Here is a 72,089-nt window from a genome sequence, read left to right on the forward strand (position 1 = left end):
TCTGACAATAAAAATAAATAACAGTTCTAAGAAAAGCTTATATGTATTAGTAATTTTCGTTAACACATATGACTAACAATAAATTTTCTCTCGTTCACAATAAATCTTCTCTCGTTCACATTGGACATTTTTAGTAACTACACAGGCTGGTAGGTGCACCTTAGTTTCGTCACTGAAGGAAGCTGGGAGCAAATGATTATTTACTCAATAGGATAATCAGGCAAAGTCTTTTTGCAAATGCTGATGTATTAAAATCATTGATAAACTCCAATAACAAAAGTTCCAGGAACTGAGGTCATCCCTTACTGTGAACGTATATTCTCTGGAATGTTTTCTTCTTGCAAAACCTTATCGCATCAGACTTTAAGTAGTTAGTCTCTATGTGTGGTTTTTCACTTACCCAGTATCTCAGCGGTGATGGTGGTATCTCTATTTATCCGCTTACCTGCTAAGATCCAACTGGGCTTTATTTTTGTTGTGGTGCCGGACTTGTTTTTGTATATCTTCTATTCTGGATCTTCTTCTCAGTGTGCACACTTAGAGTCTTCTATTCCAATGGGTATAACTACTCCTACTGTCTTCCTTGCTTGTCTTACACACAGATTCAATCACAAGCTGGCGTGGCGGTCCTGGGAGTTTGCAGTTGCAGTCGCTCTGCTGTCTGTCTTTTTTTCACAAAGCCAGATAATGGTCTACGCGTTTCAGCTCTCCAGGGAGCCTTTGTCAATCTTGGAACTTTTTTTTATTGGAGTTTATCAATGATTTTAATACATCAGCATTTGCAAAAAGACTTTGCCAGATTATCCTATTGAGTGAATAATCATTTGCTCCCAGCTTCCTTCGGTGACGAAACTAAGGTGCACCTACCAGCCTGTGTAGTTACTAAAAACGTTCAATGTGAATGAGAGAAGATTTATTGTGAACGAGAGAAGATTTATTGTTATTCATATGTGTTATACAAAAATTACTAATACACATACGCTTTTCTTAGAACTGGTATTTATTTTTATTATTAGATTTTGATTGGAAACTTCTAAGCACTATTCCAATTCTGGATTCATTTCCAGTTAGCCAGACACCGGTGTCATTTAGTTAGTAACGACCCTACAACTGGGATCGTCTATTATTATTAATTTTATTACCAGGGAATTGATCAAATAGTATATACGAATTAGTAGTTTTAATGTGTTAATAAAGTTTTAATTATTTTTACAATTATAGCAATTTGCATTTTGTTTCATTTTTAATTAAGATTTGTGTTTATTTTTAAATAAGATTTGTGTCTATATCTATATACACAGAATGCATTAACCAATTGCTTATTAATTGTCAGACGGCCGTAGGCGCCACCTCCAATCTTTGTGTTTTTTTGGAAAATACTATAGGTCTGGGAACTTGTCTCAAGGGATCTTCTTGTGTTTATTCATATTTGAGCTGCAAGCAGCTTTTGTCTGCTGACTCAGGTTTGTGTCGGAAGAGGCGCCAATACTATAATAGCTTCCCTTCAGTTCCTATTTACACCAAGTCGATTATGTTACTGTGCCCTCAATGTTTGCCTGTATATTATATTTATTAACCCCTAATCTCCCTCCCCCAATGTCGCAGAAACCTACCTACATTTATTAACCCCTAATCTGCTGCCCCCAACATCGTTGACACCTACATAATGTTATTAACCCCTAATCTGTAGCTCCGGACATCGCCGCCACCTACATTGTACTGATTAACCTCTAATCGGCTGCTCCAGACATCGCCGCCACCTACATTATATTTATTAACCCCTAAATCTAAGTCTAACCCTAACCCTAACACCCCCTAACTTAAATATAATTTAAATAAATCTAAAGAAAAATTCCTATCATTAACTAAATAATTCCTATTTAAAACTAAATACTTACCTATAAAATAAACCCTAAGCTAGCTACCATATAACTAATAGTTACATTGTACTAGCTAAGGGTTTATTTTAATTTTACAGGCAAGTTTGTATTTATTTTAACTAGGTAGAATAGTTACTAAATAGTTATTAACTATTTAATAACTACCTAGCTAAAATAAATACACATTTACCTGTAAAATAAAACCTAACCTAAATTACAATAACCCGTAACACTACACTACAATTAAATAAATTCCCTACATTAAATATAATTAAATAAATTAAATAAAATTATCTAAATTACCAAAAAACAAACAAACACTAAATTACAGAAAATAAAAAACAAATTGCAAAATCTTTAAACTAATTACACCTAATCTAATAGCCCTATTAAAATAAAAAAAGCCCACCCAAAATAAAAAACCCTAGCCTAAACTAAACTACCAATAGACCTTAAAAGGGCCTTTTGCAGGGCATTGCCCCAAAGAATTCAGCTCTTTTACCTGTAAAAAAAAATACAAACAAACCCCCAACAGTAAAACCCACCACCCACACAACCACAACCCCTGAAAAGAGCATTTAGATGGACATTGCCCTTAAAAACATAATTTACCTGATAAATTCCTTTCTTCTGTAGTGTGATCAGTCCACGGGTCATCATTACTTCTAGGATATTAACTGCTCCCCTACAGGAAGTGCAAGAGGATTCACCCAGCAGAGCTGCATATAGCTCCTCCCCTCTACGTCACTCCCAGTCATTCGACCAAGGACCAACGAGAAAGGAAAAGCCAAGGGTGAAGTGGTGACTGGAGTATAAATTAAAAAATATTTACCTGCCTTAAAAACAGGGCGGGCCGTGGACTGATCACACTACAGAAGAAAGGAATTTATCAGGTAAGCATAAATTATGTTTTCTTCTGTTAAGTGTGATCAGTCCACGGGTCATCATTACTTCTGGGATACCAATACCAAAGCAAAAGTACACGGATGACGGGAGGGATAGGCAGACTCTTTATACAGAAGGAACCACTGCCTGAAGAACCTTTCTCCCAAAAATAGCCTCCGATGAAGCAAAGGTGTCAAATTTGTAAAATTTGGAAAAAGTATGAAGCGAAGACCAAGTTGCAGCCTTGCAAATCTGTTCAACAGAGGCCTCATTCTTGAAGGCCCAAGTGGAAGCCACAGCTCTAGTAGAATGAGCTGTAATTCTTTCAGGGGGCTGCTGTCCAGCAGTCTCATAAGCTAAACAAATTATGCTACGAAGCCAAAAAGAAAGAGAGGTAGCGGAAGCTTTTTGACCTCTCCTCTGCCCAGAGTAAATGACAAACAGAGAAGACGTTTGTCGGAATTCCTTAGTTGCCTGCAAGTAAAATTTTAGAGCCCGGACTACATCCAGGTTGTGCAGTAGACGTTCCTTCTTTGAAGAAGGATTTGGGCATAAAGAAGGAACAACAATCTCTTGATTGATATTCCTGTTAGTAACTACCTTAGGTAAGAACCCAGGTTTAGTACGCAGGACTACCTTATCCGAATGAAAAATCAAATAAGGAGAATCACAATGTAAGGCTGATAATTCAGAGACTCTTCGAGCCGAGGAAATAGCCATTAAAAATAGAACTTTCCAAGATAACAACTTTATATCAATGGAATGAAGGGGTTCAAACGGAACGCCCTGTAAAACATTAAGAACAAGGTTTAAACTCCATGGTGGAGCAACAGTTTTAAACACAGGCTTAATCCTGGCCAAAGCCTGACAAAAAGCCTGGACGTCAGGAACTTCTGACAGACGTTTGTGTAACAGAATGGACAGAGCTGAGATCTGTCCCTTTAATGAACTAGCAGATAAACCCTTTTCTAAACCTTCTTGTAGAAAAGACAATATCCTAGGAATCCTAACCTTACTCCAAGAGTAACCTTTGGATTCACACCAATGTAGGTATTTACGCCATATTTTGATGTTTGAAGGGACCCTGTATCAGAAGGTCCTGTTTCAGAGGTAGAGACCAAGGCGGACAGGATGACATGTCCACCAGGTCTGCATACCAAGTCCTGCGTGGCCACGCAGGTGCTATTAGAATCACTGATGCTCTCTCTTGTTTGATTCTGGCTATCAATCGAGGAAGCAACGGGAAGGGTGGAAACACGTAAGCCATCCTGAAGTCCCAAGGTGCTGTCAGAGCATCTATCAGGACTGCTCCTGGATCCCTGGATCTGGACCCGTAACGAGGAAGCTTGGCGTTTCAGTAAGTCTCTTAGGTATAGGAAAAACCTCAGTACTCGTCGGTACAGCAAAATATTTATCCAACCTACACATTTTCTCTGGTATTGCAACTGTGTTACAATCATTCAGAGCCGCTAACACCTCCCCTAGTAATACACGGAGGTTTTCCAGTTTAAATTTAAAATTTGAAATATCTGAATCCAGTCTGTTTGGATCAGAACCGTCACCCACAGAATGAAGTTCTCCGTCCTCATGTTCTGCCACCTGTGACGCAGTGTCTGACATGGCCCTAATATTATCAGCGCACTCTGTTCTCACCCCAGAGTGATCACGCTTACCTTTTAGTTCTGGTAATTTAGCCAAAACTTCAGTCATAACAGTAGCCATATCCTGTAATGTGATTTGTAATGGCCGCCCAGCTGTACTCGGCGCTACAATATCACGCACCTCCCTCTGAGCGGGAGATGTAGGTACTGACACGTGAGGCGAGTTAGTCGGCATAACTCTCCCCTCGTTGTTTGGTGAAATTTGTTCAATTTGTACAGATTGATTTTTATTTAAAGTAGCATCAATACAGTTAGTACATAAATTTCTATTGGGCTCCACTTTGGCATTGCAACAAATGACACAGGTATCATCTTCTGAATCAGACATGTTTAACACACTAGCAAATAAACTTGCAACTTGGAAATACAATTCAAATAGAATAATATTAAAACGTACTGTGCCTTTAAGAAGCACAGAAGATCTATGACAGTTAAAAATTAATAAATTGAAACAGTTATAGCCTCAATCCTTGTAAACAACACAACTTTAGCAAAGGTTTAATCCCATTAGCAAAGATAACAATTTCTGAAAGCAGGAAACAAATTACAGAATAAAAGTTTTTATTTCAGTCAAACTATAATTCTCACAGCTCTGCTGAGAGAAATTACCTCCCTCAAAATAAGTTTTGAAGACCCCTGAGCTCTGTAGAGATGAACCAGATCATGCAGGGAATACAATGAGTTGCTGACTGAAATATTTGATGCATAGTAAAAGCGCCCCTCCCCCACACACACAGCAGTGAGGGAGAACAGAAACTGACAGAAAAAACAGATTTAAGCAACTGCCAAGTGGAAAAATGGTGCCCAAACATTTATTCACTCAGTACCTCAGCAAATGAAAACGATTTTACATTCCAGCAAAAACGTTAAACATAATCTCTAGTTATTAAACAGCTTTATGTCTTTCTTACAGTGTAATTCTAGTGAAGTACCATTCTCCCAGAATACTGAAGTGTAAAGTATACATACATGACATTATATCGGTATGGCAGGATTTTCTCATCAATTCCATTGTCTGCCCGCTGTCCCCTGATCTGAAGTTTACCTCACTCCTCAGATGGCCGAGAACAGCAATATGATCTTAACTACTCCGGCTAAAATCATAGCAAAACTCTGGTAGATTCTTCCTCAAACTCTGCCAGAGAGGTAATAACACACTCCGGTGCTATTTTAAAATAACAAACTTTTGATTGAAGATATAAAACTAAGTATAATCACCATAGTCCTCTCACACGACCTATCTAGTTGCTGGGTGCAAGAGAATGACTGGGAGTGACGTAGAGGGGAGGAGCTATATGCAGCTCTGCTGGGTGAATCCTCTTGCACTTCCTGTAGGGGAGCAGTTAATATCCCAGAAGTAATGATGACCCGTGGACTGATCACACTTAACAGAAGAAAGGGCATTTAGCTCTATTGCAGCCCAAAGCCCTAACCTAAAAAAAAAATCACCCAAAACACCCTTAAAAAATCCTAACACTAACCCCCTGAAGATTCACTTACCGGTAGAAGTCTTCATCCAAGCGGCAAGATGTCCTCAACAAAGCCGGCAGAAGTGGTCCTCCAGACGAGTAGAAGTGGCCCTCCAGACGGGCAAAAGTCTTCATCCAGACAGCATCTTCTATCTCATCCAGACGGCATCTTCTATCTTCATCCTTCTGACGCAAAGTGGCTCCATTTTAAAGACATCCGATGTGGAGCATCCTCTTCTTTCGATGGCTAACGACGATTGAAGGTTCCTTTAAATGACGTCATCCAAGATGGTGTCCCTTGAATTACAATTGGCTGATAGAATTCTAATTCTAAGACCACTTCTGCCGGCTTTGTTGAGGACATCTTGCTTCTAGGATGAAGACTTCTCCCGGTAAGTGAATCATCGGGGGGTTAGTGTTAGGATTTTTTAAGGGTGTATTGGGTGGGGGTTTCTTTTGGTTAGGGCTTTGGGCTGCAATACAGCTAAATGCCCTTTTAAGGGCAAAGCCCATTCAAATGCACTTTTCAGGGCAATGGGGAGCTTAGCTTTTTTTAGTTAGGGTTTTATTTGGGGGGTTGGTTGTGTGGGTGGTGGGTTTTACTGTTGGGGGGTGTTTGTATTATTTTTTTTCAGGTAAAAGAGCTGATTTCTTTGGGGCAATGCCCAGCAAAAGGCCCTTTTAAGGGCTATTGGTAGTTTAGTTTAGGCTGGGTTTTTTTTTTATTTTGGGGGGGCTTTTTTATTTTGATAGGGTTATTAGATTAGGTGTAATTAGTTTAAATATCTTCTAATTTGTTTTTTATTTTGTGTAATTTAGTGTTTGTTTGTTTTTGTAATTTAGGTAATTGTATTTAATTTAGTTAATTGTATTTAATTTAGGTAATTTATTTAATTGTAGTGTAAGGTTAGGTGTTAGTGTAACTTAGGTTAGGTTTTATTTTACAGGTAAATTTGTATTTATTTTAGCTAGGTAGTTATTAAATATTTAATAACTATTTAATAACTATTCTACCTTGTTAAAATAAATACAAACTTGCCTGTAAAATAAAAATAAACCCTAAGCTAGATACAATGTAACTATTAGTTATATTGTAGCTAGCTTAGGGTTTATTTTACAGGTAAGCATTTAGTTTTAAATATAAATTATTTAGTTATTAATAGTAGGTTTGATTTAGATTTAATTTAATTATATTTAAGTTAGGGGGTGTTAGGGTTAGACTTAGGTTTAGGGGTTAATAAATTTAGTATAGTTGCGGCGACGTGGGGGGGGGAAGATTAGGGGTTAATAACTGTAATGTAGGTTGCGGCGATGTTAGGGGCGGCAGATTAGGGGTTAATAATATTTAACTAGTGTTCGCGAGGCGGGAGTGCGACGGTTTAGGAGTTAATATTTTTATTATAGTGGTGGCGATGTTGGGATCGGCAGATTAGGGGTTAATATTTTTATTTTAATGTTTGCTATGCGGGAGGGCCTCAGTTTAGGGGTTAGTAGGTAGTTTATGGGTGTTAGTGTACTTTTTAGCACTTTAGTTATGAGTTTTATGCTACAGCTCTGTAGTGTAAAACTCATAACTACTGACTTTAGAATGCGTTACGAATCTTGCGGGATAGGCTGTACCACTCACATTTACACAAAAATCTTGTAATACCGGCGCTATGTAAGTCCCATTGAAAATAGACTATACGCAAATTGCGTAAATTGATTTGCGGTAAGGCCAAATAAGTGTGCGGGACAGCTGTACCTACAAGACTTGTAATAGCAGCGGTAGTAAAAAAGCAGCGTTATGAGGCTTAATGCTGCTTTTTTACTCATAATGCAAAACTCGTAATCTAGCCGATATACTGCTAACGCACTGGTTACACAATAATTAATCTGGTTCACATCCATTTAATTTCTTAAATACAACAGCCTTGCTTCTCAACTATTAGGGACCAAGAAACAATACAAAACAATACAAAAAGGTAAACATGCTCTTATAAATAAGCTTGTATATGCTTTTTTTATTATAAAGAAATAAAGTTTTGTATTGTTAGGAGTTTTCATTCCATATTCTCTTTTTTTACATTCCTTAAGGAGTAAGAGGTCTTTTATTTAAATTCTGGAACTTTGTATTGTCTACACACTTATGGGGACTTGGATACATTTTAGCTGAATTGTTACTAATGTAAGCTCACAAGGTGGTAATGGATTGATCAGCCCACTCCTCACTTGTGTACCCTAAATGGATCAAGGAAGAAGCTTCCAGTATATGAATAGGAAGCTATCAAGTGCTTCTTTAGGTTGACTTGAAGGAGTGAGTGATGCCGGTTGTTTTTAAAGCATCACCTGGGTCTCCGGAGTGATGCAGCCTCTGTGTCTGCAAATGGAGCTTGACCATAACAAGGGGGAGGGAGCAGCCACAGACTATGGAAGGTTGTTGAAGTTGTTGAAGTCCCTATATTTTGGACTATTAAATCAGATGGAAACTGAGTGCAGGCAGAGGATTGCATATTATTTGATTTGCTTATTGAGCTCATATTACAAGTGATGATTTAAGTATTGCACTCAAGTTCAATCCAAATACCATTTTCAAATGTTATGCTTTTTGAGACCTGGATTAAATGATTTTCACTTGCTAGCATAATAAAACAAATAAGAAAATACAATGGAAATAAAGGAATTATGTTATATTCATTCTTAATATTTTGGAAAACAAGTATTATTAAAGAAAACAAGTTTGTGAGGCAGAATTAAAGGGATATGGTATATGACAAGGGTTGGGAAAGGGAAGAGCTCAAACAGTGGCGTATTTAGGGTTTCTGCTGCCATAGGCACTCAGAATCCTGCTGCCCCCCCCGTATTTAGGCCGTTTTTTAGCAATATAATTTTTTGGGTCAGGGAGAGTAACATGACTTTTTTTTCACTTTCTATTTCAATTTGCAAAATATTTCATTTCTTCATTGGCCACAGTTAGAGTAGCCTAGTTATGTTTGCCATTTCTATATTTAGGCTGTTTTATAATTTCTGTGAAATGAAATAGCTTGGGAGAGGCTTGTGTCTGATGTTTTATTTTTACGCATGGTGAGGCGTCTAATACACAGTTGCATAAGTGTGGCCTAAATTGAGAATTTATTGTAGACTAGCACATTTATGTATTAAAGGGCAGATAAAAATACTTTACGCAACCGCTCAGTAACATTTTGTGAATGCAAAACTAGTTTATTATATGATCCCATTCCCTCCCTTTAATCAATTTGTAGAAGTAGACTGTAGAGCTCACTAATTGCATACTGTCACTGACTCACAGCTAGCCTAGTACAGAAACTAAAGTACACTGAGTCTTCTTAGTACCAGGCCAGCTGAGATAACATTCTAGTTCAAGGTACTGTCTTGTCTTCAATTCACTCTTAAGATGATTCTAAGTTCAAGAGAGACTTAGTTCTTAATCTAATGTCGGACTCCTACTCCATTTATAGCCTACAACCAGCTACACAGTATACACACACAGTCACATACACAAGTGTGTGTGTGTAACTGTAGGCATTGTTAGGCAATAAAATAATAGAGGAGGAGGGTGGCATTAGATTAAGCCCCACTGACCCAGCTAGCACAGAAAAAGACAAGTACATGAGTCACTGAGTCTTCTGACTCTGTCAGGCTGTCAGCGTGTGAAATTTTGGCTTCACTGTGGTGTGCCCTGCTCCCTACCTAAGTTAAGTCAGACTCAGCCGGGTCAGGCCCCTCTACTCCCCAGTGCTCTAAGTCTCTGCTCCGCCACTCCACCGATCACACTCATCGAAATGACTCCACTTCTCTTCTTCTAAGAGTTCTCACCGCCTGGTTTGGGAGATAATGTGCACACGTTTGTTACTGCCTCCATCCATGTATGGCTTGTCAACAGACAGGAAGGCAGGAGGCTGGTCGAAAATGTCACGTGACCTCAGTGAAAAGCCGGTCACATGACCGCCGCCCTGTCAAAATAAAAGAAAATTAAATCAACGAAGAAGTGCCGCCCCAAAAAAATTGCTGCGCTAGTCACCAGCCTTGTTGGCCTATGCATTAATACGCCCCTGGGATCAAAGGTGTATGTGGGTGTATGGGTGTATTTGTGTGTGTGTTTGTATATATGTGAAATCTTTTATGCTTAAGTTTCATTGAAATAGTATTGCACAGAACTAAATGAAGAACTTCACTATGTGAGCAGATTTTTTGCACTCCATCTACTTAACTGAATACTCCAACTACAGAGTTTTCTAAAGTTTTAAATAGATAAAATGTATAGGGAGGCCATTCTGTAGACAGATTCAATGTGTTGCATCTAGCCTACTGATGGAAACAATACAACCAACCTATGTTACAAAAAGCATTGCCATCTATCTGATGGTTCAGTCCATTTGGGTATAGGGTTCTTAATTTAAATATTCACTTTGATTCTGTCCCCTCCTCTCCTTAGAGGCGGTATGTGGTCGATCAGAATGAATCTGAGGTCGCACACTGTATGTTTGTGTTTCATAAAATGCCTAGACACTGGTCATTCTCTCTTCTGTTTTTCAATGGCTTCTCGAATTGAATGTCTGTAATTGGCCATCCAGGTGCGAATATTATCGCTAGTTTTTTCCCACGTAAATTGTCAACAGGTACAATTCAAAAGATATACAACATGTGTAGTGGTACATGTAAGGTAGAACTTGATATCAAATATCTGGTTCGTGTGGGGATCTCTGAACTGGGTCCCTTGGATCATGGAGTTGCATGTAGTGCAGCCTAGACATGTGTAACATCCCTTCTTCTTGTTATGCAACTAGTTTTTTTGGTAACAGTGATCCGGGTCTGTCACTATTAGCTGGCTCTAAGGGATCTAGACTTTCTGAATGCAATCATAGGTGGTCCATAATCTTTAAAGGGCAGTGTTGGATCTGTATTCACTACTGTCCAATGGCGTTTAAGGTCATCATTAAAGTTTCTTTTATCGTGGGCGGAGCCAGCAGCTAAGCAGGGAAGACGTGTTTCATAGAGCTCCTGCAGAAATTTATTTAATACAATAGAAAATTGGAACCAATCTTTTACAACTGACTATAAAACTAACCCTGGATGTGCAGATCTGCCTTTACAGTACCAGTGGACGTCTTTATTATATTTTCCTATCGGATTTTACCCCAGACAGCCGTTGCAGACTAGAATGTGCCCAGGTCCCTGCGGCCTACTCAAGCTCTGATATCCAGTATGGAGGAAGGGCCCTCTACTATTTTTGCAGCTCTGCGGGGACTCAGTTTACAGATGTCGGCTAGTTTTGATGATATATCAACCAGTTTAAAGAATATTATGGCGCAACGGGTAATCCCGACACAAGGCAGGTTGAGTAATGTAGACATTCTGACCTGCGGAAATCAGCCTCTTTTGTATGTGAAGCATGAAGACTGTGGAGCCTAAGGTGGACCTTATTGTTAAAATGCCCAGTGTACTTACGGGTCCTACCCTGCCCTGCAATGACCCTGATCTGGAGGATGTGATCACTCTCATGGGTCGGAAAGTTACACTTTTAATTTTGCAAAAGGATCCCCTCAAGAGCACTCTACAGCAGGACACATCTACTAAGCTATGGAGCCTGAATGAGCCCTCGCAGCTAGCTAGCAGTATCGCTCTCGGGGACATCACACATGAGAGCATGAGTGTAATTACATCAGACCTTTCTTGTGATATTGTGACCCCGTGGAGCTGCAATAGCTCCATCTATCTTGCTACTCTCACCTTAGACGGTTGGGATTTGCCCGGTCGCCTGTCAGTGTGTGGTGGGGGATCGAGAGAGTGCTTCTCTGCGTCTGCATCGCATGATCTGAGCATACTACCAGCTGGGCCTCACAAGATGGTTGTCATACACTGCATCGGTTTAGTGAGAGGCCCTTTCAATCCGGGAGGCTATCTACATTATCTGCAGACAGATCTATAGGATTCGGCTGAGAGACTGTGGCGCAGTCAGACAGTCTATAGCTTTGCAGTTAGTCCTGTTGTAACAATGTGGAACTCTTCATTGAACTGTAATTCTGCACATTATTAGCATATATAGCACTACTCAGGACGTTGATTATACCCAAAAGTGTCAGTTAGAATTGATTGCAATAAAATGTCTACATATTTATGTAGGATAGTTAAGATCCTTACTAAAGGGTTTTAGTTCTGCTATATGATAATTTGTCTGAATCTGTGACTTTAAAATTGAGTATATAAGTGGAGCCACTAGCTCTAACAATATTGCTGTGCACTTAGGTGGTATTACCTTATAACCTTATAATTCAGTGTATACCTGGAGACACTAGCACTAATGGTATTGCAGTATCCTTGTTGTATATGTACATGTCTCTTGACTTATACACTCCATGTTCCTATAAGTTTCAATAAGTTCTGAGACTTATCTCCCATGTGTATATGACACTATTGGGTCGATGCATAAGATGATAATCCCTCTCTCTCAGCTATTTTCTCTTTTACACAAAATATTGTATTTCACAGGTGAGCTAGATGCTTAAAAATCATGCATCTATAGATAACTAATTCCATGTTAAGGTGTTCAGATTGCAACCAGCTTATTGCTTGATTTAATTAGTATACATTCTACTTTTTGTGTTGCTTATACCTATGTATATGGTTCACCCTGAGTGCGCAATGATGCCACCTACTAGGACTTTACTTAGACATGGAAACCTGCTGTTAAAGAACACTATGTCAACATGGAAGTACAGCTACATGTAGTTAATAGCAACAGATCTAGTTTGATGAACCTAAACTTGTACAAACATATTATTACTCTGTCATCTTGGTTGTGTGTATATATGATTTCTAGGTATACTATATAGCAAAGGTATTTAGGGAATGTACAATTTCTACTTGCTTTAATTTACTAGTTTGTATAGCAATTTTAGGTCTGAGGAGGACAAGTCCCATATCCGTCCCTCCTCTGTATATACCATGAAGTTGCCAAGATGTTACTCTAAGAGTAGGTTCACTTAAGCCACCTACAGATAGATCCTTACATCAGCACATGCTATTTATCAACTCTATCTAGAGTCCCTACATAGCATCGCAGGTACCCCTCATAATTACATAGTAGATATATGTACCTATCCCACGATAGTGTATTCGTTGCACGGCCTTGGGTAAATACTGTCCGCTCTATATATTAGGTCTTAAAAGCCCAAATATGCTGCACTTTAGGAGAAACTATTGCCTCTACCTTAGTAGCTACTTACTATTGGATTGAATGATCACTTACAATATTCCCGCATTTACCTTCACTAGCTACAAGACCCAGAGGGTTAGTATAATATGTTCCTTTTTGTTTATTAAAATATGTTATAGCTATCTATATACAATAATTTCATTGGATTTTATGTGTAAGTGGACTCCTAACAGCTTTTCAGGAAGTTAATGCTTGCCCCATAATATACTCTGGGCTCATTGTGCTCTGCTCCTGGGGCTAATCCCTTTGAATTAACTTATAGATGGTCCTGGCTATTAGAAGTTACAAGTTACGCTACCCAGGACAGTGCATATATTAGATGAGGGGGTCGCTTGGACTACCATGGCTCAGGTTTCTTACGGCTCACTATTTTATTCTGGGTTTACATCATCATGTTTAAGAGGTATATAACACAACTCCGGGGTCACTGCCACTTGGGAATTTAGGCTCTACACTGGTTATTGTACAATCTATGTTACCTTATGTGAGCATCATAAAAGCACACTACAACTTGGAATAATTAATCTATAATCAATATTTATCTTATCATATATAATGCTTCAGGAGTTTTCACTAATGTTCTTACATAGTCCCACATATATCTCAATGTATATTTGCAATCTTTAAAGCTTCTATAATATAGAACTCAGATAGTGTAGATGTTATAGAGACTAGTTTATCACATATTTATATATACCTTGTATTAAAATGTTCCCCTTTTTTAACCGCATAATTATTATGCACTTTACTGAATATTTATTTTACGTAGCCCACTCCTAGTTACATCACTATTCTATTGTTTGATTATTGCTATAGAATTCCTTTACATTTATACCCACTCATCTATCTCTTCCATCTGACCCCTCTCCTCCCTTTCCCACCGGAATTTTTTACCTGCGGGTCATACCCCCACTCCTTTTACCCACATCGCCTATAGCTGGCATCTCCCCAGGAGAGGGGCTCAGGTAGCGGTCCTCTGTTCTCTCTATATATAAATACCTCCCCCTGTTCGCATCCTCTATAGGAAGCTACCCTTATTTTTACATTCCCTAGCTTAAATTTACTCACGGCGTAAATAGAGGATGGCCCAATGAGTGATGTACTTGAAAGCTCTGAGATCCCAGTGCATTTACAAACTCGACATGCTAACTGGCTCCACCCCCCCCCCCATTCCCCCCCCTACTCTATTTTGAGCAGCTCTCGCCAGCTGCATTCCCCCTCCCCATAAAACTATAGGGCTAACTCCTCCCTGGCTTTAATCTTACCTGAGCAGACACCCTAATTTACTTTTTATATGGCACAGAGAGGACCATTTCTGTTTATATTACATTTATGATATCCTATTGTAAAACTGAAGTCTTCCTATAGATAGCCCAAATTTTATAATAACGCTTGAGATATATAGATACATAATGCTTTTTCTACATGGATTTGTTTGCCATACCTTTCTAATTATCATACTGTGTATACACTTATCTGTAATTGTTTTGGGGCATACCCTATATGTTGTATTTGTTTTTGACTTCAATAAAAATCGTTTAAAAAAAAAAAAAGTTTCTTTTATCAGGGGAATATTCCGTGGTGAAGAGTAATCTCTTAACCTTTTCATTTTTATCACTATTCCTCTTCAATTTCATCTGTGCTGAGAGTACATAGATTTGTGTTAAATTCTGCATTTCTATGCATAATTTATCAATCTGGAATAACCTCTTTGGCTATATATATATCTACAGATATGGATATATACAGATATATAGAGATACTGTATATATATATATATATATATATATATATATATATATATATATATATATATATATATATATATATATATATATATATATTTAAAATACAAATATGTGAAGAAAATTGGAATTTGAAATATTTAGATTAAAACATAATAAAAGTATTAAAATTGAATACATTTACATTTTCATATTTAAAGGTATTTGTCTGAGAAGGGCCCCATGTGTGTATGTATATACAGGGAGTGCAGAATTATTAGGCAAATGAGTATTTTGACCACATCATCCTCTTTATGCATGTTGTCTTACTCCAAGCTGTATAGGCTCGAAAGCCTACTACCAATTAAGCATATTAGGTGATGTGCATCTCTGTAATGAGAAGGGGTGTGGTCTAATGACATCAACACCCTATATCAGGTGTGCATAATTATTAGGCAACTTCCTTTCCTTTGGCAAAATGGGTCAAAAGAAGGACTTGACAGGCTCAGAAAAGTAAAAAATAGTGAGATATCTTGCAGAGGGATGCAGCACTCTTAAAATTGCAAAGCTTCTGAAGCATGATCATCGAACAATCAAGCGTTTCATTAAAAATAGTCAACAGGGTCGCAAGAAGCGTGTGGGAAAACCAAGGCGCAAAATAACTGCCCATGAACTGAGAAAAGTCAAGCGTGCAGCTGCCAAGATGCCACTTGCCACCAGTTTGGCCATATTTCAGAGCTGCAACATCACTGGAGTGCCCAAAAGCACAAGGTGTGCAATACTCAGAGTCATGGCCAAGGTAAGAAAGGCTGAAAGACGACCACCACTGAACAAGACACACAAGCTGAAATGTCAAGACTGGGCCAAGAAATATCTCAAGACTGATTTTTCTAAGGTTTTATGGACTGATGAAATGAGAGTGAGTCTTGATGGGCCAGATGGATGGGCCCGTGGCTGGATTGGTAAAGGGCAGAGAGCTCCAGTCCGACTCAGACGCCAGCAAGGTGGAGGCGGAGTACTGGTTTGGGCTGGTATCATCAAAGATGAGCTTGTGGGGCCTTTTCGGGTTGAGGATGGAGTCAAGTTCAACTCCCAGTCCTACTGCCAGTTTCTGGAAGACACCTTCTTCAAGCAGTGGTACAGGAAGAAGTCTGCATCCTTCAAGAAAAACATGATTTTCATGCAGGACAATGCTCCATCACACGCGTCCAAGTACTCCACAGCGTGGCTGGCAAGAAAGGGTATAAAGAAGAAAATCTAATGACATGGCCTCCTTGTTCACCTGATCTGAACCCCATTGAGAACCTGTGGTCCATCATCAAATGTGAGATTTACAAGGAGGGAAAACAGTACACCTCTCTGAACAGTGTCTGGGAGGCTGTGGTTGCTGCTGCACGCAATGTTGATGGTGAACAGATCAAAACACTGACAGAATCCATGGATGGCAGGCTTTTGAGTGTCCTTGCAAAGAAAGGTGGCTATATTGGTCACTGATTTGTTTTTGTTTTGTTTTTGAATGTCAGAAATGTATATTTGTGAATGTTGAGATGTTATTTTGGTTTCACTGGTAAAAATAAATAATTGAAATGGGTATATATTTGTTTTTTGTTAAGTTGCCTAATAATTATGCACAGTAATAGTCACCTGCACACACAGATATCCCCCTAAAATAGCTATAACTAAAAACAAACTAAAAACTACTTCCAAAACTATTCAGCTTTGATATTAATGAGTTTTTTGGGTTCATTGAGAACATGGATGTTGTTCAATAATAAAATTAATCCTCAAAAATACAACTTGCCTAATAATTCTGCACTCCCTGTATATATATATATATATATATATATATACAATATATAATAAAGATAGAAAAAATACCAGGGTATATAAGATTACCCTAGAACAGCGCTTTTCTATATACAATATAGTTCACCCCTGTTTGGACTGCAGCCATATATATAACATGTATTTTGCCTACCTACTATATATGTCCTATAAACATTAGATTCTATGTACAATTCGTTATAAACATAAGTTTTCTGGTTAACCCCTGATTGTTTATGATGTTTTTTTCTGAGATTTATAGTATAGGGAAAGAATTAGGTCTCAGTGCACTTTAAATGTTTTAGATTTTGCTGTCTTTAGTGGTGACTGAAATTGACAGATAAGATATTGCTATATACTGAAGTGTATTTTGGGAACTTATTATTAATAAATTTTTGAAAGTCTCTTATGTGTGCCGTTTATTTATCCCTTGCTGTTCTAGGGTAATCTTATATACCCTGGTATTTTTTCTATCTTTATTATATATTGTATATTTACTATAAGGGTGGCACCATTTAGAGCAAATTAGCAATATTACCTACTCTCTCACACCCCCTACATTTTTTATATAACCTTATCATATACATATTTTGGTTATTCTGTTGTATATTTCCATGACCCAATATTATCTGATTATTTGATTGTTTGATTTTGGTACTATCCACATATTTATAATACATTGAGTTAAATTGTGAAAAAGGTTTATTTAGAGCGCAGTTCTGTGTTTTGGAAGAGGGGTTTTTTAACCCTTTTCACATACACGCTTTTTTGTTTCATTTGTCATTTTCTTAACTCAATTAGAACAGCAGCACTTTTTAACCTAACATAATGACCACTTTTTATTATGGAGATTATTTTAATACACAAAGAAATGATTCTATGTCTGATGAAGAAGAGGATCTGAGTAGAGAAACTGTGGATCCAAGGGAATTATTTCAGAAATTAGAAAAATTGAGTAAATTACAAATTAATCATTATTATGATAAAAGAATTTTAAAAAAATATATCAAAAAGAATTTAATACCGAAGGGGTTGCGTATGTCAAAAACAGCTATTTTTGATTTAGCTGATGTAGAATATCATTTAGAATGGGAGCAAGCCTTAACGGATTGCTCAAATAAATTTATAGATATTCTAATCAGATATAGAGACAGGAAATTATCTAAAATAGTGGAGGAGATAAATAAAATTAGAGGTGAATTAGAACCATTCAGGGAGGATGCTCTATATGATGAAATTAATAAAGAAACCAAACAGAGGGTACAAAAATATGAAAAGGAAATTGAATATAGGAAACATAAAAAATTCAAGAGGGATTACATAGAGTTACAAGAAGAAATTAATCAGGAGACTGAACAGGAATTAAATATAGAAGAGGGGAATGACATGGAAGAGGTTTTCTCAAAGACAAAAAGTACTAATACCCCTATAAGATCTGAATATCCTAATAGAAAAAGAAGCTTTGTAAAAGCGCCAGTACAACAACCAAGGCATTACCAAAACAATAGGTCAAAGAATGAGGGTTTTTATTACCCCCAGGGCCCTAGGGCTAACTCTCATAATTGGCGCAGGAAGGATTCTAATAATTATAATTATAATCATTACTATGAACATGCATACCAGGATAGAACTCCAAATGATAGTAGGGATAATCATAGATATGTCAATGGTCAACCAAAAAGGGGCCATAAAAAAGCTCAGAATTTTCATAATAATAATAAAAAAAACCTTAATCAGAATTCAAAAGTAGTGATGGCAACACATGAGAGAGAGGACAGAGAGGTACCTTCTTCTTCTGAGCATTTCTCTGACCCACAGGTAAGAAACAGTAATCACGAGAATAATAAGTCAGGAAAAATTAAAGATAATGCCTCTTTTTTAGGAAAATCAGGGAAATTAACAAAACCACAAATAGTGGAAAAAGGAAATGTACCAATAACTCACTTTTATACAAGACAAAAAAGACCTATAGAATCAGACGAGGAAAGCGAGGGGGACGAAATATACGAAATAAAGAGAAGAAAATAATTTTAAATAAAGAAAAAACTAAAATATTTAATTTATCAGATAAGAGATTAACGCCAGCAGAATTAAGTCTACTCCAAAAAGGTCTTTCTTTTTCTCCCTCAGAGAATCCAAATTCATTTGAGTTATTTATAGATTTGAATAAATTTATTCGAAAATTAACTCTAACACGCCATTTTGAAAAAACTAAACTTAAGAATAAAGACAATATTAATCTAAAGGTTGAAGATTGGGAAACATTGACCAATTTGATATCTTTGGAATCTAATACTGAAGGGGCCAGTAGTTGGAAAACAGGTCTGGATGAGTACACTCTGTCTCTGTTGGAAACCTTGGAAGTTGAAGGCTCTCATGGGATACAGAGTGGTTTTAAACCAAAGTAAATTTTTTATCCATTACACTCTCAAGGGAATCATATCCCAGTATTTCAAAAATTGGTGGAAAAGGATTTAACAAACTTATGTGAAAAAATTGATAATAAGGTAAGAAAAGACAAACAGAATTTAAACAAATATGAATTAAAGGCTTTAAAGAACCTGTCAAAAGATAATGAAATCATCATAAGAGAAGCGGATAAGTGGGGGAGTATTGTGATTCTAAATAGAAGTGATTACCTGAAAGAATCATTTAGAATCCTAAATGACAAGGAAACTTACCAAAAATTATTTAGAGATCCGACTCATGATTTTATTAAAATTCTGTTTGAATTATTAAATAAGGCTAAGAATCTGGGGGCAATTACTTTGGATGAGAAAAAGTTCTTGTACAATGATAACTGCAGGGTAGCGACCTTTTATTATCTACCAAAGATACATAAAGATCAAAAGACACCTCCAGGCCGGCCAATTATTTCGGGAATTGATTCCCTGACCTGTAAACTATCCGAATATGTGGACTTTTATTTAAAACCAATGGTGACAACATTACAGTCCTATATTAGGGATACTTTACACGTGCTAAATATAATGGAGGGAATTGAATGGAATGAAGAATTTATCTGGTTGACATTAGATGTCACTGCATTATATACCAGCATACCTCACAAGGAAGGGATTGAAAGTATTGAATATTTCCTAATGAAACATGAACATCTGCCAGAAGTGAAAGTTTGGTTCCTATTGGAAGCAATAAAATTTATCCTAACTAAGAATTATTTCCTTTTTGATAAAGAATATTTCCTTCAACTTAGCGGCACGGCAATGGGGACCAAATTTGCACCCAATTATGCCAACTTATATATGGGGTGTTGGGAAGACCAATACATTTGGAACAATAACCCATTCAAAAATAACATCATTCTTTGGCGGAGATTTATAGATGACGTCATTGTCATCTGGAGAGGTGATGCAGAAACATTAGAAGCATTTATTATTTACCTTAATTCTAACAACAAAAATTTAAAATTCACCCACAACAGTAATAAAATTAAAATTGATTTTTTAGACATAACTTTACAACATGAGGGAAAGAGAATTATCACCACACTATATAAAAAACAGACCGATTCCAACAGTTACCTACATGCAAGAAGTTGTCACCACAAAAAATGGGTAAACAACATACCCTATGGGCAGTTTCAAAGGGTAAAAAGGAATTGCACTAAAGCAGAGGCCTTTGAAATAGAAGCTAAAGAATTGGTAACGAAATTTGTGGCAAAAGGATACTCTACTGAAGTTATTGAACAGAGCCTGAATAAAACAAGAAAACTGGATAGAAAAATTCTTTTAAAAGGTAATGAGAACAGAAAAATTTCCTCGTCAAAAAGGAGAAATAATTTATTCTTAACTAAATATAATAACTCAGCTACTGAAATAGAAAGAATTATTCGTCGATACTGGTATGTCTTAAAAGAAGATCCAGTATTAAAAAATTTATTAGAGGATAAACCAAATGTTGTCTTCAGGAAAAATAGATCAATAAAAACCATATTAGCACCCAGCACCTTAAGAGAAATTAAAACAAATAAATCCTGGTTAACAGATCAACATAAAGGATTTTATAAATGCAAAAGAAAAAATTGTAATGTATGTAAATATACTGATCCAGAAAATAAAGAAGTAAAATCAAATACAAATAATAAATGTTTTGCTATCAAATCTTTTTTAAATTGTCAGTCCAAATTTGTGGTGTACATCCTTGAATGTAGCTGTGGGAAACAGTATTTGGGGAGAACAAAACGTACTCTGAAACGGAGAATTAATGAACATTTGAATAATATCACCTCTGGTGATGTTCCCCACGGCGTATATGATCATTTCAGGGATGTACACCAGAGTAACCCTGAAGGTATGAAATTTAAAGCAATAGAACAGGTGGTTCTGGACAAAAGAAGGGGCAATAGACTCTTACAGTTACGTAAACGTGAGACCTATTGGATACATACCCTTAAAACTTTAGAACCATATGGCCTCAATAGAGAGGTAGATATACAGGCATTTTTATGATATTAAAATATTTATAACTTCTGAGTCTCTTTACCTACATCTTTTTTATGAATTCAAGAATTCCCATTAATATAAAATTGCTTACGCAACCCCTGGATACATAGTGTATCATGAATTATATTTTATTAGTTTATTTTTAAATAATTTTTAAATATTATATTAATTATATAAAAAAAAAAAAAAAAATTTATGTGTGAACTGGATGAATTAAATTAATATATTTGTATTTATGAATTTATGGGAATACAAATTGGAAATGTAACTAAAATTAAGGTTTAAACACATTTTTAAATGAAAAGGGGGAAGGAAATTTTCTTTTCTCTTTTTTAATCTATGATTATTTATTAATATTACTGAATTTTGTATTATTGCTGTACGTCTGGTTTTTTGAAAAAGAATACATTTATTGTATGTAACATTATAATCTTAGAGGTTTACATTTTCCTAAATGTGAGCACAGATATGACCATCGCATAATATAACAGGACTACAAATTTGCATCACCGAATTTCAAATGACACGCTAAGGTGGGCGGTCTACATTGACTATGAACGTACTTAAGGGAAGCTTCCAGTGGGCGTGGATATTCCTCTGACGAAGCGGTGACACAACCGCGAAATGCGTAAGGCCACGCCCACCTTGCGTCTGTCTTTGTGGAACAGCGATCAGCTGTTGGTGAATCTGTACGGACCATTTGCTAATGAGAGATTGTGCTCCAAAAAAACTCTTACCATAGTGGATGTGAGTAGAACAAGAGGCCGGGGGAAATACTTGTCAAGATTTCGTGTTACAAACAGCGATACCCGGCATTCAGGTGTATTTGTCCTGACTCTTTGGACTAAGCACTTTCACAGCAAGCGGCCTTGAGCGGAACTTTTAAACTACATGCTCATACATACCTCATAAGTTTGAGGTTGACTCTTGTGAGTAGACACCCTACGGGGGAGCTGTTTTAATACACACTTGTATTATTGTTTGATTAAATTGATTTGCACTATGTAGGTGCCTTTGTGCGCTTTCTTTCTCATTTTTCTTTTAGATTTCTACCTTACTCCGTGAGATTCCGGAGGATTAATAAGACACAGCAGCCGACACCTACAATTGATCTGCACTATTACGTGGGATCTAATTAATTTATCCTTTTTTTGTAACATATAACCTTATCATATACATATTTTGGTTATTCTGTTGTATATTTCCATGACCCAATATTATCTGATTATTTGATTGTTTGATTTTGGTACTATCCACATATTTATAATACATTGAGTTAAATTGTGAAAAAGGTTTATTTAGAGCGCAGTTCTGTGTTTTGGAAGAGGGGTTTTTTAACCCTTTTCACATACACGCTTTTTTGTTTCATATATATATATATATATATATATATATATATATATATATATATATAATTATATGCAAGTGTATATTTGTGCTAATATGTGTGTATATACATATATACATATATAAATACACATGTAATGTATATACATACTGTATATAGATATACATATACACATATTTTGACTTATAAATATATATTTAAATAATAGCCTTTTCCACTCAAACACCTTGTCATATACTATATACGTTTGAACTCGTATAATTCTTTTTGTAATAATTATATGAATGATTTCTATTATTTGGTGTATATATGACTGTAACACTTTATTTTAATGTATCTATGTTGTGCTTGGTTTAACTTTTTTTTTACCCCTTACGCTTTATGCTAGGGGGCCAATTTAAGAAGCCGCGAATGCAGCTGTTTCCATGCGAGCCTTCAGGCTCGCTGGAAACAAATGTTAAGAAGCAGCGGTCTTAAGAAAGCTGCTCCTTAACTCATCCACCACCTCTGAGGTGGCAGACAGCAATCATCCCGATCAGATACGATTGGGATGATTGACAGCCCCTGCTTACGGCTGATTGCCGCGAATGTGCAGGGGGTTGTATTGCACAAGCATTTTTGGTAAAATGCTTGTGCAATAATAAATTTAGCAAACCATGTCTGCTTAATAAATTGGCCCCATAGTCTTCACTCGAACTAACCTGATGAGTGCAAATGTTGTTTGAGCTAAAGTGCCCCCATTTACTTTCAATTTATAATATGCACGCTAGTTGAGACCCACGCTAACTTTAGCAGGTCACTTGTAATCTATCCCTGTGTACTGTATGGTAAAAAACAGGTTAAAGGGACATAAAACAAGTTGGGATAGAGACAAAATATAATAATATGTACTTTAATTACTTTATCTACAAATTTATACTGCAGTGCCTCGTCATTAACCCTTTCTTTTAAGTTTCCGAATTGTAAAGTTCTAACTCCCCCCACACATTTCCTTCTATGGCTGTATCTATATCTATTGTTGTTTTGGTAGAACGCAAAAGTAAACAGGGATTATCTGCTGGAGCATGCCTAGAAGCTGTGAACTCAGTTGAAATACAATGTCTGTGTCTAAACACTGATTAGGTAGGGTGGAGTAGACTGCTACAGACAGCATGGCTATTCAAGTATTTTTGAAAAATATTTTAAATACCTGCCAGCAATTTTTAAACATTTTTTATGAAACCATTTTTAATTAATTATCCCTTTTAGGATATGCACAGATCTCAACCTGTTTTATGGCACTTTTAGAAGGAACACAAAAATCACATTGAAATCCAGTGGATAAAAGGTTTTCATGAGAATGTTTTGTTAGCAATTGGTCAATTAGACTTAGAAGTTGGACTAAGTCATCTTCATGCATTTTATCATTGTGCCATTGCTTGTTTATAACTGCAAAAGGATTAAACACATAGGAGTTGATTATAATCTTCCCCTTCTTGTTTATTGGCAATTTTTCATGTTTTGAACAATCACAATCCAAGGGAAAACACAATTGCCATAATGATCAAATCTCAGCAGATAGCAGGAAAACCATCCATACAATGCAGAACAGAATTAGCTTTGATTAAAATCCTCCAGACCTCAGTTGCACATTTACTGTTGGAACAAAATGGACTAATCAAATTCAATACAAAAAAAAGGTGTTGATAATGTGTAAAAATTTGACTTTTCAACATGAATGACAGTATGCCAAGATTATTTTGAATAATCCTTTTATCTTGCACATGTGCAATACTATCTGATATGGCCCCAGGCACCATTATCTATATTTTCAAACAATAAAAAACTTGGAGTTGACTTTCCCTTTAAAGCTAATGTTATGTGATATTTGCCATTAGCCTGTGTTATATTGCTCTATAAAACTCCATTCCTATTTTACTGCCTGTCACATCCACTTTTTGCTTTACTGCTGCTAGGCATGACATGAAACATCTGTAACAGAATATGCAAGGTCCAAATACCTTATACGAACACTCCAACGTCTAGGCTGTGATGCTACACATAGTAAAGACTTTCCAATGTAACTGTCTCTTCTTATCAGTAGCTTAATAAGGGGTGTATAAACTGTAGCATATAGTGAAGAGCTTACTGTCCCTTTGCTTGTTTGTCTGTAAGGGAAGTCCTGCTAGCAGTAATAAAGCTCATCCTGTAATCAGGTTTCCATTTGTTTGCATCTTGGTCTGGTCACTGTTATTTCTCCACCTGGTTAAATTTCCACATCACTAACAACATCAGCAGGCAACTGAGAACCACAACATCTAAAAAATGTAGTTTAGCAATGGCGCTCTCAAACTGTTTGTTTTTATTTTATACTTGCCTAATAATAAGCTATTGTCATTTTACTTTCTTAAATGGGAATTCTATCAGTAATCACATATGTGTGATCAGAATTGTACAGTTTTCCATTCTATCTTGTTAATTAGCAGCCAAAACCCGTTGCACAGATTTTTTACAGTAAACAAAGCAGTAATAGAATATCAACAAAGATAAACCGCATTCTGTACAGTGAGGTTTGGAACTTTTGCCGATATTTTCAAACGCGTCACACAACAGAACTGTTAAATTCACATTTTAGAAGATGAGATCAGATTCTTTTTACAGAAAATAATTTCCCAGACTGTTCTTCTTGATTTCAGGAGAAAACTTTGCCAAACTGAATACTGGCGTTTTTTTAATCAATTACTGAAAAACGTAAACATAACTTAAAAACAACTTAAAACCTATGAGCAAACATTCTCAGTATATTTATCATGCCCATATACAAATGGCATTCAGATTGTTTAACACTTATTAGAAGCACTAATCTATCCAACTGTAAAATCCACACACACTTCATTAACCCCATGATCCCGTTTTGGATTTCATTTAGGTGTGTTGTTGTGGGAAAACAGAGATCAAGGGGGATATTTATCAAGCCATCAACCGCAAATATGCTGGAATTCCGCAGCGTAATTGTTGAGAACTTGATCCGACCTAGTTATCAAAGCCTACAGACCAGCAAAAGTTAAAATTTGTGACGTAACATATGATCTGCCGGTCTCAATCTGACACAGATCAATGCTTACGTCATTACAGATGTTCAGAATACACATTCGGCTCTATTGGACACTTTTTCAAAGTTATCAAATAGTTAACAGGTACGCTCACGGCTATTCCGGCCCAGCGTACCTGGTTTTCAATCTGCCACTTTGAAGGCCGCGGATGCCATTGGAATCAATGGGAGTCTGAAAGCAGCGAAAGCTTATGTTCGATGCTGCCAGATATACCATTGATTTATATAGTTGAAAACATGTAATGTTTACGCCTAACACCCTAACATAAACCCCGAGTCTAAACACCCCTAATTTGCCTCCCCGACATCACCGCAACCTAAATAAAATTTATTAACCCCTATCCTGCCGCTCCCGGACCTCGCTGCCACTAAATAAATGTATTAACCCCTAAACCTCTGGCCTCCCACATCACTACCACTTACTAAACCTATTAACCCCTAAACCACCAGCCCTCCACATCGTCATAAACTAAATTAAGCTATTAATCCCTAAACCTAACAACCCGCTAACTTTAAATTAAAATTACAACATCCTTATCTTCAAATAAATTTAAACTTACCTGTAGAATTAAAATAAACTATTTTTAAACTATTAATTAACCTACCCTAACTATTATACTACACTTAAATTAAACTACCAATTAAACTAACTAAATTACATATTAAAAAAACCTAACAATACTAAAATTATTTAAATATACTATTTAACCTTATTAAAAAATTACTAAATTACAACAAAAAAAAAGATGCTAAGTTACAAAAAAAAAACAACAAAATTACGAAGAAAACAAACCACATTATCAAAAAAAAAGAATTACACCTAATCTAATAGACCTATAAAAATAAAAAAGCCCCCCCAAAATAAAAAAACCCTAGCCTACAATAAACTACCAAAGGGCCTTTTGCGGGGCATTCCTCCAAAGAAATCAGCTCTTTTACCTGTAAAAAAAACCACCCCCCAACAGTGAAACCCACCACCCAACCAACCAACCCCCCCAAATAAAAATCCTATCTAAAATAACCTAAGCTCCCCATTGCCCTGAAAAGGGCATTTGTATGCGCATTGCCCTAAAATGGGCATTTAACTCTTTTACCTGCCCAGACCCTACTCTAAAAATAAAACTCACCCAAAAAAAACCTTAAATAAACCTAACAGTAACCCCTGACGATCCACTTACAGTTATTGAAGTCCTGCTTGAATGATCCAGCCGGCAAGAAGTCTTCATCTGGGCAGCAAGAAGTCTTCATCCGGGTGGCCTCCTCCATTTTCATCCAGCCGGCGATGTCTTCATCCAGACGGCATCTTCTATCTTCATCCATCCGGCGCAGAGCGGGTCCATCCTGAAGACATCTGGCACGGAGCTCCTCTTCCATACGGTCGCCGCTGTAAACTGGAACTTGAATGCAAGTGACGTTTCCAATCAACCAATAGGATTTGAGCAGCTCTCATCCTATTGGCTATTCCAATCAGCCAATAGGATGAGAGCTCAATCCTATTGGCTGATTGGAACAGCCAATAGGATGAGAGCTGCTCAAAACCTATTGACTGATTGGAACACCAATAGGATCTTAGCAGCTCTAATTCTATTGGCTTATTGAAACCTTTTAGCCAATAGGAATGCAAGGGACGCCATATTGGATGACGTCACTTGCATTCAAGTTCCAGTTTACGGTGGCGACCATATTGAAGAGGAGCTCCGCGCCGGATGTATTCAGGATGGACCCGCTCCGCACCGGATGGATGAAGATAGAAGATGCTATCTGGATGAAGACTTCGCCGGCTGCATGAAGATGGAAGAGGCCGCCCGGGTCAAGACTTCTTGCCGCCCGGATGAAGACTTCTTGCCGACTGGATGGATCCTTCAAGCAGGACTTCAATAACTGTAAGTGTATCTTTGGGGGTTAGTGTTAGTTTTATTTAAGGGTTTTTTGGGTGGGTTTTATTTTTAGAGTAGGGTCTGGGCTGGTAAAAGAGCTAAATGCCCTTTTAAGGGCAATGCCCATACAAATGCCCTTTTCAGGGCAATGGGGAGCTTAGGTTATTTTAGATAGGGTTTTTATTTAGGGGGTTGGTTGGTTGGGTGGTGGGTTTTACTGTTGGGGGGGTCTTTGTATTTTTTTTACAGGTAAAAGAGCTGATTTCTTTAGGGCAAAAAAGGCTCTTTTAAGGACCATTGGTAGTTTATTGTAGGCTAAGTTTATTGATAGGGCTATTAGATTACGTGTAATTCTTTTTTATTTTTGATAATGTGTTTTTTTTTCCGTAATTTAGTGTTTTTTATTTTTTGTAGCTTAGCGTTTTTTTGTTTGTAATTTAGTCATTTTTAATAAGGTTTAATAGATTTATGCAATATTCATATTTAATAACAAATTATACTGTGCATTTACTGTAAATATTATACATTCCAATGTTCTGCATATTGCAGGTTATGTTCTATTTTTAATAGATATTCTTATATATACAGTATCTGTATATATTTACAGTCCTATATATAATCATCTGCGCCAACAGATTATGCAGAGCTATAAATATAGGCGGTATACAAGGTAACATTTTTAGGGATTAGAGATGAGAGTTGCACTGTTGCAGTTAGCTCTTATGAAGGTGATCTGCAAACAGTTGGGCTCCTAGGCTTACATGTTAAGGGTGCTCATGACAGATAGCAGTGGAGGAGAGGAACTGGTATTAGGAAAGGTTAGTGTAGGTTGAATGTATCCCTGAACAGTAGAGTCTTTAGGAAGAGCTTGAAGCTTTTCAGAACTAGGGGAGAGTCTTGTGGAGTGAGGCAGAGAGTTCCATAAGATGGGTGGGAGGGTATCTGGAGACAAGGACTGATATATATAGGGGGTTGCAGTGCAGTTGATGGCCTTGTATGTAAGAGTCAGAATGTTGTGTTTAATCCTGGAGGCAAGAGGAATTCAGTGAAGGGATTGGCAGAGAGGTGCAGCAGATGAAGACCGATGTGTAAGAAAGATGAGCCTGGCAGAGACATTCATTATGGATTGTAAAGGAGCTAGGCAGCAGCTAGGGAGACCAGAGAGGACGGAGTTGCAGTAGACGAGGCAGGAAAGGATGGGAGAGTGGATTAAAATCTTAGTTGTGTCTTGCGTAAGGAAATGTCTAATTTTAGAGTTGTTTTTAAGGTGGAAGCAGCAGGATTTATCCAAGAACTGAATGTGAGGAGTGAAAGAAAGATTTGAGTCAAATGTGACCCCAAAACATCGGGCATGCAGGGTAGGGGTAATGATGGAGTTGTTGACAGTTATAAAAAGATGGGGGGTGGAGATTTTCGAAGGAGGGAAAATAAGGTGCTCTGTTTTGGAGAGATTTAGCTTAAGGTAGTGAGAGGACATCCAGGAAGAGATGTGAGAAAGACAGCTAGTGATACAGGTTAGCAAGGAAGGAGATAGGTCTGACGCAGAGAGGTAGATTTGGGTGTCGCCAGCATACAAATAATATTGAAATCCATGGGACTTTATTAAGGAACCTAATAATGTGTAGATTGAGAAGAGCAGTGGACCAAGGACAGAGCATTGCGGTACCCCAACAGAAAGTGGAAGCCCCAGAGAAGGCTACACTAAATGTACGGTTAGACAGGTAGGAGGAGAACCCCGAAAGGGCTGTGTCACAAATGCAGAAGGATTGGAGGGTTTGGAGCAAAAGAGGGTGTTAAACAGTATCAAAGGCTGCAGACAGATCAAGGAGGATAAGCAGCGAGAAATGGCCTTTGGATTTTGCTGTAAATAGGAAATTGGTAACCCTAATTATTTCTGTCTCTGTGGAGTGATGGGGCAAAATCCAGATTGCAGTGGGTCAAGGAGGGAGTTGAATGTGTCTTGAATGTGTGTGTTTTTTTCTCCACTTTCTTGTGTTATACCAATACAAACAAAATAAGTAAACATGAGAATGCCTAAACATTTGTAATTACAACAATTTTCTGGACAAAAAGGTGTATTATCTGACAGAAATGCCAGGGTGCCAATATTTTTGGCCATAACTGTATATATATGTGCAAAAATCCATCAGACATATATTTAAATATCTCTTTATGAATAAATGGAACATATTCTGCTATGTGCAGAACATTGGATTACGAAATATGCAATATTATCTTCTTATGTTGTGCTTTTAAATAACCGTAATTATGATTGAGCAACTTGTGGGTGTTTTTTTTTTTCAACATTTTCAGCTCCTTTGAAGTCTGTGGGGGAATGTGATTTTGCATTCAGGACTTATCAAAGTCTATTTGTTACCTCGACTTTGCGAACGCGAGAACGCAAACAATGCAAACAATTTACTTTCATCTACAGCGCCACTCGTAATCTAGACCTACGTGTTGTGGCGGTTCATAGTCTAATTTTGCATATTTATTTGTTTAGAGTTCATTAACTGTTTCTTATTTGTTACCTAGTCATTTAAAAAGACATTAAGTGCTTTATTTTTTTAATTGATATTGTTGTGCTGAATAAAAAAGCTTATTTTTTTTTGTTAGCATTATTTCAGTGGGAATTATCAGCCAGTCTCCGAACTGTACACATTCCTGCACTTCCTGTTAGTTTAACATAAAAATGAAACAGCTTCACTTTAACTTTTTTATACAAAAATGTAAACAGTTGCTTTTTACATGTGTGATAGAAACATTTTGAGTACTATTTGTTACTGAATTCCATCTTGGGGAAGTGCAGTTTATGTTTATGTACGTGAAATGCATCAGTAAATGTATTATGTTGCCAACAAGTAAGATGTGATATATGTATATTTGAATCAATAAATGATCTAAAATTTAATACGGAGCCTTAAGTGCAAATGGTGAATACATGCAGTGGTGTTTGGAGGGAGATGAGTGTGGTAGATGGGTGATTAAAGCCATTTGTGTCAAATTGTTTTTACTGTGGGAAAGTACAGCAGAAAACAAGCATTTTTAACCAGAGAAGGCTGGAAAAAATCCATTATGCTTTATACAATATTATATACTGATACTCCTAAATATATATCATCACATAACTCATTTTAAAAAAAAATGTTTTTATATGTGTTACTGGTTTGTATTTATAATACATAAGCATTATATTTAGCAATATGCTCAGTCTGTGAAGTAGGTTTTTTATTAATAATGACTTAAAGGGATAATAGGTAACATATAACATAAGATTAGGAAAGAACACAATATATATATGTTAAAATATTTTGAATGAAAAAGGTTAAAGATTTATTTTGATTTTGAAACAAACAGGAAGTGCATGTCCGGGCCTTAAGGACTTAATCTTGACTGGCTGATAAACAAGATTCCCACTGTGTTAGTGATATAAAGTGACACGACTCACAAGCATTACAAAAAATGTTTATCTTTCAGAACAGGGACATCCATTTTACAAAAAAAAAAAATCTGCACTACATTTTAACACGCTCTCTATTAGATAAAACAATGAGATACGATAGTTTACTGTCACTTTACAATAAAACATGTTGGTATCTCAAAATCATTTGAGATACTAAACCATTTTTTTCCTTATTTCTACTGCAGTATAAACTGTTACTTTAAATTCTTAATTGCAATTTTTCCCATATTAACTAAAGTGATGAATGACAAAGAATAGGACCATAAGTCTGGTGTCAGAGCCCTCTAATAATCACCAACAAGGGATAGAACAAAACTGCAGCTGGTGGAATGGTTTTTGTTCCATCTGGCAGCAGTATATGCATAGAATATATTTCCAGCACGTTTTGTAAACTCTCTGAAACAAAAAAAAAAAAAGCCAAATGTCATATAAAAGAAGACAAAATGGGCATACATTCAGAAATAAATAATTATTTTATTCCAAAATATTAATTACAAAGAATGTGAATTACTAAAAATGTATGTAAAATAAGAAAGATCTATTTCTAAATCTTTTTGCAATTTGGGGCCTTCAGCTGTTTATAGAGCACCAACAATATTGCCTATGGCAAACAGCACTGGCTGTCCTTGTATTTTGACAGCTCTCTCTGTATATTAGAAGACATGTTATTGATTGAGGATATTAATATGCAGAAACAGGCTGTTCAATTGGCTAGGTGCCAATACTCACATTGTAATTGAGGCAAGCAACATTTGTGCACCTTCCCTCATTACATCTCTCTGTACAATATACCAAACAGCAAAATCTGTCTGAATAATCCACAAACCATCATTCATTTCCAGAAGGGTACTGCATGACGAAAAATTTCAGCATTGAAATAAAAAAAAATCATATGGAACCTTTTGTTGTTTTATTTACAACCAATGACAAGATGAATATTGCATACTGCACCAGAATGTGATTAAACGCTTTGTGATTCAAGTTAGTGAATGAAAACACAAATGGCCTCAGTAATTATGCGCTTCTAACCATGTGACATATGTTAATCCTACATGGGCAACACATCCTAAACTCAAGGTGCATTGATGTAGAAGGTCTTTTTTATTCAATGAGGTAAAAATATCTAAATGCATATTAACACTGTTTAAGTTTAAAGGGTCAATGTTCTAAAAACATTTATCATCCATATGAAAGAGTGACACTTAGACATGTTGAATATCTTCTTTTAATGCATGAACAAATGTGAAGTAAAAACTGTTTAAATTGAAACTAATTGTCAGCCGTATAGGATCAGCCCAGGATTCTACCCAACTGCTAGCGTGAAAAGTAACACACACGCTAGCACACTGAGAATAAACCAGGACGTGACCCACTCAGGTTTTGCAAGAAAAGAGTTCCTTTAAGCAGGTTTGTATAAAGCAAATAATTAATGTCCCTTTAAGCAGGTTTGCATCAAACAAATGATAAATGTCCCTTTAAGCAGTTCTGCATCAAACAAATGATAAACGTCCTTTTAAACAGGTTTGCATCAAACAAATGATAAATGTCCCTTTAAGCAGGTTTGCATAAAACAAATGATAAATGTCTTCTTAAGCAGGTTTGCAGCAAACAAATGATAAATGACCCTTTTAGCAGGTTTGCATAAAACAAATTATAAATGTCCTCTTAAGCAGGTTTGCAGCAAACAAATGATAAATGTCCCTTTAAGCAGGATTGCAGCAAACAAATGATAGATGTCCCTTTAAGCAGGTTTGCATAAAACAAATGATAAATGTCCTCTTAAGCAGGTTTGCAGCAAACAAGGGATAATGTCCCTTTAAGCAGATTTGCAGCAAACAAATGATAAATGTCCCTTTAAGCAGGTTTGCATAAAACAAATGATAAAGGCAAAAACAAAGTCAGACAGACAAGGGGTTAATTTCCAAGATACTGGATTTGAAGGACTTCAGGCAAAAGCGTAGTCAGGCAGGCAAGTGTCAGTATTTTCAAGAGGCAGTTTGAGGGAATCAGGTATAAATCATAATCAGGCAGGCAAAAGGTCAAATATATCAAAATACAGGTTGAGGAGTCAGGCAAAAAGCGAAGTCAGGAAGGCAAGGGTCAATTTCAGGAAACAGATTAAGAGTATTCACAGCACAGACCGGAAAGTTTGGAAAACAAACGGGCCCCGAGGAAGATCTTCCGCCATCTTTTAAAGCAGAGAGAGATGCCGATGATGTCAGAGGGGCGTGTCCGACGACCGCGTCACATTGCTAGGCAACGAGACGAAACAGCACACAGAGAAGATCCGGGAGCCGCGGCGACACGGTGATGAACGGACAGGATTATGACTATATCCTAGCTGTGCTCATCTGCTAATAGACTTCCTTCTAATTGTCATTAATTGGTAGGAACTATCTGCTAGTGCTCACCGACGCCCCGAAGATCGAAAGTGATGGGAGTTACTCAAAAGGGATTTGTTGCAATGTCGAGACGGCCGGCAAAATATTCAAAAGGGCTGACAGTACTGCCGAGAGGCATTTTACCATACAGTAAGTTGGGTGACGATGCTTCTCTAATACTGTCAATATATTCAAAAGAGCATTGCCACCTATATCGAAGGTGTAATGTAAATGATCCCTTTACACAGTACTGTATAACAATACAATTTATATTTGTCAACAGAAAATCAACTTCTGTTCTTACAATGCAATAGTGAATTAAACATATCAATTATACACATAGAGGAGCAGTGGGGTTGTGAGTATATGATATATCTATGCACAATGTTTAATGTATATGTAAGAATATGAATGTAAACATTAGGCGTCATTGTAACAAACTTGTATTTTGTCCTTAGGCGTGTTTTTTTACTTATTTTTAGAATGCAATTGTGCATTCACAATATTCATATTTCATAATATTGAGAACACAATTGCGCAAACGTGTTTTACTTATAAAATTGTGATTACCTTGTAGCAAACATGTTTCACATAAATAGATAGATAATATAGAAAATGTTTGCTACAGTGTGATTACAATATTACGAAACATAAATTTTGCGAAATACAAATACACGTTTTTTACAGTTACAACTAATGTTTACATACATATGCTAACACTATACTATACAATACATATAATATAAACAATCTATATACATATTTCATATACCACATCCTCAGCTCCTATAGTTTTAATTGGAAGTTTTTTTGGTTTTGTTTTTTGTCTTTATTAATCAAGTATGAATGAACTTTGCTGAGCATGTCATATTTAGAATCACAGCTGTGTTGTCATTGATGTGATTTCTCTCTGTTCCTTGTACTTTAAATTTTGATTTGTCGGGCATAAAATCCATTTTTTTTTCCATTGTCTATGCAAAGGAAATGTGTTGAATTGTACAGATTGTATTTTTTTCTCCTCATAATGTTTTAGAACTAAATGAACAGTTTATAGTGCTGAAAGTTTACTCACAATTTTGAACTAACATAAATAAAATTACTGGCCTCCGTTTATCAATCAAAGGGCAGCTAGGGAGCCTGTCCCCGTATGTTTTGGGGTGAGGGAGCAGCATCTGCTGCCTGCTTTTAAAATTGTACAAAACAGAAAATTGTTTCAGCCTTCTCTGGGCCTCTTCAGTGAGGTGCAGCTGCATTCCCCTAAGCACATTGGCCAAGTAGTCCATGTCTGGTTTCTGCCCTCATCCTAAGGGAGACTTCCCCAAGGTCATATTGCAAATACATAGAAACACTCTATCAGAAATGAACAACAGCTTTATAGCTTTTTCTATGACGAGTTGCCATCTAGAAGCAGCCTCTTTAAGCCAAATCGTGCTTTTCACAGAGATGAACTTTCTTGAAGTATATCAGTATGACCCCGCCTAACAAGGTCAGTCCAGTCTCAAATACCAGGCAATTTTCTACTGAACAAGGAACACAGCAGATGATTGTTTCAGCCTTCTTTGGACCTCAACAGTAAGGTGCAGCCATATTCCTCTAAGCACATAGAGCAAGGAGTCCACATCTAATTTCCCATCACCTTTAGGGAGACTTCCTCAGAGTTATATTGCAAGTACATACAGGAAAGAACAACAGTTCAGTAACTTGATCTATGGCAGAATGGCTGTGACTCATTTCCAAATGAGGTAATTTATCAGTGGCATTTGTGATAGATTGGAGAGGAGACAAACAGGAATGAGGAAGTCCACAAAGGATAATGTTGCACTAATCAATGAAAGAGGAAGACTACAAGGAGGAGAGTAATATCATATATGTACTCAATTAAATCAGAGGGGAAATGGCAGAACAATAGTAATAGATGCAATGAAGGAAGTAAATTTAGTTCCAAGAGAACAACTCCTAAGGGAGCCAGACTTGGGTGCTAATAAGATTACGAAAACAAACAGACTTAAAGAGAAAGTTCCAACAGTGACTTTCGTAACGAGTCATAGAGACCAATATCCACAGATCTGCAATATTATTAGGAATCATCTTCCAATTGTATTTGCTGATAACAAACTGAAATTTGTAGTGAGTAATGGATGTAGGTTTTCCTACAGATGTAGCATCACCATAGTGAACATCCTATCCCCCACTGTCTTACCGAGACATGAATCTGTAAATAATTGGCTTATTCATAAAGTTACGTAGAAATGTGGTAGCTCTAGATGTAGACCATGTGAATTCATTCAAGTAACTAGGCATTTTGAATCATATGTTACAGGAGAGAGGTACGAGACATCACAATGCATTAATTTTAGCATGTTTATGTGATATATCTTACCTCATGTACCTCATGCAAGCTACAGTACATGGGCCTCACCACTAGGGAGGTGAGATCCAGGATCCGTGAGCACCTTAGCAACATTAATTGTAAAAGAGAATGCTCAGCTCTTACAAAACATTTTATTCATCAGCGCAATATGTCAGTGAGCACCTTTAGATGGCAAGCCACAGAGCATGTGTTACGTCCCAAAAGGGGGGGCAAGAGATTAAAAGAGTTGAGCCATAGAGAAACCTTCTGGATGTTTAAATTGTGTACTAGGTTTCCTAGAGGCTTTAACTCAGAGTATGACATAATGAACCATTGGGAACAATAACATCTAATACTGAAATTATAATCAAGAGAATGCACTTTCTAGTAATAGTGTATGTGCAAAATGTAATAAATAAAAAAATTAATATCTGTTTAATACGCTGCTAAATTGGGGAGATAAAAATTAAAATACTAAAAAACTAATAACCATTCCATAATTTCTATTAATATTTTAAAAAATGTATTTTGACTGTTACCGCGATTTGATACTACATATATGCTATTTAGATTAATTTATGTAGCAATTCAGATCCCCTGGTGTGTCTAGAAGTATAGATTGTAGAATAAAGTACAGTATAGCTTTCCAGTAGAATTGTAAACCTAATGTGACTATGTTGATCAATTTGTCTGCTGTATGATCATTGGAGCACATTGTTGCAATAGTAATTGTCTATCCCTTCTTTGCCTACAGCTAATAATTAGCATTGCTAGAATTGGATATAAAGTAAGCATGGAATCCAAATAAGATGCTAGTGAAGAATATATATATATATATATATATATATATATATATATATATATATATATATATATATATATATTATAGATATGAGTATGATGATGATGATTATTATTATTATATCCATGCAATGTATCTCTATATCTGGAGCTGAACCAATTGTAGCCATATTTCTTGACTATAGCAGAATTAATGTAGCCATTGAATGTAATATTACATTGAATGTAATATATATAGAATACAGTAGTTATTGACTAAATTGGTAGACCTAACAAGATTATGGTGATTGCTGTCGGCTATGCATATCTGTATTGCATGGTCTAAGCCCAATACAATTTTCCTTTTACAGTAACCTCACTGGTAATATAAAGTACATACAGTATCAAGGGGTTTCTATAAATATACCCAAAATATAGATAATAAATAAGATAATAAGATTATGGGTTGTGCTATACAGGGAGTGCAGAATTATTAGGCAAATGAGTATTTTGACCACATCATCCTCTTTATGCATGTTGTCTTACTCCAAGCTGCATAGGCTCGAAAGCCTACTACCAATTAAGCATATTAGGTGATGTGCATCTCTGTAATGAGAAGGGGTGTGGTCTAATGACATCAACACCCTATATCAGGTGTGCATAATTATTAGGCAACTTCCTTTCCTTTGGCAAAATGGGTCAAAAGAAGGACTTGACAGGCTCATAAAAGTAAAAAATAGTGAGATATCTTGCAGAGGGATGCAGCACTCTTAAAATTGCAAAGCTTCTGAAGCGTGATCATCGAACAATCAAGCGTTTCATTCAAAATAGTCAGACAGGGTCGCAAGAAGCGTGTGGAAAAACCAAGGCGCAAAATAACTGCCCATGAACTGAGAAAAGTCAAGCGTGCAGCTGCCAAGATGCCACTTGCCACCAGTTTGGCCATATTTCAGAGCTGCAACATCACTGGAGTGCCCAAAAGCACAAGGTGTGCAATACTCAGAGACATGGCGAAGGTAAGAAAGGGCTGAAAGAAGACCACCACTGAACAAGACACACAAGCTGAAACGTCAAGACTGGGCCAAGAAATATCTCAAGACTGATTTTTCTAAGGTTTTATGGACTGATGAAATGAGAGTGAGTCTTGATGGGCCAGATGGATGGGCCCGTGGCTGGATTGGTAAAGGGCAGAGAGCTCCAGTCCGACTCAGACGCCAGCAAGGTGGAGGTGGAGTACTGGTTTGGGCTGGTATCATCAAAGATGAGCTTGTGGGGCCTTTTCAGGTTGAGGATGGAGTCAAGCTCATCTCCCAGTCCTACTGCCAGTTTCTGGAAGACACCTTCTTCAAGCAGTGGTACAGGAAGAAGTCTGCATCCTTCAAGAAAAACATGATTTTCATGCAGGACAATGCTCCATCACACGCGTCCAAGTACTCCACAGCGTGGCTGGCAAGAAAGGGTATAAAAGAAGAAAATCTAATGGCATGGCCTCCTTGTTCACCTGATCTGAACCCCATTGAGAACCTGTGGTCCATCATCAAATGTGAGATTTACAAGGAGGGAAAACAGCACACCTCTCTGAACAGTGTCTGGGAGGCTGTGGTTGCTGCTGCACGCAATGTTGATGGTGAACAGATCAAAACACTGACAGAATCCATGGATGGCAGGCTTTTGAGTGTCCTTGCAAAGAAAGGTGGCTATATTGGTCACTGATTTGTTTTTGTTTTGTTTTTGAATGTCAGAAATGTGTATTTGTGAATGTTGAGATGCTATATTGGTTTCACTGGTAAAAATAAATAATTGAAATGGGTATATATTTGTTTTTTGTTAAGTTGCCTAATAATTATGCACAGTAATAGTCACCTGCACACACAGATATATAACTAAAAACAAACTAAAAACTACTTCCAAAACTATTCAGCTTTGATATTAATGAGTTTTTTGGGTTCATTGAGAACATGATTGTTGTTCAATAATAAAATTAATCCTCAAAAATACAACTTGCCTAATAATTCTGCACTCCCTGTAAATTGACCATGCAATATGAAGCTAAGTGTCTCTAAATTTTAAGTTGAACAAATGTAGCCAATCAATGAATAGGAGCGGGTTTAAAAATACCTATCGTCAACTTAACCAGTTAACTGTGAGTACGGGTTAATCCCAAAATGCTCACCACATTATATCAAGTCATACAACCAATCTTATAGAAATGCAAAGCATTGAAAGCAGAGGATAATGTTGTGTCATCTCTCACAGTGATACAGTTGAGAATCACTTACCTATTTTACAGAATCCCCAAAGTTTTATACTAATTGTTTCACACAATCTATTCGTAATTTTACACACTTTTAAACACTCCTCTGTAAAAGTAGATAATTTTAATAGGGCAAAATAGGTCAAAACTATTCTTTATTTAATAGTGTGCATGTTTTTATTGAAGAAACAATACAGTGCAGGTCTAATTCTATGTTGGTCCACTGGAGATTGTTGTACTTCCATTAAGGAGTGTGCAGAATTCTATGTGTAGTTTTTCCACTGTGGCCAGTGCTTGGATAATAGCACAAACTTCTTGCACTTTTGCCTTCATTTATAGGGGTAGATTTAACATTGGTCGAGCGGACATGATATCGCTGTAGCAAATCATGTCCGCACGACCTTGCTAAATGCATACGCTTGTGCATTGCCGCCCCCTGCAATAACGGAGCGTAAAGTTCCATAATGCAGCCCCATTGATTCCTATGGGGAAAGAAAATGTATGTTTAAACCTAACATCCTAACATAAACTCTGAGTCTAAACACCCCTAATCTGCTGCCCCTGGCATTGCCGACACCTCCATTACACTTATTAACCCCTAAGCTGCCGTTCCCAACATTGCCGCCACCTACCAACACTTATTAACCACTAATCTGCCGCCCCCAACATCGCTGCCGCCACTATACTAAATTTATTAACCCCTAAACCTCTGGCCTCCCACATCACTAACACTAAATAAATATGTTAACCCCTAAACCTAACCCTAAGTCTAACCCTAACCCTAACACCCCTAACTTTAATATAATTAAAATAAATCTAAATAAAAATTACTATCATTACTTAAATAATTAATATTTAAGACTAAATACTTACCTGTAAAATAAACCCTAAGCTAGCTACAATATAACTAATAGTTATATTGTAGCTAGCTTAGGTTTTATTTTTATTTCACAGCTAAGTTTGTATTTATTTTAACTAGGTAGACTAGTTAGTAAATAGTTATTAACTATTTATTATCTACCTAATTAAAATAAATACAAAGTTACCTGTAAAATAAAACCTAACCTATCTTACACTAAATCCTAACATTACACTTAAACGGCCATAATACCTAAATGTTTAAACACTTGAAAGTGATGCAGCATAGCTGTAAAAAGCTGACTAGAAAATATCTCCTGAGCATCTCTATGTAAAAAAGAAAGATATTTTACCTCAAAAGTTCCTCAGTAGCCACCTCCCATTGTAAAGGATTTCTAAGCAGCATTTTAGTGTGTCTGTCCTGGGACAGCTGAAAGGATGAGCCTCGTGAACTCTCATATTATTTCACCAATCAGGTAAAGGAAGCTTACTATGAAATCTCATGAGAGTTAAGTCAAATCTCATGAGATCACAGTAAGAGTTCATGACCTCAGCACTGCTGATGCTGATTGGCTGCTGTTCATTTCTTCATTTTTATTTTTATTTTTACCTGCAGCTGGGAGCAGGTGAAGTATAACTTTTTACACAGAACTTACTCTGCTGAGCTGAGGAGATTGTGAGTTAAAATATCTTCCTTTTTTACATAGAGATGCTCAGGTGACATTTTCCTGTCAGCTTTTTATAGTTATACTGCATCAGTTTCAAGTGATTTAGCATATGAGTATTATGTCCCTTTAAATTAAATATATTAAATTAACAAAATACATTTATCTAAATTACAAAAAATAATAAACACTAAATTACACAAAATAAAAAAAGAAATGATCAAATATTTAAACTAATTACACCTAATCTAATAGCCCTATCAAAATAAAAAAATCCCCCCCAAAATAAAAAACCCTAGCCTACACTAAACTGCCAAGGGCCCTTAAAAGGGCCTTTTGCGGGGCATTGCCCCAAAGAAATCAACTCTTTTACCTGAAAAAAAAATACAAACAACCCCCAACAGTAATAGCCACCACCCACACAACCAACCCCCCCCCAAAAAAAAGCTACCTAAAAAACCTAAGCTCCCCATTGCCCTGAAAATGGCATTTGGATGGGCATTGCCCTTAAAAGGGCATTTAGCTCTTTTACGTTGCCCAAAGTCCCTAATCTAAAAATAAAACACACCCAATAAACATTTAAAAAAACCTAACACTAACCCCGAAGATCCACTTGCAGTTTTTGAAGACCGGACATCCATCCTCATCCAGTCGGAAGAAGTCTTTATCCAAGCGGGCAGAAGTCCTCAACGAAGCCAGGAGAAGTCTTCATCCAAGTGGCAAGAAGTCATCCTCAAGGCAGGCTGAAGTCTTCATCCAGATGGCATCTTCTATCTTCATCCTTCCGACGCAGAGTGGCTCCATCTTCAAGACATCCGGCACGGAGCATCCTCTTCTTTCGATGGCTCTTGAAGAATGACGTTTCCTTTAAATTATGTCATCCAAGATGGCGTCCCTTGAATTCCGATTGGCTGATAGAATTCTATCAGCCAATCGGAATTAAAGGGTAAAAAATGTTTGGAACAGCCAATAGAATGCAAGCTCAATCCTATTGGCTGATTGGATCAGCCAATAGGATTAAAGTTCAATCCTATTGGCTGATTAAATCAGCAAATAGGATTTTTTTACCCTTTAATTCTGATTGGCTGATAGAATTCTATCAGCCAATCGGAATTCAAGGGACACCATCTTGGATGACGTCATTTAAAGGAAACTTCATTCTTCAAGAGCCATCGAAAGAAGAGGATGCTCCGTGCCAGATGTCTTGAAGATGGAGCCGCTCCACGTCGGAAGGATGAAGATAGAAGATGCCGTCTGGATGAAGACTTCTGCCTGCTTGGAGGACGACTTCTTGCCGCTTGGATAAAGACCTCTCCCAGCTTCGTTGAGGACTTCTGCCCGCTTGGATGAAGACTTCTCCTGGCTGGATGAGGATGGATGTCCGGTCTTCAAAAACTGTAAGTGGATCTTCGGGGGTTAGTGTTAGGTTTTATTAAGGGTTTATTGGGAGGGTTTTATTTTTAGCTTAGGGTTTTGGGCAACGAAAAAGAGCTAAATGCCCTTTTAAGGGCAATGCCCATCCAAATGCCCTTTTCAGGGCAATGGGGAGCTTAGGTTTTTTTAGAGAGGATTTTATTTGGGGGGTTTGGTTGTGTGAGTGGGGGGGTTTTACTGTTGGGGGGTTGTTTGTATTTTTTTTTTACAGGTAAAAGAGCTGATGTCTTTGGGGCAATGCCCCGCAAAAGGCCCTTTTAAGGGCTATTGGCAGTTTAGTGTAGGCTAGGGTTTTTTTATTTTTGGGGGGCTTTTTATTTTGATAGGGCTATTAGACTAGGTGTAATTAGTTTAAATATTTGATTATTTCTTTTTTATTTTGTGTAATTTAGTGTTTATTTTTTTGTAATTTAGTTAATTATATTTAATTAATGTAATTTATTTAATTTTAGTGTAATGTTAGGTGTTAGTGTAACTCAGGTTAGGTTTTATTGTATAGGTAAATTTGTATTTATTTTAACTAGGTAGTTAGTAAATAGTTAATAACTATTTACTAACTAGTCTACCTAGTAAAAATAAATACAAACTTAGCTGTGAAATAAAAATAAAACCTAAGATAGCTACAATGTAGCTATTAGTTATAATGTAGCTAGCTTAGGGTTTATTTTATAGGTAAGTATTTAGTTTTAAATAGGTAATGATAGTAATTTTTATTTAGATTTATTTTAATTATATTACAGTTATGGGTGTTAGGGTTAGGGTTAGATTTAGGGTTAGGATTAAGTTTAGGGGTTAATATATTTATTTAGTGTTAGTGATGTGGGAGGCCAGAAGTTTAGTGGTTAATAACTTTAGAATAGTGGAGGCGGCGACATTGGGGGCGGCAGATTAGGGGTTAATAAGTGTAGGTAGCTGGCGGCGACATTGGGGTGGCAGATTAGGGGTTAATAAATTTATGTAGGTGGCAGCGACATTGTGGGCAGCAGATTAGGGGTTAATAATATTTAACTAGTGTTTACGATGCAGGAGTGCGGCGGTTTAGGGGTTAATATGTTTATTATAGTGGTGGCGATGTCCGGAGCAGCAGATATGGGGTTAATCATTTTATTTTAGTGTTTGCCATGCAGGAGGGCCTCGGTTTAGGGGTTAATAGGTAGTTTATGGGTATTAGTGTACTTTGTAACACTTTAGTTACGAGTTTTATGGTACAGCTTTGTAGCGTAAAACTCATAACTACTGACTTCAGATGGCGGTACGAATCTTGTCGGTATAGGCTGTACCGCTCACTTTTTGGCCAGACAGGAAAAACTCGTAATACTGGTGCTATGGAAGTCCCATTGAAAAAGGACTTTTTGAAAGGTGCGGTAGTTACGTTGCGTTACGGCCAAAGAGGCCTGCAGGTCACCTATACCTACAAGATTCGTAATAGCAGCAGTAGTGAAAAAGCAGTGTTATGAAGCTTTCATTCATAACGCAAAACTCGTAATCTAGCCGATTTATTTATAAACATGATAGTACATTACTGGTTTAAAATTGTTTATATGATGTTAGATATCAATTTGAGACACAAATTATAACCCACTTTTCACTTTACAAATCAACAATAATCACAGTAGGGTCGGCAATCCACTGTTTAAGTCACTTTATAGTTTTATTAATATAGAGGACTTATGTTGGTTTCTAGGGGATAACCCAGAACTCTATTTATTATTTTGCATCATACTTTTTCATACAATCAATCATTTGCATAACACAAAAATAACATTTTTATTATTTTTATTGTCATATTCACACAACACATAGTTTTATTCAGACTTTTCATAGTTATGTACATTCACAAGTTTTCACTTATACACTCACTTTTTCTATAAATTTTTTATCACCAATTAGGATTGTCCTTTTGTAGCACCTTCTTCTATATTTTTTCTTTTGTTTTTCTGTCTAATCCACTGCTGATCACCAGTTTATAAAAAATAGATATGGTTATTACGTAGTTTTTATTCTTGATTTTTTGTTATATTCAGGATATAATTACCCTTCTTTTTAGCCAGATATGGAGTTCTCCATATTATTTCTCCTCATTATATTTCCTATTTGCCCAATACCCATTACATCAATAGTGCAATACCTCCAGTTTTGCATATCCTCTGTTTCATCATATAACCAACATTGACCATATTATAGCCAATAGGTAGTCACACAGATTATGGACAGTTCTGTCAGCGAATCAGGAAGGAGCTTTCCATTATGTCACTGGAAAGCTTGAATATTTAACATGAATAGAACGGTGGCGGTTTCCCCTTTGATAAAGCCTTTGGGTGAAACATGTTGGGGTAGTGAAATTCATGGCATCCTTATTTTAGTATCAGTAGTTATATTTTCTCAGTGTGTTCGCATGCTAGTTCAGCAGATGCTTGATTGTACTAATTTCTGTAAGCCGCGATATTGGCGATCACGAGTAAGAGATACTGGGATTATATACACAGCCACTATATTTATCTGGTAATTGTCATTGTTTTTACAGGGCAACTGCCATTATACTAATTGAATTTCAGTCAGCTTTACCTTAGTAGGGTGCTTACACAATATATGCCGCTTATTTGGATAACTTACTGGCCTCTATTTATCAAGCTGTCTACTCACCTGCATTCGACGGCCCCAATACGCTCGCCTAAGATTGCCTAACATCGCCGCCGCGGACCTGAATACGTTCGCCAAATTTATCAAGAAAGCTGTCAAAAAGCAGCGCACCAAGTACGGGGCGATGAGAAGCGAACTGTTGTTAACTAACAGTCATCGATCTCGCTGGTCTTCGGCTTATTCGCAACTTTCTTGCTATACTGTCACTAAACACCCACACTATACTATACTGTTTTACCCCCTAAACTGCTGCTCCCAGAGCCCCCCGCAACTAAATAAACTTATTAACCCCTAAACCGCCGCTCCTGGACCCTGCCGCAACTATAATAAATATATGAACCCCTAAACCACCGCTCCCGGACCCCGTTGCCACCTACATTATACCTATTAACCCCTAATCTGCTGCCCCTATACCGCCGCCACCTACATAAAGTTATTAACCCCTATCCTGCCGATCCCGGACCCCGCCGCAACTAAATAAATTGTTTAACCCCTAAACCGCCGCTCCTGGAGCCCGCCGCCACCTACATTATACATATTAACCCCTATCCTGCCCCCCCTACACCGCCGCCACTATAATAAAGTTATTAACCCCTAAACCTGTCTAACCCTAACACCCCCTAACTTAAATATAATTTAAATACATCTAAATAAATATTACTATTATTAACTAAATTATTCCTATTTAAAACTAAATACTTACCTATAAAATAAACCCTAAGATAGCTACAATATAATTAATAATTACATTGTAGCTATTTTAGGATTTATTTTATTTTACAGGCAAGTTTTTATTTTTTTAACTAGGTACAATAGTTATTAAATAGTTATTAACTATTTAATAACTACCTAGCTAAAATAAATACAAAAGTACCTGTAAAATAAATCCTAAACTAAGTTACAATTACACCTAACACTACAATTAAATAAATTAAATTAATTAACTACAATTAGCTACAATTAAATACAATTAAATAAAATAAACTAAAGTAAAAAAAAAACACTAAATTACAGAAGATAAAAATTTTTTCAAGAATTTTAAACTAATTACACCTAATCTAAGCCCCCTAATAAAATAAAAAAGCCCACCAAAATAATAAAATTCCCTACCCTATAGTTAATTACAAATAGTCCTTAAAAGGGCCTTTTGCGGGGCATTGCCTCAAAGTAATCAGCTCTTTTACCTGTAAAAAAAGAAATACAACCCCCCCAACATTAAAACCCACCACCCACACACCCAACCCTACTCTAAAACCCACCCAAACCCCCCTTAAAATAACCTAACACTAACCCCCTGAAGATCACCCTACCTTGAGCCGTCTTCACCCAGCAGGGCACAAGTGGACCTCCAGAGGGGCAGAAGTCTTCATCCGATCTGAGCAGAAGAGGACATCCAGACCTGCAGAAGTCTTCATCCAGGCGGCATCTTCTATCTTCATCCATCCGGAGCGGAGCGGTCCATCTTCAATCCATCCGGCGTGGAGCATCCTCTTCCATCAACGTCCTAACGAAGAATGAAGGTTCCTTTAAATGATGTCATCCAAGATGGCGTCCTTTGAATTCCGATTGGCTGATAGGATTCTATAAGCCAATCGGAATTAAGGTAGGAAAAATCCTATTGGCTAATCCAATCAGCCAATAGGATTGAGCTTGCATTCTATTGGCTGATTGGAACAGCCAATAGAATGCAAGCTCATACCTATTGGCTGATTGGATCAACCAATAGGATTGAACTTCAATCCTATTGGCTGATTGCATCAGCCAATAGGTTTTTTCCTACCTTAATACCGATTGGCTGATAGAATCCTATTAGCCAATCGGAATTCAAGTGACGCCATCTTGGATGACGTCATTTAAAGGAACCTTCATTCTTCGTTAGGACATCGATGGAAGAGGATGCTCCGCGCCGAATGGATTGAAGATGGACCCTCTCCGCTCCGGATGGATGAAGATAGAAGATGCCGCCTGGATGAAGACTTCTGCCGGTCTGGATGTCCTCTTCTGCCCGGATTGGATGAAGACTTCTGCTCCTCTGGAGGTCCACTTGTGCCCGGCTGGGTGAAGACGGCTCAAGGTAGGGTGATCTTCAGGGGGTTAGTGTTAGGTTTTTTTAAGGGGGGTTTGGGTGGGTTTTAGAGTAGGGTTGGGTGTGTGGGTGGTGGGTTTTAATGTTGAGGGGGGTTGTATTTCTTTTTTTACAAGTAAAAGAGCTGATTACTTTGGGGCAATGCCCCTCAAAAGGCCCTTTTAAGGGCTATTTGTATTTAGTATAGGGTAGGGAATGTTATTATTTTGGTGGGCTTTTTTATTTTATTAGGGGGCTTAGATTAGGTGTATTAGTTTAAAATTCTTGTAATTTTTTATTTTCTGTAATTTAGTGTTTGTTTTTTTGTACTTTTTTTATTTTATTGTATTTAATTGTAGGTAATTGTAGTTAATTAATTTAATTTATTTAATTGTAGTGTTAGGTGTAATTGTAACTTAGGTTAGGATTTATTTTACAGGTACGTTTGTATTTATTTTAGCTAGGCAGTTATTAAATAGTTAATAACTATTTAATAACTATTGTACCTAGTGAAAATAAATACAAACTTGCGTGTAAAATAAAAATAAATCTAAAAATAGCTACAATGTAACTATTAGTTATATTGTAGCTATCTTAGGGTTTATTTTATAGGTAAGTATTTAGTTTTAAATAGGAATAATTTAGTTAATAATAGTAATATTTATTTAGATGTATTTAAATTATATTTAAGTTAGGGGGTGTTAGGGTTAGGGTTAGACTTAGGTTTAGGGGTTTAATAACTTTATTATAGTGGCGGCGGTGTAGGGGGGCAGGATAGGGGTTAATATGTATAATGTAGGTGGCGGCGGGCTCTGGGAGCGGCGGTTTATGGGTTAATATATTTATTATAGTTGCGGCTGGCTCCGGGAGCGGTGGTTTAGGGGTTAAACATTTTATTTAGTTGTGGCGGGCTCCGGGAGCGGCGGTTTAGGGGTTAATATGTATAATGTAGGTGGCGGCGGTGTAGGGGGGGCAGATTAGGGGTGTTTAGACTCAGGGTACATTGATTCCTATGGCATCCGCCACCTCCAGGGCGGTGGATTGAAAACCAGGTACGCTGGGCCGGAAAAGTGGCGAGCGTACCCGGTAGGATCTTGATAACTTCCAAAAGTAGTCAGATTGTGCCGAACTTGCGTTCGGAACATCTGGAGTGACGTAACCATCGATCTGTGTCGGACTGAGTCCAGCGGATCGTATTTTACGTCACAAAATTCTACTTTTGCCGGTCTCTAGCCTTTGATAACTAAGGCGAATCAGGCTCGCCACAAATACGCTGCGGAATTCCAGCATATTTGCGGTTGACAGCTTGATAAATAGAAGCCACTGTAACAATTTTAAAGTGAGCACTACTTTAATCTCAGTGATGTGATAACATTTGATTAACGTATCAGAGACGGAGTAAACCTATACAGGGCCAGATTACAAGTGGGGCACTATTTAGCTCTTTCACTAGAGCACTAATTGCACTAGAAGTATACTATTTGACCATGCAGGGTTGTGCTCGTATTACAAGCTGAAAGTAAAAACTAATTGTGCCTGCGCTAACCCGACACGCGCAAACAACTTAATTTTAGCACAATTAGATCACTGCGCATGCAATAACGTATTCCCCATAAAAGTCAATGGAGCAAAAAAAAAAAAAAACTAACACCCTACTCATGTTCTCGAGGGAGCTAACTCGACATGAAGAGATCTCTATGTTAAAGCCCTTCTTTGCCTGCCTTTTTTTTCTAACCCCTGAGACATCATATCTTTTAGCACTTATAACTTTTATATGCAATATTTTTTTTAAATGTTTTATTAGACAGTGTTATTATAAGTGTAAGTGTACTTTGTAAAGTATTTTTGATGTGTTTTGTGAGATTTTTTTGTTTCGCGAAACAGTTAACCACAGCTCTGAGTACATGCTAACCTGACATTATCTTGGATTGCTCACAAGTGATTGTGTTTACTTTCTACTTGTAATACAAATGCAATTTACCGTCCCTTGTTTTAAAGTGATCTATAGTGAGAAAAACCTCCCTTATCTTAGCAGCAGAATTTTGATTCTACAAAAAGCCGGTTTGGTCTTCATGAATAATGGAAGGAAGGAGAAATTGAAGTCTTTGCGCTAGGATATAGGTTAACAATTTTTAATCTGTGTTCAGAAGAGTAATGGGCCTATAGGACTCCTTCTTAGTCAGATCTTTCCCTTGTTTTAATATCAGGATAGTATAAGAAGTGGCAAAGTTATCTGTAGGCTCATTACCTTCTGAATATATGTCATTGAATAACAACGTTAGATAAGCTGTTATAGTGGAAGATAACATTTTATAGAATTCGTTAGGAAGAGCATCCGGGCCTGGTGCTTTATTATGGGACAAGTTTTGAATTGCACTAACAACTTCTGGCTCAGTTATGGGAGAATAAAAGTCTTCAAGTAGGACAGATGTTAATGAGGGTAAAGAGATTTTACGCCAGAAGTCATCGCAATCAAGATTGGTTGACGTTCTAGAGGAGTATAAGTTATTGTAATACTCAGAAAAAGCCTGCAAGAGTTCTTCAGCCGTTCCTACGCCTAGATTTAGAGTTCTGCGGCCAAAGGGGTGCGTTAGCTACGCTGGCTTTTTTCTGGCCGCACCTTTTAAATACCGCTGGTATTTAGAGTTCACAGAATGGCTGCGTTAGGCTCCAAAAAAGGAGCGTAGAGCATATTTACCGCAACTTCAACTCTCGATACCAGCAGTGCTTACCGGCCAGCTTCAAAAACGTGCTCGTGAATACAATGGGGCTGTTTGAGCTGAAAAAAAACCTAACACCTGCAAAAAAGCCGCGTTCAGCTCCTAACGCAGCCCCATTGTTTGCTATGGGGAAACACTTCCTACGTCTGCACCTAACACTCTAACATGTACCCCGAGTCTAAACACCCCTAACCTTACACTTATTAACCCCTATTCTGCAGCCCCCGCTATCGCTGACTCCTGCATATTTTTTTTAACCCCTAATCTGCTGCTCCATAAACCGCCGCTACTTACATTATCCCTATGTACCCCTAATCTGCTGCCCCTAACACCGCCGACCCCTATATTATATTTATTAACCCCTAATCTGCCCCCCACAACGTCACCTCCACCTGCCTACACTTATTAACCCCTAATCTGCCGAGCGGACCGCACTGCTATTATAATAAAGTTATTAACCCCTAATCCGCCTCACTCCCGCCTCCATAACCCTATAATAAATAGTATTAACCCCTAATCTGCCCTCCCTAACATCGCCGACATCAAACTTCAAACATTAACCCCTAATCTGCCGACTGGAGCTCACCGCTATTCTAATAAATGTATTAACCCCTAAAGCTAAGTCTAACCCTAACACTAACACCCCCCTAAGTTAAATATAATTTAAATCTAACGAAATAAATGAACTCTTATTAAATAAATGATTCCTATTTAAAGCTAAATACTTAACTGTAAAATAAATCCTAATATAGCTACAATATAAATTATAATTATATTATAGCTATTTTAGGATTTATATTTATTTTACAGGTAACTTTGTATTTATTTTAACCAGATACAATAGCTATTAAATAGTTAAGAACTATTTAATAGCTAAATTAGTTAAAATAATTACAAAATTACCTGTAAAATAAATCCTAACCTAAGTTACAATTAAACCTAACACTACACTATCAATAAATTAATTAAATAAAATACCTACAATTACCTACAATTAAACCTAACACTACACTATCAATAAATTAATTAAATACAATACCTACAAATAAATACAATGAAATAAACTAACTAAAGTACAAAAAATAAAAAAGAACTAAGTTACAAAAAATAAAAAAATATTTACAAACATCAGAAAAATATTACAACAATTTTAAACTAATTACACCTACTCTAAGCCCCCTAATAATATAACAAAGACCCCCAAAATAAAAAAATGCCCTACCCTATTCTAAATTACAAAAGTTCAAAGCTCTTTTACCTTACCAGCCCTGAACAGGGCCCTTTGCGGGGCATGCCCCAAAGAATTCAGGTCTTTTGCCTGTAAAAAAAACACATACAATACCCCCCCCCCAACATTACAACCCACCACCCACATACCCCTAATCTAACCCAAACCCCCCTTAAATAAACCTAACACTAAGCCCCTGAAGATCTTCCTACCTTATCTTCACCATACCAGGTTCACCGATCGATCAAGAAGAGCTCCTCCGATGTCTTGATCCAAGCCCAAGCGGGGGGCTGAAGATGTCCATGATCCGGCTGAAGTCTTCATCCAAGCGGGAGCTGAAGAGGTCCATGATCCGGCTGAAGTCTTCTATCAACGGCATCTTCAATCTTCTTTCTTCCGGATCCATGTTCATCCCGCCGACGCGGAACATCCATCTTCACCGACGACTTCCCGACGAATGACGGTTCCTTTAAGGGACGTCATCCAAGATGGCGTCCCTCAAATTCCGATTGGCTGATAGGATTTTAGCCAATAGAATGCAAGCTCAATCTGATTGGCTGATAGAATCCTATCAGCCAATCGGAATTCGAGGGACGCCATCTTGGATGACGTCCCTTAAAGGAACCGTCATTCGTCGGGAAGTCGTCGGTGAAGATGGATCTTCTGCATCGGCGGGATGAACATGGATCCGGAAGAAAGAAGATTGAAGATGCCGTTGATAGAAGACTTCAGCCGGATCATGGACCTCTTCAGCTCCCGCTTGGATGAAGACTTCAGCCGGATCATGGACATCTTCAGCCCCCCGCTTGGGCTTGGATCAAGACATCGGAGAAGCTCTTCTGGATCGATCGGTGAACCTGGTATGGTAAAGATAAGGTAGGAAGATCTTCAGGGGCTTAGTGTTAGGTTTATTTAAGGGGGGTTTGGGTTAGATTAGTGGTATGTGGGTTGTGGGTTGTAATGTTGGGGGGGGGTATTGTATGTGTTTTTTTTACAGGCAAAAGAGCTGAATTCTTTGGGGCATGCCTCACAAAGGGCCCTGTTCAGGGCTGGTAAGGTAAAAGAGCTTTGAACTTTTGTAATTTAGAATAGGGTAGGGCATTTTTTTTATTTTGGGGGTCTTTGTTATTTTATTAGGGGGCTTACAGTAGGTGTAATTAGTTTAAAATTGTTGTAATATTTTTCTGATGTTTGTAAATATTTTTTTATTTTTTGTAACTTAGTTCTTTTTTATTTTTTGTACTTTAGTTAGTTTATTTCATTGTATTTATTTGTAGATATTGTATTTAATTCATTTATTGATAGTGTAGTGTTAGGTTTAATTGTAGGTAATTGTAGGTATTTTATTTAATTAATTTATTGATAGTGTAGTGTTAGGTTTAATTGTAACTTAGGTTAGGATTTATTTTACAGGTAATTTTGTAATTATTTTAACTATTTTAGCTATTAAATAGTTCTTAACTATTTAATAGCTATTGTACCTGGTTAAAATAAATACAAAGTTACCTGTAAAATAAATATAAATCCTAAAATAGCTATAATATAATTATAATTTATATTGTAGCTATATTATGGTTTATTTTACAGGTAAGTATTTATCTTTAAATAGGAATAATTTATTTAATAAGAGTTAATTAATTTCGTTAATAATTATATTTAACTTAGGGGGGTGCTAGGGTTAAGGTTAGACTTAGCTTTAGGGGTTAATCTATTTATTACAGTAGCGGAGAGATTCGGTCGGCAGATTAAGGGTTAATAATTGAAGTTAGGTGTCGGCGATATTAGGGAGGGCAGATTAGGGGTTAATACTATTTATTATAGGGTTATTGAGGCGGGAGTGAGGCGGATTAGGGGTTAATAACTTTATTATAGTAGCTGTGAGATCCGCTCGGCAAATTAGGGGTTAATAAGTGTAGGCAGGTGGAGGCGACGTTGAGGGGGGCAGATTAGGGGCTAATAAATATAATATAGGGGTCGGCGGTGTTAGGGGCAGCAGATTAGGGGTACATAAGGATAACGTAGGTGGCGGTCGGCAGATTAGGGGTTAATTATTGTAGGTAGCTGGCAGCGACGTTGTGGGGGGCAGGTTAGGGGTTAATAAATATAATATAGGGGTCGGCGGTGTTAGGGGCAGCAGATTAGGGGTACATAAGTATAACGTAGGTGGCGGTCGGCAGATTAGGGGTTAAAAAATGTAATCGAGTGGCGGCGATGTGGGGGGACCTCGGTTTAGGGGTACATATGTAGTTTATGGGTGTTAGTGTACTTTAGAGCACAGTAGTTAAGAGCTTTATAAACCGGCGTTAGCACAGAAAGCTCTTAACTACTGACTTTTTTCTGCGGCTGGAGTTTTGTCGTTAGATTTCTAACGCTCACTTCAGCCACGACTCTAAATACCAGAGTTAGAAAGATCCTATTGAAAAGATAAGATACGCAATTGACGTAAGGGGATCTGCGGCATGGAAAAGTTGCGGCTGAAAAGTGAGCATTAGACCCTTTAATGACTGACTCCAAATACCAGAGGGCGGTAAAAACCAGCGTTAGGAGCCTCTAACGCTGGTTTTGACGGCTACCGCCCATCTCTAAATCTAGCCCTAAGAGTTTTAACTTTGAGATGTAGGGAATCTATCAACTGAGAGCCTTTATCCCAGTTAACAAGTTTTGCTAAGAGTTTCCCTGTCTTATTTCCATAGCGATACAATTTTGCTTGGAATCTGGTGTCCCTCTGCCCGGACTTGTATAGTAAAAAAGAATCTCTCTCTCCAAGCGCAGAGTATACTTGGTCCAATTCTGTGGTGTTTTTTCAGTTAGATAACGGTTATATGCATTTGAGACTGCCCTCAAAAGTTCTCACTCACTCTGCTTAAATTTCTTAGTCCTCGAGATAGTATATGCTAGTATTTTCTCCCTCAAGACCGCTTTTGCTGTTTCCCAGAATAGCGCAGGACGGGAAGTATATTCATGATTAAATGAAGCAAACTCCCTAAATTTGATTTCAAGCCAGTTTTTAAATTTAAAATCAGAAGCTAAGAATGTAGGAAAAAAGAACCAATTGTTCCCATGTGTCGAGTCATCAGACTGGAAATCAAGACAAAATAGGAGCGTGATCAGAAATGCTAATGGTTAAGATTTCGGCTAGAACTCTCGACTTGGACTTCCGAGAAGGAGGAGCTAGACAGAGCACGCGAAAGCGGCGTGTTACCTGCAGGAGCTCAATGAAGAACCAATACCGGTCACGGTCCGTTGCTGGAGTCTGCAAACGTACTCCCTAGGACACTGCCCTATTTTAATTAGGGTGCGACCTGGAAGTCCGCCACTAGCCGCCGGAGGCTCACTCGCTAGAGCCACAGCCAAGCCACTATTATTTTTCTTAAATAGTGAGCAATGTACAACAAAACCCAGAGACTGTATTTACCTGGCAGAGATTTGAACTAATACCCAGTCTAACACAAGTCCTCACGCTCTGCCCCTGCGCCGGCGGAGGTGAACGCCAAGAAAGAAACCCTGATTGCCTTGATCCTCCTCTCCTGGCTGAGAGCAGATACAGAGAGGAGACTGTCTTTGCTCATACTGACCAACTCTGCTGTGGAGAAACGCCAAGGAAAAGAAAAAAAATCTTGCCTGTCCTGGTTTCTCTTACCTGGTGGAGATCTGTTGCTAAGAGGAGGTTAATCTGGTCCACTCAGACCGGCTCTGTTACGGAGGAATGCCGAGGAAATAAAACCCTGACAGCACTGATATCTCACCTGGCTGAGAGTGTAGACCGGCTCCCCTACAGAGCAGAGGAGTACTGATCGAAACAGGAGTGCGGTAGCTGCCCTGCTGCATTGGAGCCCGGGGATTTCCCTTTCGCGAGGAGTGAGGCGGCAGCGCACCTGCCAGAAGGATAGGAAGCACCGGATGGCGAGGTCGCTGCTGCTGTGGGAAAAGAAGACCTCCCGTAGGTGGAACCGAGGGGGTAATTAGAGCTAAGTCCTATCAGAGTGAAACACCGGGACCTACCCCTAATAGCAAAATCCTGGGTTGCAGAGACTATCGCAGAGTGAACTGCTGAACATAGAGCCTATTTTTTTTCTGAAGGAGTTCTGCCCAGGGCCTACAGTTACCTATACTTGGCCAAGCTACTACATCTAGATCTATTCTGAGCAAGGAGAAAAAAAACTATTCAAAATCTCCACCACGCAAGTACTCTTTTTTTTCTTCAATGAAGCTTCTATTTAAGGTTATAACACTCTGCTTGCAGATATACAAATGTTGCCTTAATCCGTCTGCCTATAAATTTCCATGTAACAACCATTATATTATAACAAGATTCTTTAGACTACTCACAGTTGTTTTCTGGATGGCAACAAATTGTTTCTTTTTTTCACAGATACAATAATAAGTGGGAAGCAGGTCATTTTATATATATTGTGGCAATATAATCTGGAAACTGTTGCTTGTTTGCCTTATAGTTTATTTTGTAAATTTGAATCTGTATATATGTTTGCCTGTTAGCGTTTGAAAATACTATGACAGATTGATTATACTGATATAAGTTATGAGCTTATACCCTGATGTAGATACCCAGAGAAGTCTGGAAATTTAGAATCATTGATAGACATCTGACGCAGGCTGTCTCTATATAATTTACACGTTAAAGTGCTAATAGGGTAAAAAGACCACAGATAACATATGACTATAAAATGCCTGCAGTAATAAGATAAATTGAGTTAGCTAGACTAAGTTCTGGGCTATTTGAAGGAGACTGTGGTAAAATACTCTAAAATATAGGCATTAGAATGAATGTTATAACCCTAGTATATTAGAAACATCTGCATATTGGATATAATACTGTCCTGCTTTAGATAAGGAAATATAAGAGGGAAGGTACTAAAACTGTTATTATCTGAACCAACGCTTTATAGATCCTTAAATGGATAACATATGAAAATACTAGCCTAAGTAGGCTCTGTAGAAGGAAGCGTATGTAGGTGCTTAATACTTGGATCTTGTGTTAAACTATTAAGGCCAATACAGGGTTATATACTAGAACTCTCGATTTACATAACCTTTCATCCAGCAGAAAAAGATCTATCCTCAAGAGTGACTTATGTGCTTTTGAAAGGCAGGTGAAATCGGGAGTATCAAGATTTTGTGATCTCCATATGTCACATACTCTCAGATTACGAAAAAGCCTAGAAAAGAGTTTTGATTCTAGATTGTCTCTTTTAGATTTCTTAGGAACAGGATCCTGTCTCAGTCTATCTAGGGGATACTGTGAGGCCATGTTAAAATCATCTCCCATAACTAAAAAACCATCTGCACAAGCTACGAGCCTAGCCTGTAGAGCCTCCCAGAAGGATAGATTAAAAACATTAGGAGCGTATATGTTACATAACGTATATAATACATTAGCAATTTTGATTTTTACCAGCAAATATCTCCCCTAGTGATCTGCATCGACAGAAAGGATCTCATAATTCTCAAAAGAATAGTCACCCCACCTTTTCTCCTCACATTGGGGGAGAACGGGACTTCTTTGACCCAAGAGGATTTAAGCTTAAGAACCTCATCAGCTTTCAAGTGAGTTTCCTGTAAAAAAGTAATAGAAGTGTTGATTTTTTTGAGGTGAGATATTATTGTTTTTCTTTTGATAGGGCATGTAAGACCTTCTATGTTCCAAGAGGTAAATTTAAATCTAACTGCTGTAGCCATCATTTAGAGAAAGGGAGAAGGGAAGAAGAAAGAGAAAAAACAGATAAATAGAGTGACTATACCACCTGAGCCCTCTATTACCCTATACTCAAAGGACCCGGCTATACCATCTTTTACAGACTATATCCAGAATTATTCTGGAGGATACATCTTAGCAAAAAAGCTTTCTGCCTCTTTAGCAGTATCAAAGAAATGTGTGTTGTTGTTTAAGCCAAGCTGGATATAATAAGGTTGCCCTCAGGCCCTGACGTATACATTTTCTACGTATACATTGGGGCTAATTCTCTCCTTTTTTCCGCCGTCTCTGCAGAATAATCCTGGAATAACAGTATTTTGGCATCTCCTAGAGAAATGGGTTGGTGTTTACGAAAGGATTGTAGAAATATAATCTTGTCTTGATAATTCAGGACTTTGGCTATAATTGGTCTAGGCCTCATATTAGTTTTAGCCGAGATGGGTGATCCTATCCTATGTGCCCTTTCTATGAATATTTTAGAGTGAGCCTCCGGGATCTTTAGGAGCTGTTGAAATGTAATTGTAAGTAATTTGTTCAAATCCTTTTACTACTTCTATTCAGGGACCCCTATTATTCTAAAGTTATTTCTTCTTGTGCGATTCTCTAAATCTTCCAATTTGTTCTGAAGTTTAAGGAGAGTAATATTTGTGGCTTCTAGCTTAACATTCTGGCCCAAAGTGAGATCTTCAAGATCAGATATTCTTTGTTCTGCTTCAGAGAGCCTACCAGCAAATTGTTTAATTTCACTAGATAAGTGTGCGATATCTTGCTTGATCTCATTTTTGAGAATATCAAACTTAGGGGAGAGGGCTTCAGATATATTGAGGACTAGGGACTGGATATCAAGAGGCTCCACTGGAATAACAGGGTTGACAATAGGTGCCTGCACTTCTGTCAAGGTCTTGATGGTGTTTGAGTCCTTATATTCTTATAGCTCTACCTTTAACTAGACTGTAATATACAGTTTAACGCTGGCTTAGGGCTTGACTAGAGGCTCTTCATTCTACGGCTGATTCTTTGTAATTTTGATCTAGGTGCCTCCACCCCTGCGAAGGTCTCATCTTACCAGTTATTGTTCCACAATGAGTTTTTTTTGCCTCCCCCCATGACTGTCTTCCTTAGGGAATTCATTCCTGTGGCCTGATCTTTTTCGCTGCCAAAGAGCACTTTTTTTTTCTTGCACTCACTTGCGACTCACGTACAACAAATTATCACCCCTTTATCCTTCACTTCTTGAGAGGGCTTATTTCTCCTCTCCCTATTTCACTTTGTAGGGTTGCGGGATATCCACCCCCTCTCTTCCCCTTTTCAAGGGGCTTCACTTTCTCTTTTTGTTTCTCTCTCTTTCCTTGGGGGAGTTTTCCCCCTTTATTCACTTCACGATTCATCTTTATTTCACTGACTTTACCACGCACTGCCAAGAGCCCATGGATACATTTCTACACCCTCACTCTAAAACCGCACCTTCAGTTATGGCAGCTAGACAGAGAGACAGGAAGAGCATGCACTTTAAACAGCTTTCCAATGTACTTATTTTATCTAATTTGCTTCTTTTTCTTGGTATCCTTTGTTGAAAAGCATACCTACAAGTAGGCTGAGGCTCAGAAGCAGGAAGGGAGCTAGTGGATGATTAACGGCTGCACATATATCCCTCCTCTCATTGGCTTAACAATGTGTTCAGCTAGCTCCCTCCAAGTAGTCCATTGCTGTACCTTCAACAAAGGATACCAAGATAATGAAGTAAAATTGATTATAAAAATAAAATGAAAAGTTGCTTACAAATGTGTGCTCTGGTTACATTTCTCATGGCCTTCTCCACCCAGATGGTCATGCTTTTGTTAAAGGGACATGAAACCGAAAATGTTTCTTTCATGATTCAGATAGAGCAGCATGTAATCTTAAACAACTTTAAACTCACTTCTGTTTTTTAATTGGCTTAGTGTTCTTGCTATCCTTTGCCGATAAACATATCTAGATAAGCTTGGGACTTGAGAGCAAGCTGCTGATTGGTGGCTGCACATACATGTCTCTATTAATTGGATTACCAGTGTGTTCAGCTAGCTCCCGGTATTGAACTGCTGTTCCTTTATTAAAGGATACAAAAAGAATGAATCAAAGTTGATAATAGAAGTAAATAGGAAAGTTGTTTCAAAATGTATGTTCTATCTGAATCATGAAAAGAAAAGTGTGCTGATCTGAGCCTGTAATGCAGATGCATAAGGGTCAGATAACAGGAAGGGAGCTGATGCCCCAGGAAGTGATTAGCTCTGGAGCAGTCAGGAAGCGTGGCCGGACTTTTAGCCGACAGACACTTGGCCGATGGACACTTGGCTGACGGACATTTGGCCGACGGACATTTGGCCGAAACACAAGTGGCTGTCAGATAACAGTCCGGCACGAGATAGATAGATTTGATAGATAGATAGATACATAGATTAGATAGATAGATAGATCAATAGATGCAATAGATACATTTTATAGATACGATAGATAGATTTGATAGATAAATAGATAGATTTTATAGATAGATAATTTCCAAGACAGAGAATTACAAAACGTGTGGCCTGGGACCCATGGTAAGGTTAATATTGTAGAAAAGAGCAGCAGCACCACACTTTATGAACTTTTAACTGCTTTTAATGATGAAACATACAGGAAAGCAACGACGTTTCGGTCATCAACTGACCTTAATCATGTTGTATACAGAAGTAGCTAAACACACTGCTTAAATAGCTATATGGGGAGGGGTCACAGATACCTGTGTGGGTGTACACCCATATAGTTAACACTTTCATATATCAAACATAGTATTGTTCTCAAACTCCCTCTAGTGGATAGAGATACTTCATTCTAAACTTCTATAGTGACCTATAAGACAAAACATAAATATGTATATATTATAAAAACATCAATTTACAATAATTAAACATTGCAAAAAGAAAATATTGCAGCACCAATAAATGTACATAATTACCACATTTATACCAATATATCCAGATAGCATATCAATGCAGTATATTCACAATGTTACTTGCCAGTCTATTTCCTTATTCATTCCTAGAGGGGCAAGAGCTTGTAATGTATAAATCCAGAATGTCTCTCTGCTTTTGAGTATGGATTGTCTATCACCACCTCTCCTAGGCCTCTTGATCTGTTCTATGACCTGGAACCTTAGTTGGGAGATGGTATGCCCTGCCTGCAAGAAATGGTTAGAGACTGGAGCGTCCCTATTCCCACATCTTATATTGGATTTGTGTTCTACAATTCTGTCCCTTACCCTACGTGTAGACTCACCTATATAAATATTTGAGCATGGACACTTAATTAAATAAATCACATACTCTGAGTTACATGTAAAGTAACCAGGGATTTTAAATTTCTTGCCGGTCAGGGGATGCAAGAAACAGTTACCTCTAATTACATTATTGCAATTACAACACCCTAAGCATGGGAAGCAGCCTAATTTTGGTGTAGATATATATGTTTGTGTCTGTTTCTTACCTGGGCCTAAATCTGCTCTTACTAATTTGTCCCTTAGGTTTTGACCCCTTCTATAGGCTGGCATAGGTGGTAATTCAAAATCTTTAATTTGAGGGTTAAGGTCTTTAATGACAGACCAGTGTTTCCTGATAATATTGTTAATATTCTTACTAAGGGGGTTGAATTGTGAGACAAAAACCATACGCTTATTGTCTTTTTTCTGCTTTACATTGCCTCTCAGGATAGAATGTCTAGGAATTTCACTGACTTCTTCTATCTGTTTCTGGACAAGTTGTTTGGGAAAACCTCTCTCAATAAACAGTTTACCCATTTCTAGTAATCTGGTATGGGCTGTGTTGTTATCTGAGACTATTTTCTTGACCCTCAGGAGTTGGCTCCTAGGAAGGCTATTGATTAAATGGGGGGGATGGGCACTTTCATACCTTAGGAGACTATTTCTGTCACTCTCTTTCCTATATAGGTCAATTTTTAATGTCCTCCCATCTTTGATTACCTTAGTGTCTAGGAAAGCCACTGACTCCTCACTGAAGGTCAACTTAAACTTAATGTGTCTAGTGGATATATTTAAATCAGCCACAAATTTCTGCAAGGAGTCAATGTCGCCCCCCCATATGCCAAACACATCATCGATATATCTGAACCAACACAGTCCATATTGTTGAAATAACTGGTTAGTGTATACAAATCTCTCCTCATATACATTCATAAAGATGTTGGCATATGTGGGGGCGACATTTGACCCCATCGCAGTACCTTGACATTGTAGGTAAAATTGATCCTGAAAAAGGAAAAAATTGCAGTAGAGGATGAGTTGTAATAATCCTAAAATAAATTCACAATGAATGTTAGAAAATCTATCATTACTCTGGATAGCCTGTCCAACAGCCCCTAGGCCACTTGTATGTGTAATGGATGTGTAAAGGCTATTTACATCGAGGGTAAAGAGGATACATTTCTCACTTGACATACTTAATTCTTCTAATTTCACAAGAAAATCACCTGTGTCCTTAATATAGGACATAGATTCCATAGCTAATGGTCTAAGTAGCTTGTCAAGATATTTGGATACATTTGTCATGATTGAATTAGTGCTGGCAACAATCGGACGGCCAGGGGGAGCCTCTCTGTTCTTATGTATTTTGGGTAATGTATAAAATACAGGTGTAACAAACAAACTGTTTAGCTACTTCTGTATACAACATGATTAAGGTCAGTTGATGACCGAAACGTCGTTGCTTTCCTGTATGTTTCATCATTAAAAGCAGTTAAAAGTTCATAAAGTGTGGTGCTGCTGCTCTTTTCTACAATATTGTCTATTTTTGGGGGTTAGTGCAGAAACCCCTGTAGCGTGCACCCTTAATTGGATGGTGAGTGCTGGGCCCATTTTTATATTTACATATTGACTGTTTGCACTGGGCTTCGTGCACTCCCTGCTTCTTAACAAAACATGGAGAACAAGAATGATGGAACAGAACCACAGACTTTCACCTATAGTGACCTTGAGGCGGCACGAATTACCACCTTAGTACGAGGCTCACGTAACTTTCTCCAAACTCCTCCAACAGAGGTATCAACTAAGGAATTTGAGAAATTATAAAAGAAGAATCTGGCATATGGGCTACATGCCACGACTCTAGCGGAATACCACAGAGTGAGACGTATACCGAGGGGCCTCCGCATGAGTGTGAGACCAACACTCATGCGTGACAACAAGGAATATTGTGAAAAGTTCACTTATATTCTGAATAAATGTTCTTTTGATCTCCTGGTACTCACAGTGGATTATCTACAGCGGGACCTTGACACGCAGAAAGAGGAATTATCACGCCTGGAAACAGCATTGAGAGCGATGATGACAGCTGAAGATATGGATAAATTACTGCAATCTGTGAACAGTAATATTGCAGAAATGAAGAAGGTCATCGAGGCACGAAAACGCCAAAAGTTCCAGAGGGACGAAGATGATTATCGCAGTGGTATGGTGTATCGATGGGCGACGGATCCCAATTACGACGATAGGAGGCGACAAGGGTCGACCAATTGGAGACGGCAACGTCGGATGCGCGACACGGGCGCATCCTCCACGTCATCCACAAGCGACACGTCGAGGGACTCCGAAGGAGACGTAGGGGCGGTCGGAAACACCGCCGGAAAACCAATGGATACCAAAACGAAAGAAGCCAGGCCACAGAGAACGGCACGGAACAAGACCAAGCGGAACTGATGGTGAATATCTCTAAACATACTCTTACAGACTTAGAGAAACAGGTAATCAACAAAGGACTGTCATTTTGTCCCATACCAAGATGTGACTTTTTTCAGCTACAAAGGGAACTACATACTTTATTCCGCAATATTGAATTAAAGGCATATTTTGGACAATTACAGACTGTTCAAGGAGATAATACTAATGCGGACTTTGAGTATGGTGATAAACCTTTGTCTCTTAAAAATTTGGGTCTTAGATGCAAAAGTAACTTTAATCCTCAGGTGCATAACAACAGCATAGAAACTTTTATACAGTTAGTTTTGAGGGACATAGATGTACTTAAACATAAACAGCTAGTCACGGATAGGGACAGGAAAACTCTACAGAGTAATTTCTCTAGATCTGAAAATGAGGCACTACTAAGTTTGAAAAATAATAAGGAGATTATTTGCAAGCCAGCAGATAAGGGTGGGGCCACCGTTATTCTTGATAAGAAATACTATGTTCAAGAGATTAGGGGTCAACTACAAGATAATACAGTGTATAGATTACTAGACAGGGACCCAACATTTGAAGTACAACATGAGCTGACTCAATACATCAATAAAGCAATATGTAATGGGGTAATAACTGAAAAAGAACAAAAATTTCTGTTGATTAAAGAGTTTGTTACACCTGTATTTTATACATTACCCAAAATACATAAGAACAGAGAGGCTCCCCCTGGCCGTCCGATTGTTGCCAGCACTAATTCAATCATGACAAATGTATCCAAATATCTTGACAAGCTACTTAGACCATTAGCTATGGAATCTATGTCCTATATTAAGGACACAGGTGATTTTCTTGTGAAATTAGAAGAATTAAGTATGTCAAGTGAGAAATGTATCCTCTTTACCCTCGATGTAAATAGCCTTTACACATCCATTACACATACAAGTGGCCTAGGGGCTGTTGGACAGGCTATCCAGAGTAATGATAGATTTTCTAACATTCATTGTGAATTTATTTTAGGATTATTACAACTCATCCTCTACTGCAATTTTTTCCTTTTTCAGGATCAATTTTACCTACAATGTCAAGGTACTGCGATGGGGTCAAATGTCGCCCCCACATATGCCAACATCTTTATGAATGTATATGAGGAGAGATTTGTATACATTAACCAGTTATTTCAACAATATGGACTGTGTTGGTTCAGATATATCGATGATGTGTTTGGCATATGGGGGGGCGACATTGACTCCTTGCAGAAATTTGTGGCTGATTTAAATATATCCACTAGACACATTAAGTTTAAGTTGACCTTCAGTGAGGAGTCAGTGGCTTTCCTAGACACTAAGGTAATCAAAGATGGGAGGACATTAAAAATTGACCTATATAGGAAAGAGAGTGACAGAAATAGTCTCCTAAGGTATGAAAGTGCCCATCCCCCCCATTTAATCAATAGCCTTCCTAGGAGCCAACTCCTGAGGGTCAAGAAAATAGTCTCAGATGACAACACAGCACATACCAGATTACTAGAAATGGGTAAACTGTTTATTGAGAGAGGTTTTCCCAAACAACTCGTCCAGAAACAGATAGAAGAAGTCAGTGAAATTCCTAGACATTCTATCCTGAGAGGCAATGTAAAGCAGAAAAAAGACAATAAGCGTATGGTTTTTGTCTCACAATTCAACCCCCTTAGTAAGAATATTAACAATATTATCAGGAAACACTGGTCTGTCATTAAAGACCTTAACCCTCAAATTAAAGATTTTGAATTACCACCTATGCCAGCCTATAGAAGGGGTCAAAACCTAAGGGACAAATTAGTAAGAGCAGATTTAGGCCCAGGTAAGAAACAGACACAAACATATATATCTACACCAAAATTAGGCTGCTTCCCATGCTTAGGGTGTTGTAATTGCAATAATGTAATTAGAGGTAACTGTTTCTTGCATCCCCTGACCGGCAAGAAATTTAAAATCCCTGGTTACTTTACATGTAACTCAGAGTATGTGATTTATTTAATTAAGTGTCCATGCTCAAAGATTTATATAGGTGAGTCTACACGTAGGGTAAGGGACAGAATTGTAGAACACAAATCCAATATAAGATGTGGGAATAGGGACGCTCCAGTCTCTAACCATTTCTTGCAGGCAGGGCATACCATCTCCCAACTAAGGTTCCAGGTCATAGAACAGATCAAGAGGCCTAGGAGAGGTGGTGATAGACAATCCATACTCAAAAGCAGAGAGACATTCTGGATTTATACATTACAAGCTCTTGCCCCTCTAGGAATGAATAAGGAAATAGACTGGCAAGTAACATTGTGAATATACTGCATTGATATGCTATCTGGATATATTGGAATAAATGTGGTAATTATGTACATTTATTGGTGCTGCAATATTTTCTTTTTGCAATGTTTAATTATTGTAAATTGATGTTTTTATAATATATACATATTTATGTTTTGTCTTATAGGTCACTATAGAAGTTTAGAATGAAGTATCTCTATCCACTAGAGGGAGTTTGAGAACAATACTATGTTTGATATATGAAAGTGTTAACTATATGGGTGTACACCCACACAGGTATCTGTGACCCCTCCCCATATAGCTATTTAAGCAGTGTGTTTAGCTACTTCTGTATACAACATGATTAAGGTCAGTTGATGACCGAAACGTCGTTGCTTTCCTGTATGTTTCATCATTAAAAGCAGTTAAAAGTTCATAAAGTGTGGTGCTGCTGCTCTTTTCTACAATATTGTCTATTTTTGGGGGTTAGTGCAGAAACCCCTGTAGCGTGCACCCTTAATTGGATGGTGAGTACTGGGCCCATTTTTATATTTACCCATGGTAAGGTTCCCAGAGGCAGTTGCGGCGCCCGAGGCTCTGATTAGAACAGAGCACTCTGGAACGTATCTGCCCTCGGCCGAAATCGGAACATTCTTTAGCTTTCTGTCTGTCAGCCAAATGTCCGTCGGCCAAATGTCCATCTGCCAAATGTCCTTCTGCCAAATGTCCTTCTGCATTTTGTCAGAACACCGTCAGGAAGAGCTCAGCAGTCAGCAGACAGAAAGCAGCTAAGGTGTTAGGGCTCAGATATAATAAAGAAGTTTATTTAAAAGAACCTTGTGGTACCCACTCTCCTAAAGGAGCAGTGTGACTCATTAGAAACCCCAATAACAACTGACTAAATCAATCTGGCTATAAAGGATTTGGCGCCAGGAAAAAGCCCAGGTCCGGATGGATATTCTGCCAGATATTATCAGATTTTTGCTCCAATTCTCACCCCTATTTTATACAAACTTTATAATAATACTTCTTTTACTAACCCTTTCCCATCTTCAATGCTAGAAGCACACATTATAGTTCTGCCCAAACCAGGTAAACCACCAGATAATCCACCGAACTTTCGTCCCATTTCTTTACTTAATTTAGACGTAAAAATTTTTGCAAAAATTATAGCTGGCCGTCTTAACAGACTACTCCCCCACTTAATACATTATAATCAAGTAGGTTTTACGCACTTCAGAGAGGCAAGGGATAACACCATAAAAATTATCGATTTGATGGAATTTGCAGCACGCTCTCAGACTCCTACTATCTTCGCGTCCATGGGTGCGAAGAAAGCTTTTGATAGATTAAATTGGGATTTTCTACAGCAAATTTTGGTTAAATTCGGATTTCCAGAGTCCTTTATATTAAAAATAATGTCCCTATATACAGTAGTAATCCAAATGCAAAAATAAAATTAAATGACTCCCTCTCTTCTCACTTTGATATTTACAATGGAACGCGACAAGGTTGCCCTCTCTCCCCGCTTTTGTTCGCTCTGGCCATGGAAGCGTTGGCGGCGAGAATTAGAAATAACCAAAATATATCGGGTATAAATATAGCACAGAAGGAATATAAAGTCTCCTTATACGCGGATAACATTTTTATGACTATTACCAATCCAATGTCGTCCTTAAAAGAACTGCATAAAGAATTTACGGACTATAGCAAATTTTCAAACTTTAAAATCAATGCCTCTAAATCAGAATTTATGGGAATAGGCATATCTGACTCTATCATTAACCATATAATCTCAACATACTCATATAAATTTCAAAAATCTTCACTAAAATACCTAGGAACTCATATCACCTGTGAACCCCTTCTGTTATTTGAGGCAAACTATATTCCCTTGCTGAAGGATGTGCAACAGGAGTTACACTCCTGGCGCAATAAAACTTTATCATGGATGGGTAGCCTAAATGCAATAAAAATGACCATTCTCCCAAAAAATTTGTATATTTTTCAAACAATTCCAGTTGTACTCCCCAAAACCTTTATCACCAAACTTCAAAATGTGTTGAATACTTATCTTTGGAACAACAAACACCCTAGAATTGCTAAGCCAACTATATATAGACCTAAACTTAAAGGAGGGCTGGGTATGCCTAACCTTCAATATTATCATACGGCTGGAACGTTAGTCCGCATTATTGACTGGTGCATACACACCAGCCATAAGGAATGGATTCAAATAGACCATGATTTAGCACAAAATGCCCAATTAGGGGCATGCTGCTGGACTCCTCACATTCATAGAATGTTACACCCCTTAACAAGCACAATAACTAAACTAACACTTAAAATATGGGACATATGCATTGCTAAGTGCCCCTCATTTTCCTCCATACCCTCACCACTGACCCCCTTACTAAATAACCCAGAATTTTGTGCATCTCACCCTCATGCATATGTTAAAATGGGGTCGTTACAAGATGCAATCCCATGCTGCTCTGTCTTGGAACATAAGGCACTTAAACCTAAAAAAGACTTACAGGAAAAATATGGAAATTTCTTTGCTCCTTGGTCTAAATATTTTTAAGTGCACCACTATATCTCCTCTCACAATAATCATTCTCAAATATATCGGCCCCTAACACCTTTCGAATATATATGCAATTCCACTGTATATACAAAAGGCTCACTTTCCCTTATGTATAAACTGCTTATTGACTTTCATTCTAGAAATCCACCGTCTTTCACAAAAAAGTGGGTGGATGAACTTCAGATATCAATTTCGCCCCAAGAATGGTCAAGGATTTTTGAGTATATGAATGGGCATATCTCCTCCATTGCACAACTAGAAACTAACTTAAAACTGCTTTGCAGGTGGTACTATACTCCGCCTAGATTAGCTACTATTTTCAAGCACAGTAACCCCTTGTGTTGGAGAGCATGCAGTGAAAGGGGGGATCACCATCATATCTGGTGGACTTGTCCAAGCATCACTCAATATTGGCAAGATATTCGTTTGGCAATAGATCAGGCCCTACACATAAATTTACCATTAAATCCTACAATATTTTTACTGAGTAATACCCCAAAGATTAAATGTAAATTGCGATTTAGGTTACTAATAATCTTGCTTAATTGCGCTAGGACGGGGTGTCCAAACTTTGCTCTCCAGAGGTTTTGGAACTACATTTCCGATGATGCTCAGGCAGCATTTTATCTAGCTGAGCATCATGGGAAATGTAGTTCCAAAACCTCTGGAGAGCAAAGTTTGGACACCCCTGCGCTAGGAGATTAATTCCTAGAAACTGGAAATCAATAAAGGTGCCCTCTCTTTCTGATTGGAAAATGCTAGTCTCCCAAACTTTATCACTGGAAAAATATCATTATGTAATCACAAAAAGGTTAGATGACTTCTTGAACATACAATTCATATGGGATGAGTATTGTAAGTCGGGTGAGTAATGTATCTATGTATTCATATCACAGAGATAGAGACTGTTCCTGTTGCAATGTCTGTTAATCATAAAATGCTGTGGAATGCTGGTCAAGAACTGGTGAACAATCTTTAAATATGTAATTTCTTGCTTATTGTATATCTTCCTGACGTGTACTATTATTGATTTATTTATGTACTGATCATTGACAATTCTCTGTATTAGCTGTTGTTGGATACTGTGGTCCCTGTGATGTATCTGTACTTGCATTTTTATTTTATTTTTGTATTTGGTTTGTTTTTTCTCTAAATAAGGAAAAGAAAAAAAAAGAAAAAAAAGAACCTTGTGGATAATTTCAGTACATCACACAGCTGAACAACACATGGTACCAGAAGTGGATGTTTCTCCAGTTATTACAACCACAAGCAAATAAAGCAGCATGGATCTGCAACAAGGTACAAGCAAGAATCTCACACAGCATGGCCAGCTAACTTCACAGAGCTTACCTATGAGATCAGATAGTCTGAAGCCACATCCTGAAATCAGGTGTGTGGGTAATCTGGAGGAAGTGTGGAGATCATTTAGACACAGATTATAAAGCAACAAACACATGCACTTTGCCAAGTGATCAGAACGTAGCATTGCTTTTAACTCTTGCTGGGGCAGGAGCATTGGACATATGTAAAAGTTTTCCATTATCTGAAGCTGATGGTGAGAATTATAGGATGTTTATGGAAAGACTTGCTGCATATTGCACACCAAAGAAAAATGAGACATATGAACGTTTTGTGTTTAACTCTAGGGTGCAGCTACCAAATGAGACAGTGGAGGAGTTTGTCACTGACCTCAAATTAAAAAGCAGGTCTTGTAACTTTGGTCCTCTGCAAGAATCTTTAATCAGAGCTAGGCTTGTGATAGGCTGCAATAGTAATAAAACATGTGAGAGGCTACTAAGGGATTGTGATTTGACTCTGCAGAAGGCTGTGTCAGTCTGCAGAGCAAACCAAAAAACAATGAGGTGTCTTATGTAAGCACAATAGTCAGGAAATGGTTAATGATGTAAGAAAACACAGACCGTCAATAGTAAAGTCCACTCCATACCTGTCAGAGAGGATACATAAGAATAAAGTGGATATACAAGATGCATGCAAAGCATGGAAATATGTCATGTGGGAAATGTGGAAAAATTCATGAGTTTCACAAATGTCCAGCCTATGGGCAGAAATGTAGGATCTGCAAAAAAATATAATCACTTTTCTGCACAGTGTAAGCAAGCTAGACAACTACATGCTGTTAAAACATATACCTCTAGCAGTAGTGATGATGATTTTTATGTGGAAATGGTCAAACAAGTACCTACAAAAGGTAAGGAATATATTGTAGAGGTGAAAGCACATGGTGCACTGATACCATTTAAAGTAGATATTGGAGCAGATCCCAATGTTATTCCAGAGGCTCTATGGAAAAAACTACAACCTAGACCTAAACTTCAGAAACAAACTAAAGTACTAAAAGCATATAATGGACTTGACATTCCAACTGTGGGTCAATGCATACTCACCCTAAAGCATAACTCCACAGTTACAAAACACCCGTTTGTTGTGGTTCCTGGATAAAAGGTTCCTTTAATTGGATTACAATCTATACAACAACTAGGGCTGCTCACCAAGCTTTTTGAGATTACAGAACAGAAGTACAAGGGCATCTATACCTTACTTGAAAAGTACAAGGATGTTTTCAGTGGACTTGGTAAACTCCCCATTAAATATAAAATTGCATTAAAGCCAGGAGCATTGCCAGTGATTCATGCTCCACGCAAAGTACCTGTAGCCCTATGATAAGAACTTAAAAAAGAACTACAGCGCTTGATAAAGATGGATGTCCTAGAACAGGTACATGAACCAACTGAATGGGTTCATTCTTTGGTTATTGTTTTGAAAAAGAATGGTTCCCTAAGGTTGTGTCTGGACCCCAAAGATTTGAATGCCAGTATTAAAAGGGAACACTATCAAATACCAACACAAAAGGAAATCCTAGGGGAGATGGCTGGTGCCCAGCTGTTTACTGTTCTCAATGCCTCTAATGGATTTTGGCAGGTATGGCTGGAGAAAAGAAGCAGGCGCATATGTACTTTCAATACACCCTTTGAAAGGCACTGTTTCAATCGTCTTCCATTTGGTCTGTGTTCAGCGCCCTAAATATTCCACCGAACAAACCAGCAACTGTTTGATGGGGTAGAAGGTGCCAAAGTGTACATAGATGATATTCTGATATGGGGTGCTAATGAAGCTGAGCATAATGAACGACTTGAGAAAGTATTACAGATTGCACATGACTAAGGGTTAAAGTTAAACCAAAAAAAGTATAGATTCCTTCAATCAGAAATTCTTTACCTGAGTGAGATCATCTCAAATTCTGGAGTGAAGCCTGACCCTGCCAAGGTCAAGGCTATTGATAGCATGCCAATTCCAGAAAACAAAAAATAATTACTAAGATTCCAGGGAATGGTAACCTACTTGGGCAAGTTCATTGCAAAATTCTCAGACAAAACGAAACGCATGAGAGGTTTACTGGTAAAGACTGTTGAATGGCATTGGGGAAAGGAGCATGAGGCTGAATTTGTATTACTAAAGGGATTGCTAATGACAGCACCTACACTACAGTTTTTTGATGCTTCAGGTAAAACAAAAATTTCCACAGATGCATCCAAAGATGGACTTGGTGCAGTCCTGTTACAACATGATGGGACAGGGTGGAGGCCTATTGCATATGCAGCCAGGGCTTTTACAGAAACTAAATACAAGTATGCTCAGATAGAAAAGGAGACACTTGGCATAGCATTTGGCTGTGAAGCATTTCACAATTTTTTTTATGGGACTTCATTTGTAATTGAAACTGATCATAAGCCCCTCATTTTTTTCTCACAAAGAGTTATGGAAAGCTCCACCTAGAATTCAGAGACTGCTGCTCAAGCTGCAAAAATATGACTATATATTGGAGTTTTCCCCTAGCAGACATCTGTTAATCGCAGATACCTTGTCAAGAATTTGGTCTGAGCGGACCAGGTCTCCAGATGATGGCAGGGATGCTGATGTGGATGTGCATATTAACAGCATTGTGATGTTGGGAGTGATTTCACCAGTCATGTGGAAAAAACTGTAACAGGCTACAGCAGAAGATGAAACTCTTCAAAATGTGATGCAAGCCATACTTTCAACAAATAAGAAAATATACATGCCAAACAATACCTTGCACACAGGGATGAACTATCCATGCTTGACAATGTACTTTTGAAAGGCAGGAGATTGGTAATTCCAGTCTCTGACGGGAAATGCTACAAAAAATACATGAAGGAAATTTAGGGATACAAAATGCAAGAGGAGAGCAAGGGAAGTTCTTTTCTGGCCTTCAATGATGAGTGATATAGCAGCTGCAGTGTTTTCATGTCCCACCTGTCAGTCATTTCAGCCAGCCAGTCCAAAAGAACATTTACTGCAGGAAGATATGGTGAAGATTCCTTGGCATACAGTGGGAGTAGATTTGTTTTCACTTGATAGACATGATTACCTAGCAATGCTGGACTCTTACTCCTCTTACCCAAAGGTTTTCAAACTCAGGAATACATCATCAGAGCATGTATGCAGGAAATTACGAGCTATATTTTCAAGGTTTGGCATCCCTACAATCCTAAAAACAGACGACGGACCCCAAGTCTCCTGCAGGTACTTTAAGGCATTTTCTGAAGAGTTTGGATTTCTTCACAGAACATCAAGTCCCAAATATACTCAAGGGAATGGATTAGCCAAGTGCGGAGTAAAAATCATTAAGAGACTATTTACAAAGGCTGTACTATAGGTGAGGTAGACTTGCCCACATTAATAGTGGACAAGTGTTCCCTAATACAGGACCTGATGTCTCCTGTAGTGAGACCCACATATTGGACATTGCAAAGGACACAAGTTATTAAATAAATCACATGATGTGAAGTGCAGTTTAGACAGTAGTTTATGTCATATGTCTTATGTGTGACAGTTGAGGTAAAGGTGTCTGCGATGTACACACACTCAAACACATGCAAACACTAACACATACATGCATAAATATACTCTCATAGAGATGTACGAACACACACATACATATACACACACACAATCACAAACCATCTTAGATAATGTCTATAATATAATAGACAGGTACATGATTCAATATGCATTTCCTTATTGTACTTCATAAATATACTACTCTATATTATAATATGGAATATTAAAGTTTGATGTTTAGATAATATTCATCATGTAACACACAAAAACTCACAACTTAAAAATAGCAGAAAGATTAAACTGTTTTAAGTTGTTTAGGCAGAAGACTACATCTATTCATGGTCCTTTTCATTTTAAAAAGGTGTTTCTTCTATCTCTCACACACCCTAACACATCTGGTAATTTAAATATAATTCCCAAATAATATCACTTCACAATAAATTAGTAGTTATTAACCATAAACTTACCGTCCTGTCTCTGCTTCAACTCTCTCTCTGATGTCCAGCTACTCTCTAAAGTTAAATTGCTCTCTTTCTTCAGATCAGCTCTGTCTCTGCTACTTAACTCTCTTTGTTTACAAGTCGCTGCCCCCACTCCCAATCATACGTTGCTAAAACTGTGAACCAACTTTTCCCGC

Source organism: Bombina bombina, chromosome 5 (genome assembly GCF_027579735.1).
Source record: "Bombina bombina isolate aBomBom1 chromosome 5, aBomBom1.pri, whole genome shotgun sequence".
Lineage (NCBI taxonomy): Eukaryota > Metazoa > Chordata > Amphibia > Anura > Bombinatoridae > Bombina > Bombina bombina.